The sequence below is a fragment of the Opisthocomus hoazin genome, chromosome 11 (assembly GCF_030867145.1).
Source record: "Opisthocomus hoazin isolate bOpiHoa1 chromosome 11, bOpiHoa1.hap1, whole genome shotgun sequence".
Classification (NCBI taxonomy): Eukaryota; Metazoa; Chordata; class Aves; order Opisthocomiformes; family Opisthocomidae; genus Opisthocomus; species Opisthocomus hoazin.
The window spans coordinates 18,231,310-18,303,398 of record NC_134424.1 but is presented as its reverse complement, the minus strand read 5'-3'; positions in this window follow the sequence as shown (position 1 = coordinate 18,303,398).

Sequence of the window (72,089 nt, the reverse complement as noted above, 5' to 3'; positions counted from 1 at the left end):
TCCTTCTCTGGAGATATTCAAGACCCGCCTGGACAAGATCCTGTGCAGCCTGCTGTAGGTGACCCTGCTTCGGCAGGGGGGTTGGACTAGATGACCCACAGAGGTCCCTTCCAACCCCTACTATTCTGTGATTCTGTGATTCTGTGGCTGGTAGAGTCGGGGAGGAGGAGGGAACCCAATAGCGTTGCAGTCCTTTATTCTGCCAAAAGATGGAGTAAATGATCTGCTGAACAGCCCGTGCTGCTGCTGGATTTTCTAGGCAACTAGGAACTTTTCCTCAAGGAGGGAGGTTTTCTGTTGCCCTAGTGTTAAAGCTTCATACTTCTCATAATTTGTGCTAAAGGTAATGAGGTAGTTCGTTTTAATGAATTGACCAGATTGGTTGGTAATAGATGGGTTGGTGAAAAATGGGTTAATTAGTAGTCTTATATAATAAGTTTTAATTTCAATTATTTTGTCTACTTATGTATGAAAGGGTTATTTTAAAACAATCCTTTCACCTCTTGCAGAAAAAATATCTGTATTATTGGTCAAAGCAGTCCCTTCTACAAATACAGGGACCCTCATCAAATCAAACTAAAAATAGTATTGGAGTGCCATAATTACAAATGAAAAAGCTAACATTTTCAGTAGTGCAAGGAAATTATTTTAGACAATTGCTATGGAAAACTAAATTTCTTTGGTTAATAAAACCATGTGCTGTAAGTGTAGCTGGGTACATACTGTCTTTTACTGTTTCATTTCCATTGTCCATGCTAGAATTACCTCTTAGACTCTGGCGAGTGAGCTTCTCTTGTCAGTTACACTGGCATGAAAGCAGTAGGCTTTGGTTTTTTTTTTTTTCCCTCTATCTTTATCACTGTGTTTGATTCAGTGTCTGCCTTGGTGCCGAGTGACTCTGTCTAATTATTTCTCTCAGGTATGCATTAGGTGGCTTGACGCTGTTGCTAACCCCTTGAGTTAGGTGCTGCCAGTCTGAACCATTAAATAAGAAGTGCTGGAAAGGCTAATCAGGATTAGTTGAAGGAGGCTGAAATCACAGGGGAGAGGCTGTGTAATTTAGATTGATCAGGTAAATGAACTACAGACATGTATTTTGGGTAAAACTGGTCCCAGAGTGGACTTTGCTTAGTAACAACACTGGTGACTTTCCAAAGGTTCGGCATGATAAACTGCTATTTTTACAGCAGTCTTTAGGATATATATGTATTGCATCTAATATCTGATGTCTTCCATTGCCTAGATATTTTTTTTGCCCCCCAACATTCCCATTTATTTGTAGAAGTCTTGCCTGTAGAGGCAGTCTTGTTTGACTGCTTCCAGAATATGCCTTTTTCAGTCTAGACTTTGTAGCTCTTCAGAGAATGGAAAGATGGAGGAGTACTGTTAGCTTTGAACATTTCCAGTAATTTTTCACTTTAAATGTCAGTAACGTGCAGCATCAGAACAGAAGTAAAATGTCTGGTAGGTGGCAGAAATGGGGTTTGAAGTTAAATGACTTCCCCAGATGAGTTTCGGAAGTGTGTGTAAAATGGCACTACAGAGTTTGGATTTTGGTACAATTTTCAGGCTACAGATGATCCTAGCATCAACCTCCCTGCATTAAATTTTAAACATAACCTCTTGATTCTTTCATGTACTACAAAAAATGCAAACCAATGTAAGCACTTAAAAGATGATAATATGAAATGGAGTGTGGGAAGGTGAAGGAATAGTGATAGCAAATTGGAAGGTTGTTATGATGATTCAATAATTTTTGTACATTTTGAGCATTGCGAATACTGGCAACTCTGTGTATTATAAGGCTTTATTCAGCTTTAAAGTGCATTTATATAACTTCTTTTACCCTTTATTTTAAAAAATGCAGGATATTCTATCTAGACCACAAGTTCACATGAAGAATGCTCATACTGAAAGGATGAGGAGGAAAAAAGCTTTGATTTGACACAAGGTGATGGGTTTTTATTTAAATGGAGTCCTTTGCAGTGCCAGTTTTCGTATTACTTACACTGTTCTCAAAATAAAAAAAAGAACTCTTAGGCTTGCAGCAGTTCATATTTGAAATACTGTCACTTCATTGCTTATTCTATATAAGGCATAACTATCTGGAAGAACGAACTTAAATGTTAATGAATTCAACTGCTTTATCCATTTGATACGTGTTCGTTTTAGGAGAATTGGGAGGGGTGAAGGGAAGGAAGAGGGATGAAAGGGAGGTGAAGGGGGAAAAGGGATGCTTTATGTAAAACTGACTTGCTTCTAGAAGTAGATCTTTATCTTCAGGTCTAAGTACTATTTCAGAGGCAGCCAATACATATAATTCATAGGTTTAGTCACTTCTCCATTACTTAAAAAAGATGGCAGGTCTTCTGAAAAGAATCTAAAATCTGATACAGTTGAGGTGGGGAAGGTGAAGTATGTTTAAATCTACAGGCAAAGCCAAACCTTCATGAACTGGAGCACATAGCAAAGAGTGGTTGCAAACCTTGTGATGCTGTGAGGCTGGCCTAATGTTAGCTCTGACTGCTGTTTCCTTATGTATTTTGGATGTTGTGCTGCATGGGAAAGGTCTTTCAGTGTGGAGATGACTAATGTAGTACTTGCAGCTTAAAGGTTCCAATTACTGTAAATGCTGAAAATGTGCCTTCTCCCTGACATACCAAATGACCTTTGGTTCCTGTGGGCCACGAGGAATGGTGTGTTGCTGTCCATTTAAACAATAAGAAGCAGATTTAATACATTGAGGTAGACCAGAGTATGATAAATGCTCTATAAAATCCCATTCTTTTGTATCTGCTCTGTGCTCTGCTTGTTTCAGCTGTGCCAGGAGCTCTGTACAAGCTCTGTATGTAACTTTATCTATGGTGGGATGCAGGCATGCTACTGTAATACTTGGTGTGGAAACGGGTGCTGTGGTGGGACCTACGTGTGTGGACAGGAGAACTGACTTCACAAGTTAGCTGTGGTTGTCCTGCTGGTATAGACAAAATAGGAGTGGTCTTGTTTTGTTACATGTTTACACAGCACCTGTGAGGCACTGTGCAATGATATGAGTGTAGGAACTCTGTGCATGTGCTGGTATAAGTAATTTTCAAGGCATTTAATGCCCTTAAATAAATTGACTTCAGATACAGGATTAGTCTGCAGTCTGAGTGCTTGAAAGTCAGTTGGGTGCTCAGATCAAAGGCATTGTCTGATCTGTTCACAGAGGAAACTGAAAACTGAAAATTTATGCTCTTGGTTTTGGCTTGATTTCTGGACATCCTTTGCTTAGAGCTGCTGAGAACAGGCAGAGTCATGCTGTAGCTTTGGTTCTAGAGCGTGTTAATAGGGTTGTTTCATCTGTCACCATAACATAAAGCTACAGCTGTAAGGAAGCACTTGGTGGTGTGATCACGCACAACTTGATTATATGCTAGTTTTATCATCTGATCTTGCTCCTATTGAGGTAACCAAACTGTCTTTGAGTTAAAGTGGATTTGAATTTTAAAGAAGTTCTATCCTGAATACAGTGTGTATACATAAATGCATCTTAAAGATCAAAAAGTTATAGTGTTGGTGTTTTGTTTTTTAAAAGGGATATTGCAATGTTGACAGTGCAATTTAAATTGTGGTTTTCATTTGTAGTAAGGTTGAGTGAGCTCCCATGTCTGTCTTTTAAACCTAAAATATTGACAGTAATGTAATCAAAGTCCTTACTTTTTATAGAAGGTTTCCTGAGGCTGTCCCTCAGAAACCTATTAAATCTGAGAAAGAAACGAAAACATAGTCTTGTAGGGCTGGCTTAAAGGACACAGGAAAATCCAGATCTCCACTGAATCTCTCTCATTCTTGACATGAAACTAGCATGGACTTTGAGCGTTTCCTTGTTTCTTTCCATGTGCTTGTTTTCCAACGTTTATACAGGGAATTGTACTGGGAGACACTAGAGTTGTTAATGACTGTATCTCTTTTTTTTTTTTTTGTTAGTGTTTAAAACTATCTATAAGAGGTCTTCCTGGCAAGGCCTTGTGTATTTAAACCTTTAGCATTCCTGATGCAAAGACCTACTTCCCCTGAGGAAATGACTTGTGAAACAGATTTGTTTGAAAAAACAAATTCAGAAGGAGAAATTTGCAGTTTTTAAAAAATGTGTTACTATATTTCATAGCTACATTGTGTACTTACGGGTGGGACTAGTGGTGTAAGGCCTTTTGATGCAACATTTCTTCCAGTTAGCTGACTGCATGACCTTTGTGTGTTACTTTTATTCTAGCATCCAAAGTGTCAGATATGCTCATCACAGAAAACTGTTGTGTTTTAAGTTTCTGTCAAAATGTTTAGGGAGAACACTCAATTTTCATGAGTGTCTGTAAATAAATCATAAGTGTTTGTAAATAGTCTTTTATTTGCTTAGCTGTAACATACTTTAAAAGATCTTTCTAGCTGAAAGCCATTTTAGGGATTGTTGCTAAAATTAATTGTAGAAAGTAGATTTTTTTTTTTAAAGAGTACTTTCTACAATTAACTTTAGTAACAATCTTTAAAAAAAATAAAAAGAGGAAAAAGTGCATCCCAGTGGCATGGCTCCTACTTCATGTGGTTTACTTGCTACTCATGATGTCTTCAAACACACTAAAAGGAGTGTCCCTTCTTCCACAGCCATAGGCAAAATTTTTTTAAAGCTGTCTTGTGTTAATTTCTGCTTAGTTAGAGCTGGATACTGACGTTTCCTAAATACTTCAAACTCTCCATTTTATTCTTTGTATTAAAATAAAAAGTTAGCTGAGCTGTGAACGTGCCAGCTCTGCTCCCCCTTCTTCCTACTTGTCCTGCAAATGCCCTGAGCTCGGGGAAGCAGGCGTGCTTGCTTGCCTTGTTTTATTCTGTACTCTGATCTGCCTTGAGAGCATCGCATATTCCCCCCCAGAAGGGGGGAGTTGAATGGCTAGTGAATTGTTTTTCTTTCAGACATGGAGTTATTTAGCCCAGGGTTTCAAGAGGGGAAGAGAATTCAAGGAGTGTTCAGTGACCTTCACACTCACCCTATGATGTGATTTAGTGTTGGCAGCACTGTCTGTGCTTCCAGTGGGACCTGCCTGGTAACACTACAGTGGTTACACCATCCAAGTTTCCTTTATGTGGTATTTTTTGGACAATCTTTCTCTTGCAGGTGGAATCCTTTTTCTGTCAGGAATATTCCACATGTGTAACTGAAGAGGATTTTTTTTTTTTTGTTTACCTTTAATCACTAGGCCATTGGCTTGTTTTTCTCTCTCTACATACGTGAAGGGATTCTCCTCATGTCCTGTTTGTAATGAATCATACAGTAGTTTGGGTTGAAAGGACCTTTTAAAGGCTGTCTAATCCACCCCCCCTGCAATGAGCAGGGGCATCTCCAACTTAATCAGGTTGCTCAGAGCCCCATTAAACCCGACCTTGAATGTTTCCAGGGATAGGGCATCTACCATCTCTCTGGGCAGCCTGTATTGGGCGTAATAGGATCTTTCACCATAACAGAGATCCAGCTGTGCTAAGTAGTGTTGGTGCAGAGTGTGATAACACAATCCTTGACCCAGAAGAGCTTACAGCCTACTTAGGGCGCTATTCACAGGCAGAGGATGTGACAACAAGCCAGGCTCAGCTAGGTGAGGTGGAGTGAGTGCTCAAGGCAATGTAGCAGGGCAGTGGTGTGGAACCAGAAATAAAACACGCGTCAGGATTGCAGGTTGTATTGCTCCCTTGTCTTCTGCATAGGTAATCAGAACTTCTTCTGGACCTGATTCTTTAGGCTGATGAAAGAAGCTTGAGATGCATATTGCTGTAGGATAGTCATGGAGACTTCTCACTTGGTTGGGAAGTCATGTGGCTGCTGTGGAGAGAGTAAGGTTTGCTATTAAATACAGAAGTTAAGTTATATTGCTCATTCTACCACTCTTTAGTCAGTGAACACTTGTTTTTCCTCTTGCCTTAGTTTCCCTAGCTATCCAGTAGTCACACTAGGACTGCTTGGCTCTGGAGACTTTTGTTTTATGGGCAGATTGTTACCTTGAATTGATTTGGTTTCACTGAAATATAAATAACATGAACAAGCTGTTAGGAGTTTATAACAGTATCTGCTATACTTAGCTGTGATGTCAAAGCAGATGGTGCTATCTCTGACTCCAGAATTAAATTAAGGCTGAGAACATGTTTGTTGCTTCGGTGTTAATCCTGGAAACAAGGTAGTAATCTAAGAATTCAACAGCAGCATTTGCCTATACATTTTTTTAAAAAGTGATAAATAGCAATAAAGAGGAATGCCCTTAGCACTTGGCAAGAGGAGAAGTCTGGTATGGGGTTTCAAAAAACCTGGAGTTAGTACTATACTGTCTCCTGTTTTAGGTCTCTAATATTTCTGGACTGGGTCAGAATTATTTGATCTCACCCTCATTTTTCTGTTTTCACCATAGATAATTTCTTCATCTGCTTTCCCAACACTGCAGAGAAAACCATTATGGCCTCTAGTTACGCACTGGTTTTTCTGGCAGTTTGTGGCTTTGTAATTTACAGTTAGACAGGGTCTGAGTAATTTTATTCTTACTGTCCTTGTGGTGCAAAGGATGAGAACAACATTCTGTTGAAGAATGAAAATGTTTCCAACATCATGTTGAAATAGGTGTCATCTAGGCTTGTTTTTTGATTGTTTGTAAACTGCTCGGAATTTACTGTACCACTTAATCTCAGTTAAATCCCTTACAGAATGCAGTTCCCATATGTGTGAAGTGGGTTGTAGCATATGTGTTTGGCCCAGTATAGCCTAATTCATACTGTGTTCTAAACCTAGATCCTGTTTGTGGCAGCGCACAAGCAGATGCCTGGGGAAATAGTGAAGAGCAGGGTAAGCACAGAATAACACTTCCCTCACTCTTCCAGTGATCCACTTCATTTCTCAACCTTTGTAAACTTTTATATCTTAAGGCAGTGAGTTCTACAATGTAATTACATGTTACAATTTCATTTGACATCCCATAGCTCTTGTATCATGAGAGCTATTGAACACTTGTTTCCTATCTAACTTTTCCAGGACTTGTAGTATCTTAAAGATCTTCATCATACTTTTAGCTGTCTTTTTTCCAGACTTAGTACTGATATGTTTAGTTGTTCATCTGAATGGAAGCCATTTAATTTCTTTGATTGTCTTTGCTGTCTTCTGTATTTTTTTCTAGTATATGACTGCTTTGTTGTGATGGAGAGAAAAGGGAACATACTTGTTCCTTTGTTAATAATGCTTAGCATTTGATTTGGCTTTTTTTAAACTGCTAACGAAGACTGAGTTGACATGTTTACAGAACTGTCTATTGTAACTTCAAAATCTCATTCCTGAGTGGTAATAGCATTTTCAAAGTCAATCTGTGTGTGTTAAAAAAACAAAACCAAACACCAACACCAGCACACCCCCCCCCCAAAAAAAAAAAAACAACCCAAAAAAACCAAACCCCAAAACATCTTTGCGCACATTACTTAACGTTTATCAGTCTGGAGTTTTTATCAGCACTGAGAACTCTCTGCAATTCACTGATGCTTTATTAGGATAAGCAGACTTTGTCATCTTGGTATTCACCTCTTTTTGCAGATAATTTATGAATATGCCAAACAGTTCAACCTTAGCAGAAACCTATGCTATGATCTCTACATGACTGCTGCTTGAGCAGTGGGACCACACTTGAGGCTTCCTGGATTAGATGATGAGTTTATTTTCATTATTGTTAATTTCTGAACATTTAACCAATTCAACTTCTATATTTCTGTACCCTGGCAGATTACTTTTGTAAGAACTTTCACTGATATATGCGATCAGAAGTCTTGTGGAAATCCAACATGACTATATCGGACATTTATTTCTTGTCCATATGCTCTGTGACTCTTTCCAAGAATTCTAGGAGCTCACGAGTTGTGATTTTCTTCTAGAAGCACGCTATTAATTCTTCCTCCATATGTTTTGTTTATGCATGTGTCCTTAAATTTTGCTTGGCAATTCTGCAGTGGAAACCTGAGGTTCTGGTCTGTATTTCTTTAAATTATCCCTGGAGTGCTTTTAGACATTGATGCTGCAGTCTGCTACCTTCAGTTTCTCTGGCATCAAGAGGAGGTTACATCCAAGCTATTTCATTTATTTCCTATAGTACTCAGGTGTTTAATTTCTGACACTACACTTCTTTCTGCCTGCTTCTACAAGTACAAAAGAAAGATATCTAATCTAGTATTTGTATTTTTTTTTAATGTGAATTGGATCAAGGCCTCAAGCTAAGTGGTCCTGGGCTGCTGTCGGAGCACTGGGACAGTCTTCTGACCAGTAAAGCTCCACAAGATATAACTAATGGGTGCTGCTGGTTGGGAGGCAAAGGGAGAAACCACTTCTTGTTACTGGCAAACTACTCTTCCCTGCAGATGACATCTTAGAATTGAATAATTTGTATTGTCTCTGTGGTTCAACAAGGGTTTTAATGGGCCGAGTGAACTCAGTGTCTTGCCACAGGTAGTGGACCTTCTGCTTGGATTATTGGGTAGGTGTGAGTTATGCTAAGTGATAGTATTTAGTTGTCATTAAGAGGGAGAAACAATGCATTGTTTTAAAAGGCTTGTTGTAGAGGATCAGATGGAGAGAGAGAGAGGCTACCTTCTCAGCTGTTCCTAGGATGCTGATAGATTATGTGGAGGTGCAGAGAACTTAATCCAGTTGCTTCATACATGACTTCACACTCCTGCTGCACATGTGCTGTCAAGGTGCTCAGCAGCACAGAAGTACGTTAGCTGTGTGGAATGGTTGGGGACCATGTTGACATCTTCAGGATCATTTTTATGTTTGCAGCAGGTTATTCTGGATGAAATTTCTTAACTGTGTCAATACTACCCTAACAGAGCAAAAGTGGGGTTTTTGTTTGGTTTTTGTTTTTTTTTTTCTCTCCACCAGCAGTTTTGCAGAGGAGAGTTAGTTGTTCGCTGTCTCTGCAGCTACCTGTGCCAGTAGAGAATTGGATTTGATGGAAGATAAGTTCTTCCAAAGCCAATTCATAATAATTTTGGCCTCATTTTCCTTTACATTGGTAACTGCTGTAGTGTTTTTCCAGTTCAGAACAGTGGCAATGAGCAAAAATAAGGCCTTCCTGTATATCTGTTTTCATAAAACAATTGCATCCATTACTGTTTTTATTTGTTTTTATGCTGCAGTTAAACTTCAGAGGTGTAGATTGAAGCCACAAAGATGTAAAGATAGTGCTGTGTGACACGAGATACAGGCAATTGGTTTGTGGTGTTTGGTGTATGACTGGCCATTTGAGAGGCAGATGCTGTATGTTTCTATGTGAGCTTTCAGTCTCTCAGAATACACATAGTGTATACACACTTTGTAGAGACAAACTCTTCTGGTACTGTTTTGTCTGTAGTAGACACTAGGGAGTCAAAAAATACATGTATTCATTCTAAAAGGAGTTGGATACTTTTGAATGCAGTTGAATTGGATTTTTTTTTTTTTAAAAACTTGGTTTAGTTTAAAAGTCCTTTTAAGCCTGTTTCCTTTTTGCTGTGTTTGCCCTTATCAGCACTTTCTTCATACAACTGCTCAGATATAATGTTAACATCTTTATAGGCAGTTGACTCCATTTAAAAATTCCTTTTCAGCTACAGAAAGGGCCAGAATTATCAGGGAAAGAATTACACACATTTGAAAAATACACTACAGGAAAAAGAACCCGTATCATTAACTAATTGTTTTTCTCAGGCTTAATATTTTACAGTATGTTAGTCCAAATCTTGCATTTTGGCAGAGAATGGTTTAGGGTCTGTTTGCCCTGTCTGTATGCAACTGTTTCTATTTCCTTTCATATATCTTAGAGTATTTGTATTTTATGCAGTTAACATGACATTTACAGTTTACTCAAGGCAAAACTGTGTGGTCAAGTTTTGAGTATGTTCAAGGATGGAGATTCCATGGGGGAGAGGGGGGGTGGGATGGGGTTGTATATGTGTACACATGTACATAGTCTTCACAATACATAATTTTATAGCCCCATCACTCAGCTGCAGTAGAATGGTGCACCAATATGATTATGATATGACCTAATTAGCATGATGTCATTGCACCTCTTCAAGTTTGAAGTTGAAGTTTCAAATGTTGCCAGATCTCTGTTCTAGTTTGCGTGCCTCTACTTTGAATGGAATACCTTTTAGTATGTTAGTATCACCACTATCTACAATACTTTGAATATATGTTTGTTTCTAGAAAATGGAATCATGTTGGTGCATGTTACTTATTGCTGGGGGCTGCAATAATAACATCATATAATAAGTCTTTTATTTGCCTAATACTATAGCTGACTTTTCTTATTCAACTCACTGTAACATTTTGGCTATCCAATAATACAGGGATATTTATGTTCCAATCAAAGTAAAATTTATGATGCATTTTAGTGCATAAAAATCTTAAATTTGTACGATCAGTCTAGTAGGAAAAAAAATCTAAATATATACACTTGATACTTTCTTTTGAGTATAGACCTCTTCACATATCAGATATGCTTAAACTTAATATTACATGTGAGTGTATGCAGCGAGACATGCTTATTAGGGATTACATACTTCTCAGAAAAATGTTCATAGCCAATAGACAAAATTCAGTCTTGGCTAATTTCATTGTCAAATGAAATTTACTGTTATGTTGATTTTTTTAAAAAACTGGTAGTTTTGTTTTGTTACATAACCCCTTTTATCTAGTTTCTGTATTTGATGAATTTGAGATGTACATATGTTGAGAAATGTTATATTTAGTTTGCAATTCATTGCCTGACAACACAGCATCGGTCTTATCCTTCCACACTGGAGATATGGTAATGTTCTTGCCAGTCTTAAGAATACTTATATGCTTAGACTGAGAAAAAGGATCTGTCAGCAGTGTATTACAGGTTTCCATGTATATTGTTTTCAGGCACCTCTTAAGGTGTACCAATTACATTAGTGATAGAAGTGAGGTTTCAAAGTGGAGCATTCAAATGTTGGCACACAACAGGTTTACGGTTGTATGGTGCTTGTCATGTACAGGATGAGGAGGGAACCCTGTAGAAAGTAAGTACACTGTTGTGCAAGTGAAGGCTATAAAGCTTGGGAGCGTACGAAGGGGCAGAACTGAGCCTATTTAAGTAGGTTCCAGCCTGGTGTTCCTTAACTTGAAAGCATGTTTTAGCCTGATTTTGATGTTGATTCAGTATCTCGGCAACATAATGCACTCTACTCTGACCAAAAGAAAAGAAGAGGTGAAAAATGTTCTCTTCTGTAAACTATTGGTAAACCACTGCCCCATCATCCATATTTAAATCTTGAGCTTTGAATATGCAGTGGAGGTATTTGCCAGACTAATTTAATTTGTTGGTGGCAATAGAAGACTTGCTCTGGAGGGGAACAATCTGCTAGTGCCATGTACTGAGAGCTTACGGAAGGCGGGAGAACTCTTACCTGGCACCAGCTTCCACCTCTCTGACAGAGTGGATGCAGATGTTGATGCTTTGACAGAGTTACAGGCCCAGCACTGCAGTGTTTATAATGTTGGTTCAGCACGCTCACAAAGTTTAGGGGACAAACAAAAGCCAGTTCCCCTGCTTGAAGGTCTTGTCTCTTCTGCCTTACGAAGGCTTCCTGTAAATAACGGCTTTCTGTTTAACCAGTCAAGATTGTTCAATAAGTGGTAGTAATGTTCAGTTTTCTTTCTTGAAAAAAAAAAAAAAAGCTTCTGTTAAGCCTGTGGGGATCCGTAGTATCTAATGGAGAGGTGAAATGATGAAAAAGATGGTTTTCTACATTTGGCATATGCAAGAAGTAAAAATAATTAACATTTGGCATATGCAAGAAGTAAAAATAATTAATGAATAAATGGAACTTGTTTTTAAAAATACTTCTACTACTTATATTTTTCTTCATGTAAAATTTTTGTGCCTTTCCTCACCCTTTCAGAGTGCACAAGGGAAGGAAAGGTTTTAATACCCTTCTGAACAAAACAGAACTAAAGTGAACTTTCAGTTATGGTTTTTATGCCATTGAAAAATGTGACAAACATTTTCCCTATAAAAATTAAAATTTTTTTTATTATATCCAGTTCCTCAGTGGGAATATCTGTGTTGAAAAATTTACCAGCTTTATTAAGAATTCTAATTATATTGGGTTGTTAACTTCACACTCTAAACTATGTAATATGAAGGTATCTTGCCTTGCATTGCACACAAATCTGCTTATTCATTTCCAGAGGCCATGTTGGCTTTGACAGTTCCAGGACACACATCACTAAGGATGTCCTGTTTCTCAGTAATTCAAAGTCTGAAAGCTGAGAGTGGGATACTGGTTTATTTCAGCACATGTAGAGCTTTAGCACAACCATTCCTGAAACCTATCTCATTATGATAATTGCTTTTTTTAATCATAATGCTCACAGCACTGTAAATGGCTCTAGTTTTTGGGAAAGATTCTTTGGCATGTTCTAATAAACTCAAGTAACAATTGAAGGAGAAGTCTATTAAGAGAGTCTTCAAGGAGTAGCTCATTCTGGAAATGGATACTTTTCTTGGGAGTTGAACTCTTTGTCGGTCAAAGTTTGGATCCAGACCTTTACAATGTATTCCAAAGTTATTACCATTTGGATGTGCAGTGAAATAAGTTTTTAGTGACAAACCTGGAGCAGCAGCAACTGTCTCTTCAAAACTTCAGCAGAGAATAGAGATCACTTTGTGACTCAGGAGGATTTGCTCAAAGAGCATCTGGCCTTTGTCTGGCTGGCAGAGACATGAATAAAAATGGCCTGATGTGTACATACAGGATTACTTCTCTTTAATAGTTAAATGCGTTTTGCCAGCACTAAATGTGACTGGAACTAATGAAAAGATGTTTAGCTATGAGTAGTTAGATGAGATGTTTAGTTATGAGTAGTAGCAAGGCCAGGCATTGGCACAGGCTGCCCAGGGAAGTGGTGGAGTCACCATCGCTGGAGGTGTTCAAAAAATGTGAGGCTGTGGCACTTCGGGACATGGTTTGGCAGGCATGGTGGTGTTGAGTAGACGGTTGGACTTGATGACCTTAGAGGTCTTTTCCAACCTATGATGCTATGAATAGAAGTTAGTTGTAGATCTGATTCTAATAGGCATTCTTTGTATGTATACCAGGGGAAATTTTTTTAGATGTGTGTTGATTTCTCAGGTGATTATTCTTTACAGAAATGTGAGATAAGTCTTTGCATAATAGAAATAATGTTTCTCTTGAAAATATTATTGTTCATGTGCTGCTAGAGAACTTAGTTTGCAGTAGATTTAGATGGCAATGGGTTCTGAATTGCTAAAACAAAGAATATAATTGAGGCCAGTCTGCTCTCTGCAGTTTCAGTATTTAGCTTCATGTTGTGCAATGTTAGATATTGAACTAATATTATTAAATGAAACACAAGCTTATCTCATTTAGCCAGTGATTGTATGGTAAGTGGATCAGAAGATACTGGAGTGAATCTCAGTAAATGCAGAATGAACTGCAGATAAAATCTAACCTTCCAGATAGTGCTTTGGACCTGTAAGACTGACTAGAAACAGACAAAATAATCTTTTTGGGGAGATGTGATTATTCTTTCTGGTGCGTATTGAGCAAAACAGAGGAGCAGTTGTTCTTTAACATGGGAAACAGCAGACCCTGTCTTAACTGCTTTTTTCATCACGATTGATGCTGGGTGAATGGCAGCCCTGTGAGGAGAAAACAGAACTTGGCCTAATTTTCTGTGTATATGGGCTGTTTTGGAGAAGATTTTGTGTTTATATATACAGAAATATACAATGTATATGTCAGTTATGTATAGTTGTAGCTATGAAAACATAAGTTACTGTACAGGTGTGAGCTGTGGCTTTTTTGTGGAAGGGTTCAGTTAAGGATCTGAATATGAAGGCAGGACCTAAGGCTCTAGTCATAAACAATAGCTCACATGCCTTCAATGCTAACATAGTCTGATTAAAATTATTATTTCCAAGGGAAACCTGCTTAGCTTGTCTAGTAAAAGTTGGGTGAACTTTTCTCTGCTATATAAAGGTACTCTGGAAAAGATCAAGTCTGAAATCTAAACAGCAAGTCATCTTTCAGTAATAAAGCACAGAGTTTGTAAAATGTGTTCATTTATTGCTGGCACTAGTACTAAAACTTACTGTGACACATTGGATTATTTTGAGGGGAAAAAAACATTGATGCTAAAATCTTGGTATCAGTAGTTTTTGTGAAACCCAAGAGAAGACAATATTTGTTCTGCCACTTGCACTGGCAATGCCTGTACAGAGTGCAGCTAAGTGTCTCGTACTGTAAAGTGCCCTGACCCCCCGTCTCGTCTTATGAGAGCCGTTCTGTAGGGTTTAACAGAGAGGAAATAGTAATTTCAAAAGAACATGGAACATTTAGATGTTCCACATCCTCTTTTGGACCTTCAGTGACTTGACAGATCTTAGGAAATAATTTGATCCCAATGCAGAATTACAGAATGATTAAAAACTGTAGTAGGAATAAAATTGTCTAAACAATACTGAGCATTTGCAAATTGGATGCATGTCTGAGTGCAAGAAATGGATGTATATAGGGGTGTGTGTAAGGTTTTTTGCTTGCGCCCCTACCTTAACCTGAAAATAGGGAGCGTCAAGAGGGAGTTGGCCTCTGTACTAAATGACTCTGCTCATCCTGTCTCAGTCAGAAGTTGCGAAGATCTTGGTATTGCAGCCAGTGGCACAGAGAACACATTCATGTTCAAAGATTTCTGTGAAAGATGTAAGGAAAATAATAAAATCCTGAGTAGATAGAAAGACTTTATTGATACATTTCACTTTACTAACTTCAGCTTTCAGCAGACTATATTAATCTTTATTCAAGGCCAGAATGAGACTAAACCTAGAAACAATGCACATGCAGAAAGTCAAAGTGCAGGCAAGAGAATGACTAGAAGAGGCAAAGCCTGGAGATGGGAAGAGTGGTAGCACAGTGGCATTTCTAAAAAGGTTTTTAATCTACGTGTATGACTTGAGAGACTCAGTCACTAAGCGTTTCTTTTGTGTAGTGTATCTGCACTAGCTAATTGAAGATAGGTGGCCTTAGCAGGGGTAGCTTTTAGTTGCCTATTGTAAGCCAGCAGCAGTGAAGAACTTTTCAGATAGGGGAGGCAATTAATTTGACATCCCTGGTTCTGACCTTAGTTTCTTCTTTAGCATGAAGTGTCTAAAGAAAAGGAAAGGCTTTCTAGAATTGCTTGAGGAGGGCTGTGTGTAGGCTTCTCAAGTTTGCAGCAGAACTTCACTTTTTAAATCCATCAGCGAGATAACTAATTCCATATGGTGCAGCTGCCCCTGAACAGCAACTTTTTTTTAAGCTATTTTTCTAAAAAAACAGTAACTACCCAAGCAAGTCTCTCAGATAGCTACTGCCATGTTTACCTCAGGAATCTGGTGAGCCAAAGCTGGAAGAAATACTGAGTGGGTGGATACTATGTTGTGTGGTCTTCTAAACCCTTCAGATAAAAGCTTTTCTATACAACATAAAGTATTAGCAAGAATTCTGCAAAATTCCCATTATGAAGGTCTTAAGAAGTGTACAGTTGCTGTCCAATACATTATTTAGGAAAAAGAATGCCTCACCCTCCAATCTTTCAAATAATATCCTTCGCAGAAGGTGATAAGAGTTAACTGATTCTATCATGTTCAGAAATAAAACAGGTCAGAAATATCTTTGAAAAACATAAGCTTTAAAATTTTGTCTTTAAAAGAAAATCTGTTTTGAAACAATTGAACTAGCTGATACTCTTGGAACATAGGAATGGGTGTGGTTTGAGGGCAGAGTTTAAAATGCATTGATATCTACTGTTTTTTAGGACAGCTTTGCATGGCACAATGAGCCAATGCCTAGTTACAATATTCAGTGAAGATATTTTTTTTCTTAAAGCCTATGCTTTGCAGTTCTTGTTTTGGGGTGGTGTGCTTTTTTTTTTTTTTTTCCTCTCAGTACCACAGAACTTAGAGGCTAGTTCTACAAGAATCTCTGCTTAAATTTGTTTTTGTTTTAAATAAAAGATCATAATACTGTGAATTAATTAATGATGACTACAAGCTGGTACACAGCTGGGGTGCACTTGAGACCTAGAACCCAGCAGCAAAACAAAAATACAAAACCCACCTCTTCCTTGTTAGCTGCTCTTTGGGCTTTTTTGGCTTCATGTCTGATGGACATACGAGTTCCAGCTGGGGGTGGGTCGGTGAATTTGCTTGCTGCTGAGCTGGGTCAGATTTGAACTGGCAAGCTGTGTGCTGCAATCCTGCCTAACTCCCAGGTAAGCTGGGCAGCCCTCAGGGTGCTATTTAGAAGTGCTGATGTTCTCTGATTTACTGCCATTTGCTATTGCACTGTGCAATCATTTATATATTTTAATTTTTTTTTAATATTGATTAACACTTTAAGAAAAATTGTAAACCTGGGGGTGCCTAGTGTGTCATTGTGAGGTTAAAACCACAATCATCATAAAATATTTATTCTTGCGTAGTTGGTTGTGTCATAGAATCATAGAAAGTTTGGGGTTGGAAGGGACCTCTAGAGGTCATCTAGTCCAATCCCCCTGCAGCGAGCAGGGACACCACTAACTAGATCAGAGCCCTGTCCAACCTGGTCTTGAATGTTTCCAGGGATGGGGCCTCCACTACCTCTCTGGGCAACCTGTTCCAGTATTTCACCACCCTCATTGTAAAGAATTTCTTCCTTATATCCAGCCTAAACCTACCCTGTTTTAGTTTAAAACCATTACCCCTCGTCCTGCCACTGCTGTCTCTACTAAAAAGATTGTCCCCATCTTTCCTATAGGCTCCCTTTAAGTACTGAAAGGCTGCAATCAGGTCTCCCCGCAGCCTTCTCTTCTCCAGGCTGAACAAGCCCAACTCTCTCAGCCTGTCCTCGTAGGAGAGCTGCTCCAGCCCTTGGATCATTTTTGTAGCCCTCCTTTGGACCCGCTCCAACAGTTCCATGTCCTTCTTGTGCTGAGGGCTCCAGAGCTGAACGCAGTACTCCAGGTGAGTTCTCACCAGAGCAGAGTAGAGGGGCAGAATCACCTCTCTCAACCTGCTGGCCACGCTTCTCTTGATGCAGCCCAGGACACGGTTGGCCCTCTGGGCTGCCAGCGCACATTGCCGGCTCATGTCCAGCCTTTCATCTATCAGTACCCCCAAGTCTCTCTCAGCAGGGCTGCTCTCGATCCTTTCATCCCCCAGCCTGTATTGATAGCGGGGATTACCCCGACCCAGGTGTAGGACCTTGCACTTGGCCTTGTTGAACCTTGTGAGGTTCACACAGGCCCACCTCTCCAGCTTGTCCAGGTCCCTCTGGATGGCATCCCGTCCTTCTGGTGTCTCAACCGTACCACTCAGCTTGGTGTCATCTGCAGACTTGCTGAGGGTACACTTGATGTCGCTGTCCATGTCATTGATAAATATATTGAACAGCACCGGTCCCAGTATGGACCCCTGAGGGACTCCACTCGTCACTGGTCTCCATCTGGACTTTGAGCCCTTGACCACTACCCTTTGGCTGCGACCATCCAACCAATTCCTTATCCACTGAATGGTCCACCCATCAAATCCATGGCTCTCCAATTTAGAGAGAAGGATGTTGTGGGGGACCGGGTCAAAGGCTTTACAAAAATCCAGATAGATGACATCCATTGGTTTTCCCTTGTCCACCCTTGTTGTTACACCATCATAGAAGTCAAGGTAGTATAAGAGCATTTTGAGAATGTTATGCCTTAAAATAGATGTTAAACACACAAAATATTTTTTTTAATCAGCAGTAGAAAAGTGAAATATGTCAATGTTGGTTACTATTAAAAGGATTGGCTGTGCGTATTAAGTGAAGCAGAGGGCTTTCTGGTTGGCAAAGGTAATGAAGAAAGCTGACAGCTGAAGACAGACAAATGGCACAGGTGATTTTTATCTTCAGTAGTTGCCAATGACCTGCATAAGTCTTTCTGCTAAGGTTACTGGACAGATTCTACTATCTGCTGTGTGGGGAGGATAGCAGGTTATAGCTTTTCCTTCCTAATATTAAAGTGAAGTGAAACTGGTGAACAAGCACATGGCAGCATATGCTTCTGAAGGTGGGGTAGTTCTGTAATAGCTGTGGTCACCAAGCTAGTCATGAGCCTAGGACTGTAGGGTGCAAGTCGCTGTGACGTGGTAGTGTTATTTCTCTGTAGGAAGTGGCAGGCCTGAACTGAACCTGCCTCTGGAAGTCCCAGGCTTGGGGAGAGTTGTCTTTGGCAACTGAAATCAGAAGATCAGCTTTGCAGCATGGAGCAAGCTTTCAGTATCCATAGCCCCTGGTGCAGTGTACTTGCTCACAGGCAGTGGGACAGAGTTTGCACAGTTGTTCTGCACCAGCTGAAATTCCAGTCCTTATCAGAATATGTACTTATAACAACTTGACTGACAGCTATGACCACAGCAACTGAATGCTTGAATGTTGTCTTTGCTATTCCTCCTGACTACCTTGCCTGCATACTGTCCTTGTGGATCACTGCTCTGATGAAAGCATTGGGTAATTCTGCTCTGTTAAACATTGCCAGTAATAGGTCAGCTGAGGAGGTCTTGAGGGCACAGGTGGCACTGAAAGACCTTCTGTGACAGCAAGGGAGAGGAGATGTAAAGTGTCCTGTGTGACAAATGTTACTGCTGCCAGAGAAATGAGCTCTGTGAGCAAACAGGTTTGGGAGAAGGAAACGATGTAGTGGAATGACTTGGTTTGTGTTAGGTGTGCTGACCTGCTGGGAGGAGGAAGGACCTTGCAGTACAAACTCGTTAAGAGTGCAGCTAAGATAGAGTATGGCTCTGGTACTGAGCTAGCTGGCTTTTGAGGTAGTTTTCTAGAAACAAGAGGCCAACGAGTACAAAACTCAGTCTTGTCAAAAGTTATTTCTCTTTGGTAAAACAAGTAGCTACAAGATAGGTTGCTCTGCCTAGTCCAGATAACCAGTTCCCCCACCATTATAAGGAAGGTGGATTCTGACTTTTACTTAAAGAAGTTCTGTGCAAATTAGTTTTGAAGTTAATGGTGTGAGTCCTCATATACCCAATGCTGTCCTGTTGCCCGCAGAAAGCAAGCCAGGCTGGTCTCCCCGACCCCACAGGAGCCAGTGACAAATGACATTGCACTTCATTTCCTATTTCGCTTGGGCAAAATCATCCTTAAAAGCATGCTCTAAAGTTCTTTAAACTTTGAATGAGCTCATTGATGCTAGGGGTGGAAATAGACTTGAGCTGATAGCTGTGATAAATGTTTTTGCCTGCAGAAAATGTATCCTTTGCCTCAGATGCTGTTGTGTGGTTGTAGCTCATTTGATCTCTCAGCCTTTGTCTTCATAATTTGTGCCTGTTCACCAGCATTTCACTGGCCCATTCTTCATAGGCACTTTTGATTGGCAGTTTATACACCAGTGTAATTTAAAAACTCAATAAAAATGCTTTTTGCACAAATAATATTCTATGAACCAGTCACATTTCTTCAGGGTAATTCTTCGGATTCCTAATGAGCCACACAGATCCTGTATTAGATCATGGTTTCTTGTAAAGGTTTTGTAACTACACTCAGATACTTTTGTGTGTCATCAGCTTTAATAATGGGTATGTCACCATTCACGGATGAGATGAAATCTTTTGGAAGAAACTAGAAGGGACTATACGAACTTAATTAGGATATATAAATGTTTTTCTAAATACCTATAAATATAAAAATCTGAATTGCTTTATAGCCCTTCTCGGTCATAGCTGAGAAAGTAGAAGGTACATTATTTAATCTGAAAGCTTTTTGCATAAGAGACTCTGTGGTACTTGCTGCCACTGAGCTATGGAACCATGCACAGTTGAGGATTTGTGCTTCTGTGGCCTGTGTCATGCTCTGTATCGGTGCGAGGCATGGGATGCCAGGGATGCCGTAACCACATAGACAGCAGCTGTTTGTCGTGGCAGCTCTGCTGTCTTTGTGGTCTTCATGGGGCGTGCATGCGTGTAAAGGTGGTTTGAACAGAAGTTTGTTCTAGTTCACACACAGAAAATATACTTGAAATAATATACTTTTTAAAAAAAAATACTGTTTTTTGTTTTTACTCTTCTGTGATCTTATATTTCAGTGTGGTGGTGTCATGTATGGAATGATGCACTTCATCACAAGAGAGAAGCAACAATGTATTTTATTGATATAAAACAGTGAACTAACAAAATTCAATAGTAAACCCAACAGTGGTTTAACAATGTTTGATAGCAAGGAACACTTGATTGTTTACTGCATGGAGGACAGGATCAGACAGAACTGTTAGGGAGACCCTGCCGTTGAGTCATGAGGTTCAGAACGGACCCCCTTGCTTTTTAAGCTCCTCAGAGAGGAGTTTAGGTGCAGCTGGATGCAGACTTAGCCTCAGACTTGGTCAGTCGTTTATGTCTAAAGGATTATGTATGTGCAATCAATCCTTTACATCACTTGGCTAAGATTTTTGAAATTTCAGTGTGCTTATTCCCAATTCACTTACCGAGTATTTGACGCGATAAGGATTCTCTTAACCTCGAGGAGTAACCTTGGGGGTGTCCCTACTCAAGGGGACATCCTGGCGTGCAGCCCGCTGCTGTGCGGAAGAGCTCAAAGGGCTCTTGGGCTGCTCAGTATTTATGGGGTAAGATGATTGACTCAGATATGCATACCTACTGCAGATGTTAGTTTCTTCCAAATTTGGCTGGAGTCAGACATTGACCAGCCCTGTTGTTAAATTAGCCCTTGGCCATCATGTTGTCTGTCTCCCCCGAATCCCCTTTGATCAGATGTATCCATCACAACCACTGCTGGTGGTTGTCTCTTGAGCATGGTTATGGGAAGAGGTTGGATTGGGGGGCAGGAGGGAAGCACACTGTTACAGGTGTCTTAATGTTCTGTATGGTATTTTACTAATTCCTTAAAATTGTATCTTTAACTTGTATGTATAAAGAGCATTGTGTCCAATGGAGGTTTTCTGAAATTTTCTATTAAAAAAAAAAAAATCTTCAAATGCTTCTAGCTTTGTCAAATTTAATTAACCCAGGCTTAAGGAAAATGCTAGTACTTTGTGTCTGCCTTGTGTGATTTTTAAAAATAGATTCAAAAAGTCAGAAGAAAGGAAAGATTTCATCTTGAGTAGTTGGAATTTCTGGGAATGATAAAAGGCAAGAACATGTTGTTCTCTCCCTCCTTTAAACCTTCTTTATGAGATTTTGGTTTTTTTTTTAAGGTACTAAGGTATGTTTATTAACTGAAGTGGGATTGTGAAATCTGTAAAAGAGGAACTCTAACTGTGGAGTTGTGTTTTTTCGAGTAATTTTGAAAATGCAGCCAAATGTAACCAAAATGTAAGCCTCTGGAAACTCCAGTTTGACAAACAAACTATTGCTAGGATGTGTTGATAAATGTTCCAAAGCTGCTGTCGAAGTGATCCCTTCCACTTGCAGTTGCTGTGCACTGAGCAGACTGTGCAAGCTCTGAATGCGGTCCATAGAGACGAGCTTTTCCACCAGCTCGTGCTGCATCCAGTGCATGGGACAGCATGTGGTGACTAAAAGGGGTCCTTGCAAGCTAATTGGGTAATTAAGGCAATTAAAGGCTGTTCTGGAGAACTGGATTTTATCCTTTCTGATTCTGTAGAATTCTGGACTGACACCAGACAAGGCACAAACCAATAGCTGCTTTGTAGGCAGCTGGAGTGCAGCTTCTGACCGCCTGTGTGTGCCTTGGAGAAATGCTAAGTGCTGGCTATAGCTTATTGAGGTCCATGAAAATCCAGATCACAAACTGAAATGCAAAGTCCACTGTGAGAATCACACTGCTGGTTACGAGATTCGGTCTAAATTAGGTGTCAGTTATGTCTGTTTTGGTTTCTGTGTGTGTGTGAAATAGTATTGCTATCATTCATACCAATGTTATAAAAGTGAGTCTAAAGGGACAGAAGCCTGCAGGGAAAATAAGAATTTTCTATCTGTTGCAAGATAGAAAGTATACACTATGTGTGATCGCACGGGACAATTAGAAAGTACTAATGCTGTCTCTGCAATGTTTTGAAGTACTTGCTTGTTTAAATGTCTGATTCTGTGTTTCATTTTCTGATGTCTGCTATTTGTTTTGATTACTCCGAGGTAGTCTGTAACTATATGGCGGAGATAAATCCTGCCTGTCCAGGGAGCAGGGTGTGAGTTGATGTCAGGGCTTGAGGGAGCTGCGCTTGCTCAGTGAAGATCCTACTAGAGTGCTGTTTGGCAAAGAGAAGGGTGAGCATGACCTGGTAGCAGCTTTGTAACTGCCCTCCAAATAATAATTGGAGATGACATCATCTCAGTAGTGATACAATGGGCAGTAGCCACAAGTTAAGTCTTGGGCAGTTCAGACTGCACATTAGGAAAAAATCTTTACTAGAGCAGTGAAACACTGGGCAGGTCACCCAGAAAAGACTCTTCAAACTCAAACATCTTTTATAAGGGCTATTCTTTCCTGCCCCATGATGGGAACTGAGGGTACTGACAGGTAATCTCTTTCAGTAGCAAGTCTGTCGTTGCCCAGTTCTCAGGGCATCTTCTACCTCCTACACAAGGGCTAGGAAGGAAAATGAGGCAAGAGTTTACAGAAAAGGATATGATAATCAGGGAGGAGGGGACTACTAGAGTTCATCATAATTTATTAATGCAATAGGCTTAACTTCTGTTAGCATTACAGGTTAATAACAGCCCATTAGCTCTCTTTAGTGTTCCTTCTGTTTTCCAGGAACGAGAACACGATGTGTCTTCTCTGTGGCTGTTTCTTCAATAAAGGGCACTCCTATTTCCAAGGCAGAAATGTCACAGAGGTAGGTACAAGAGAAGAGATTATTCCTCACCATTTCATTTGCTGACAAATGTAGAACAGAACACAGTTCTGTTCACAGCTACCAAGAACAGGAAACGGAATTGCCTGTAGGCATTCACTTCATTGTGAATTTATGGTGTGACTATAATATTTACATTAATCCCATCAGCACAAAGCATACATAAATGCATTCAGAATTATTTTGTTTTGCTCATACAATTTACATTGAGGTGCATATGCAGAACTGTATTTTCACAGCAAGTTTTGCACATAATATTCAATTTTTTTTCCCTTTCCTCCCATCAATATGTTGCATATTTTTAAGCCTAGCTGGGCTCAGTGCCAGCAAGGAACTACAAGGATCTATGGCAACTGCCACATTTGCACTTTTCATTTACAAAATGGTAACTAAATTCTCATTAAATATTCTTAACCAGCCTGTTCAACATATGTTTGCTTGGGTATTAGTACTTGTAAGTTGAAACAAATTAGATCAGTAGCTATATTTGCTTCCTAATAGCCAAAGATATTTGAGAAAGAATAGTGGCTTGTATTTTTTTTTTGAATGTAGAAGTGACAATGCCACCTTTCTCCTATATTTTTTTAAAAATGGGACATTCAGCTCTGCCCAGGCAAATTTAAATGATGGGAATTTGAAATCTGTCCCCACACTTTACTTCTGTGAGGAGACTGGTGTAGGAAGAGCTTTGAAATGAAGCCGGTAAACATCCACAAAGTAGTATGGCTTACAAATTAGGTTTTGCTTTGAGACATACTTTCTTTTATTTCATTCTCCATGTTCCTCCCTTCCGAACATAAAAAAAGATATTTAATGGATTTATACAAAGACTCTTCTTTGTGGAGCAGTATTTTCATCTTTCACTTCGAACACGGCTGACACTAATTGCAGAATGAACAACTTAACAAAAGAAAGTGTGAAACCGTGAATGTTAGATTGTGTAGACCCTTAAACAGGTTATTTGTCTCTGCTTAAATAGTTGTTTCATGCACTTTCAAAGATTGTTAATGATCAGCTTTTAATTAGTTTCATTGTGTTATCAAAACCGCAGTGCAAATCATATCATTATGTTTTCAGGTTTGTGCTACTTCAGATGAAATTCAATGGGAGCTCATCCATAATGTATCAGAGATCCCTCTGTATCAGTGTGAGTGTGCTGCTTTTCCACAGGCTGCTGGGGTGGTTGTGGAGCGTCCAGTGGTGCTCCCACCGCACCGAGTGTCGGGGTTCCCAGTTTCTGTCTGGCTGCAATGCCTAACTTCCATCATCTTTGTCTTTGTTTCCACATCTCTAAAATGGGCTTAATGTTTGTGTATTTTAACAATGTTCTGCACAGCTTTAATTTCTGCGTGTAAAAACCTTTGATGTGTATTTCTGTAAGTGGAGATCAGTAGCAAGTAACAGCTTGGGCTTTTTGAGCAGTTCATAGTTTTTAGTAACATCTTCATCCAAGTAAGGAAGGTTAAACTGTGACACAGTATCTTCATGTTTCTGGAGCAGAATTCTTCAGGAAAAAGCCTTAGTTTTTGTCACATAACCCAGGACTCTGACAAGTCTTTCATTTTTTCAGTAGTCTTGCCTCATCCCTGATCTTGCTTTTGGTTTTCTAAGAGAAGACAACCTTTTGCCCTGGAGAGACCTGGACACACAACTTCCTTAATTCAAAGCCAGAAGAATCAGTTGGGAAGAATATGTTGGTAACAGATCCAACTGCAGCAAAATAGCCCTTTGTGTTAACTAGATGACAGTGTCAGTCAGGAAGCATAACTGAAATACAGTATACACGATCCTCTGACACCTAAAATGAATGCAACTGCTAAGATCCCTCCTTTTAAGAAAAAAATTAGGCATGCTTTATTAAATGTGCATCTTTAAGGCACCGGTCCACGAGTGCGTGGACCAGTGTAGGGGATTTGGTCCCTAGTAAGAGACTTCCTAAAGCCACGGGAATTCAGAAAATCATTTTGATGCATTTTTTTTCAGGGCATAAACCGAACTGCAGGGAAGGCCAGATGCTTTCTTTTCGGCTTATCTTTGGAAGCACGTTTTTCTGTCTGCTGCTCTGACTCAGGCTTGCCTGGCGTGTTCAGTGTGTGACCTGCATACTGGGTGTATATAAAACTGTATCAGCAGCTGAGCAGGTGGTGAGGAACAAAGCCCCACAAATGAAAGTGTTGAAAGCATGTTTGAAAACACTGTAACTGCAGGAGTGGTTGGTTTGTTTTAGAAGCATATTAGTGTTGAGAGGAAAAGAGAAAGGAGAAAACAAAGATCCAGAGCAGCAGCGCAGGCATTAACTGCCCTTCTCTGTGCTGAAATAGATTACTTGCAGTTTCTTCAGGTGAAAGGTTGATTTCAAGATTAGTTTTCCTTCTGTAAGAATAGGGTTATAACCAATTACTTGCTGCTAAGTAAACTGAAATAGGTGAAGAATTAGGAGTTCTTTTTAAACTGGAGAAATTTCGTTGTGTAATGATTTAAAAAAAAAAACCCAAAACAACCCAAAACGTATCCTTTATAATTCTGAGGGACCAAAGGAAATTTTGTAAAGTACTACTTGATTGTTTTAAGAATACATTGAAATCCCTGGGAAAGCATCTCTTCAGAGTCTTATCTTCACTACTCCAGCGACACGAAGCTATTTTTCACACAAAGTCTAACAGAAGTGGCTTTTATTCCGATGACAGTTTGTGTATTTAGTTTGCTGCATTTTTCAATACCAGCTAAAGCTTCTAAGTAAACCTGTGATGCAATGCAAAAAAAAGTTCAAGGTTAACATGTTTTGGAAGAAATAACTTTGTTTTTTAAAGTCATAAAATTTTTTTAATGTATGTGTTTAGATGTCAGCTGTTGACAACCGCCATACATGCTGGATGATATTTGTCTGAAAATCAGAATAACGAAATACAGTGGTTGGCCTAGACCATTTCCATTATTACCAGCTAGCATTAATATTCTGTGATCTTCATATAAATTTTGCATGCCTTGTTTATTTTATAGGTGTTTATTACACACCTGCAGACAGCTTGTGAAATTGGCAATATTGTGTTTTAGCTAGTGGTTCAGGATTATCAAACTTTTTTTTGAGATAAATCATCCAGCACTGTATTCTGTATCTGAACTGCTTAAATAGATGAAGTTGAGCTGAGAAGTGGACTTTCATGCATCTTCAGACTTACCCCCTCTCTCGGCTGGGTCAAAAATATTTCAGAAAAATTGTATTTTGTGATCAGCAAAGGTTCAGGACAGTGTTTTGTGTGCACAGTTGTGTACATTACTGTTCTTCCAGTCATTATTTTATTTTCATTGCAAGTAGATTGCTTTTCCTGGGTCTTTATGACTGATTTTATCATAGTGAAAAATGTGTCGATGTGGTAGGGGGGAGCAGGAGCAACAAAACTGAACTGTTTCTTAGGTCTTCAAAAGAAGTCCAAACACAGATTCCCAATCATATTGGAAATTTCGCATCACTATCCATAGTTAGAGGAATAACTAGTCTAGGCACAGGATGAGAACCGGGGTGACCTCTTCCGTTACTGCAACATCCTTTTGCTAGCTAATTACAAAATAAAGTATTATTAGGGAATTGCAGAGTTGCACTATTTCTGTTCAGGTGAATTGCTGTATAAAAAGCCTACATGATTTAAGGAGGGGGGGGGGGAAGACGAGCAGTCATTGGTTAATCTGAACCCTCCTTGTTGCTATAGATTTGGTAAATATCTTAGACTGTTACTGCTGTTCTAATTGACCTGCATGCAGAGTAAGTCTGTGGAAATACCAGCTGCAAGTGCATCTGAAATAACACCTTAGAAAGGCCTGCTGTTTGTGAGTTGCACTAGTAAGCAGCACCTGCTAATGTTCCAGTGTGACTATGGGATTATCCCAGATGGAAAGTAATCAAGGTTTCTGGTGATAAAATAGTTCTGATTTTGCATAGTTTTTGGTGGTGGTTTTTTTTTTTTTCCTGTGGACTGGCACAGTTGCTGGAAGGAAGAATGGGGGAGCACAGCTTCTATTTATTTAAATCTTGGCAATATGTCCACTGCCATCAAAGAATAACGTTTTCATCTGTAGTGTATTTCTCAGTGTCTGCAATGACACTGCACTATTCATTCACAATACCAAATTGCAAATGGAAAGCTTTCAGGAAAAAACCACACACGACTTGCATGTATACATACGTGTATAAACGCATCAGTAAATACTAGAGAGCTATTGCAGCAACTCTTGTATCTGCAGCCCCACTATAAATACCAGTTGTTGTTTATGCAAGCAATTATGCTCTTTTCCTTATTTGCTTTTTAGAACAAACCATTCAAATTCATATGGTTACATGTTACAGATGTTTATTCAGTGTTAAGAGACAGAGCAGCCAGTAACTTTAAAGTAACTGTACTTTAAGTAGCTGTGGAAATCAAGTGGTCTGTACACAAGGTGTGTGTACTGTTCTTAAGTTCATGTGTGTATGTAATTCCCAGCCACAATCTGTTGTTATAATCAAAGATCTAGGTCTCCAGCTATATTTGGAAAGTGCTTTTGTAATCTACATTTATTAATTTATCACCTATGCTCCGCAAATTGACTGAGGGCTGTGATATATGTGTTGGAGTGTGATGATTTAACTTTTTCTTGAGCCATCTCTCTTCCTTCATGTGAATGTACTGCAAAATAACTAGGCGTGCTGATGGCTGACTCTAAGTTCAGTTAAATCTTTCATCTTGGAAGCTATCTAATCTGCCTGCCTGGATAAAGTGGGACTTGAGCTTTCGTTTTATTCTCTGTGTAGTCTTGAACACGGCCCTGCTCCCAGAAAGGAATACTTTACAAAAATTCCCTGGGTGTGTGCCATAGCCACTGCACTCCACAGCAAACCATGCACTCCTGGACACTAATTCTCTTCTGTCATGGGACAGAGGAGGAAATTACATCAAATACTCACCAAAACCCAAAGAAAATATGCTCAAGCATAGGATAACTGTGAGAGATGCTGGCTACTACATTTAAGACTGCCCACTTTCACTTTCCAAATGTAGCTAGAGACCTAGGTCTTTGACTATAATTGCCCACTTCCAGTAAGGTAGAAATGCTCAAAGTGGAGTTCAGCTAGGAAAAAAAACAACACAAGTTCTTTATATATATATATATACACATACATATAAAATTATACATGTGAACCCAACAAATCCTTTAATATATATGAGGAGAAAAAAGGCTAAAATTGTACCTGCATAAAAAAGTAGCCATTGGAGCAATCTTACGGGATAGAGGAGCTGCTAGAAATTCTGCCAAGTATCAGAGATAACAGACGGCTGATAAAGTTGAGAGATCGAAGATTTCTAGACTATTTAGGAAGCAAATTCTTCTTTCCTGGTTTTCAACTTGAATGATACTGACAGTATCCTGATAAGTGTTACGTTGTTTAGGGAAAGGGATGACAGTGGACCATGCCGTATTTATTCCTCCTTTAAGTGGGCAGAAACAGAAAGTTGGCATCCATTCTTTCAGTTTGCAATGCTAAGTTTAGTAATAAACATGTAAACATGGGAGAAAGTAATTTTTAAAAATTTAGCTTCTGATAGAACTAATTGATTTGTTCAGTAGAACTATTTCTGTTTCATGTGGTAGCTCAGAGCACTGCAAAGAATTAAGGAATAAGCACGGTCCATGTTTATCGTTGAGTGAAAATAAGGACAAGATGGTCTTTTTGAATAATCTAGGCTGTATTTTGTACTCTACTGAATAATGCGTATGACCCCAAAACTTCCAGAGAGAATCACAGGAGAATTTCTGGTCGCATGGACATTTTGTAACATGTTACCTCTATCACTGCTGGCAACTGGGGATGTAATGGAAAAGCAGAAAACCCGTGAGCTGATCTTACACTGAAAGCAAGTCTCTTGTAGTGCTGAAGTTAGTTTGGACAGCCCTTCTGCCCTGATTTCTGGAAAAAATGGCACCTGAAAAACAGAGGATCACATGGAGCTCTCTCTGATCTCTTCTGTATGTCTGTATGTAATTTAATTGATTGAAAAGCTTGAGTTTGTAGAGTGAAATCTGTCCTAGTGGCAAGCAGGTACTAGGCTACCACCTGTACTCAAATTCTGCATTTCTTTGAAATGATGGATGATAGCTAATAAGTAACAATAAACCATGTGTCTGATTACTTTAAGGCAGATGTGCACAGCACTGAAATGTTCTGGGCTGGATACCTGGTTAAAAGAGTTGAGGAGATATTTTGCATCCAGTGGACTCATTGACTAAGGGGCAGCTGCATGTATCCATGTGGTTCAGTGATGCCTGCAGTTGTTTGTGTTAGAGAAAATATAGTTATCAGTTGACCAGAAAAAGAGGTGAAAATAAACACACTTAATAGGACTTCTTTGAGATGCTTTCTGCTGTTAATTCCTTTCCTCCCAGGTTTATACGACAGCTACTCTTTAAGAAATACCCAGCAGGAACAGTTCTGAGAGGTCTTTAGCTCTAGGGAATGTTACAAAACATGAATAGATTGTAAACTGTGAGTGTAAATCATTACTTTCTAAGCAGTTCTGCTGAAGGATCATTTGTGTTCTGGTAGTGTTGACTGTGATGAAATCATTGGATAGTTTGGGTTGGAAGGGACCTTTAAAGGTCATCTAGTCCAACCATCCTGCAATAAGCAGGGCTATATTCAACTCAGGTTACTCAGAGCCCTGTCCAACCTGGCCTTGAATGTTTCCAGGATTGGGGCATTGACCACCTCTCTGGGCAACCTGTGCCAGTGTTTCACCAACCTATAGCTATAGCAGTCATGTGTTGGATTCCATGGTGACAACTAGGGAGGTGGATATAACATTCTCTTTTTTCATTTGTTTGGGCTTTTTTTTTTTACTTATGGCAATGATACATTTAATAGTTAGCCTCAATATGAAGTGTTAAGATTATCTCCTACCTTCTGCGTTTATTTACTTTGTGAAAACTACTAAGTGTGAAGAAATATGTTTTTAATTGAGTCTGGTTTTTTACACTGCTCTTCATTACTTGAAGGTCCAGCTGACTGTGAACTAACCGCAGCTCATGGAAAAGTTGCCATGGAGGCTACTAATACCAGGTGTTCTGAATTCTCCTTTAGGAAGTTGTACTGTGGGTGCTGGAGCCATTGTGGGTTTATCATTTCATTTGTCACTACATTTAAGAGGAATTTCAGGCGGTTGCAGCAGTGCTGAGTGTGCCTACTTGCTGTCCTTGGAGTAAGGGGTGAATTTTATGCTTTTCTTTGGGTCGTCTTCTTGTAACATTAAAAATCTTACATGTAGATGGTATAACAGTGCTTATTTTGATCTGTCTTCTCTGGTTGGTTTGGACATTTAAAATCTTTCTGACAGAGCCTGAGAGAACCCAGCACAGTGCATGCTCCTTTTGGCAGCCTGTAGAGCTGGCAACACAGAAAGACAAACAGAGGTTTTATGTTTTATCGTAGTAATTACATGCTTCAGAGGCCACAGGACCATATTTAATGACTTTAAGTACACTGTGAAAATAAGGAAGAAGAATGTGGTATTGGAAGAATTCCTAAACTGAAAAAGCTTTAGTCCACCTTTTAGCCTATATGTCTTTTATCTTACATTACCATGCGCTATGAGAAGAAATAGCTTGTCCGAACTCATGTTTTTCAGTGTCTCACAAGATCATTTCTGCAGTTCTGAGAGAGCCTTTCTGTTTACATACCAAAATGGAGTTTTTCTATTGTAGCAAAAGTAGTACAATAGAAAGCTAACCTAATAATGTGTATAATGGTAATCCACCACTGAGTGCACGTTTCCTAGTTCTCCAGTCCCTAAAAAAATAAGGCAACAGTTGTTTTCTGTTCTTCATAATTTGTTAAAGGTAAGGCCTTCGGCCACTTAAAGGAAAATGCAAGATGATGTATGCAGTTTTGTCCACATGAGAGAATTGTGTTAAGTAGGTACCTAAAGTGATTTCAAAGCATTTGAGTTAAACTGATGTAACAGCATCTTACTGTAGACTCTTGTGGTTTAACCCCAGGTGGCAACTAAGCACCACGCAGCCGCTCGCTTGCTCCCCCCAGTGGGATGGGGAAGAGAATCAGAAGGGTGAAAGTGAGAAAACTCATGGGCTGAGACAAGGACAGTTTAATTGGTAAAGTAAAAGCCAAACGCGCAAGCAAAGCAAAACAAGAATTCATTTGCTACTCCCCATCAGCAGGCAGGTGCTCAGCCACCTCCAGCAAAGCAGGGCTCCATGATGTCCAATGGTTACTTGGGAAGCCAAACACCACCACCCCGAAAATCCCCCCCCCCCTTCCTCCTTCCTCCCCCAGCTTTACACGCTGAGCACGACGTCATACGGCACGGACCATCCCTTTGGTCAGCTGGGGTCAGCTGTCCCTGCTGTGCCCCCTCCCAGCTGCTCCTGCACCCCCAGCCTGCTCGCTGGTGGGGTGGGCCGAGAGCAGGAAAGGCCTTGGCTCTGTGCAAGCACTGCTCAGCGATGACTGAAACATCCCGGCGTCATCAACGCTGTTTCCAGCTCAAATCCCAAGCAGAGCCCATACTAGCTACTAGGAAGAAAATCAACTCTATCTCAGTTAAAACCAGCACATAGACAAAGATGCTTCAATTCACAGACTCTGCAGTTTTGCTTAGCTGGTTTCAGATATGTTGTTTAAAGAGCAGTCATGCAGAAGGAATTTTAACTATACAGAATTTGACTGTTTTCATGTGCGAAGCAGATCTGGTGCTTTTTGTTACTAGAGAGCATTTATTGCCTTATGAAAGAAATAGTTAACCCGTTTAGCTGGAAAGTGGGATAAGTAGCTGGCAATTTATATATTAAAAACTGTACTCTGAGAGATGCATAACAACGTGGTAGTATATCTTGTGTTGGTGTTAATCTCTTTTAACTCAGTCTCTCAGAATCAAAACCTGGAGGGCATAAGGTGCTGTTAGAAAGTGATGCAATTATAAACTCTGATTTTGAGCTGAGCGATTTAGTAACAGCTTGAGGTACTCTTTTTGCCTTAAAACCTGGATGAGAGCTTTTTTGTAATGAAACCTGAAACTAGAAGATGCTTGTATGCTTTGTGTTTCATTAACCACTGTAGCCTGTGGTAATTTTGGAAAATATCTCAAATGCTTTTCCAGTTTGGGTGTGAATTTCATTAAAGCCCCTTTCTGGTGGTTTACTAATGGGGATATCTAGTTTTCATTAAAGATTGGCATCAGGGTTGTGTAAATTCACAACTGTGGATTTTGCCTTGAGCTGCTAATGATAAGTTATTTACTTAGTAAAGATGCTCACAGTTTTATTCTGCTGTCAGTCATTTTCAGAAAGTGGTGCAGTTTTTAGTGTGGGCCTTGTTACCTTCTTGACAACTGTATTACTCTTTAAGGAAGTTCTGAAACCTTTCAAATCAGTCTAAGTGAAATTGCTTGGGAGGTAAGGGTCATGCTGCTTTGCTGTTCCGTGGAAGATAAAGCAGCACAAGATGCTTATGCAGATAAGCATTTTGGTTTGAGATATCTAATGTGGTGAGGAATTTGTTAGCATCTCCATCGAAGTTTGTTTGTATTTACTTGAATGCTGGAACCAAACATCAGTAATGCTGAAAATACACGATTTGCTAATTTACAGTCTAACTGGGATTCAACAGCTTCGTACACTTCTCTGTCCTCCCTCACAACTGTAATTACAACTCCCCACTCGTTTGTTGGCATTCTCCTAGCTCCTGTGCACCTCCTTTCACTTCACTAGTGGGCTGCTGTATTTTTTTGTTACTGAGCTGCTAGCCTATGACTACACTGCTTTTTCTTCAGTCTACTCCTAACTATCGCCATGGATACAAACTTCGTTGAATTAAATACTGACAACATGTTCACAAAGAATAATGACCCAGTGATGTAGAAGACAAAGCATATTAGAAGTCAAAGTGATTGTACTAATGGGTTTTATTGAATAGTAAGCAGGGTTGTTGGAGGGACACCTTTGCCAGTACATCAGCATAGTTATGTTGCCACATCCAAGTTTCTCTCTCAAACTGCTGTACTCAGCATTCTCTTCTGACCTTGTCAAACCATGTTTTGTTCTTAGTTTAGTGTCAAACACAAACGTAGGTTACACATATGCAGACTGCTGCTTAGCATTTTCTAAAAGACTTCTGTTTGCCAAAGTGCCTTAGATGTAATAATTAATATATCTAATGAAAAAGCGTTTGTGCAGTGAACAAAGGTGCTGAGCCTACAGGCCCATAACTAAGCATAGTTTTCTTGGAAGGTAATGTTAAATTCAGTTCAGCAAAAACAAACCCATGTTTCTAGCCTATTGGATACAACATTCAATATAGCATTATAACTTGGTTTGCGCAGGGTGACGAGGGATTGTTAGCTCTGGTGACCAGCAGTGCTTTTGTGGTGCTGGCATTTCTAGAAGGATGTGCTGGGTTTTGCTGCTGCAGTGTGTGGACAGGACAGTGGACAGGTGTCCCACCCACCCTACTGAGAGCTGGGGCAGCTTGGAGGACACCGCAGGAGCGAGTGGAGGGAACCTGTGTTGCTTCTCACCTTGTGAGTTCTCAAAACCCGTAAATTAATAGTGAGAAGATGATGGGTTTCTGGGCAGTTTATTGCAAATCAGTGTGGGCCACAGTGTAAACTACAACCGTGCAGACTGGTGCCTCAGCCAGACCTGTATGTTGCGGTCCTTCATTTCATGACTTTTGTAGTTGGAGGAAATTTGGCAGTCCTCTCCATCCCCAGAAAATTTCTTTTGTCACCCATAAAACTTGGCTGAGTTGCCGGTATTTCCTAGCGAAGGAATGCAGGCTGCCAGCCCTGTGCCAAGAAGCCCATTTCTCTTGGTGTGCCCATGGTCCTCCCAGCAGGCTCATGCTCCTGGCAGGTGGCACATCCTCTGTCTTCCAGGGGTCTGTGAGATTCAATCAGTCTTAGAGGAGCATAACCTATAATTAAATGACAAATACCTGAGATACTAACACACTCATATCGTAGGGCAAATGAAGGTCTTCATCGTGTTGTGATGAAACTGTCATGGTTTTTAAATGCTCAGGACTGTCAATACAGCCTTGTTAATCTTTGACAAGGTAGTTTGTATTTACGTCAAAGATTCAGCATTCAGGAATGACCATGGAAAGACTGGAAAGAGCTGGTCATACTGATATTCAGAATTACACCTGTCTCTAGCTGCTGCAATTGCTCTGAGTGCTGTCTCCTGGTGCATCCGTCTGGTTGGACTACATGATTATGTGTTTGGAGCCTGATGTGGCTCACGGATAGTTACTCTTTTAAGCCTCTCTAGCATCAAACCCTTGAGGAATGTGGATAAAGTAGAAAAACAGAGTGCAGGGATAACTTCAGGAAAATAATATTACCTGTTCAATATCAGCTTTAGCTATTAACCAGAAATGCTATTTCAAGACAAATGTATCTGTTTACATCTTTAGCTGTGATAAGTCAGGGTGTAATATCTAATTTAATTAACTTTTCCTTTTCTCCTCTCTCCCTCCATTTAATACTTCTTACCTGTAAACACAGAATCCCATACTACAGGGGAATGAGGGACTCTTTGTGGGGACCTATTAGCCTGTCAGATTCTCCAAGGATGTTGCTATAAAATGTCATCAAATATCAACCCTATTTAGGAATTCTTTTGTGACATTTTGGGAAATACCTGAATTACAGTTACCAGTTCTGTTGAGAATGAGTCCAAGGTTCACTGTTTTCCAGGATGAATCTCTAAGATGTGCTATGTTGTTTTACATCCAGATATTTCCTTACATCTTCAAGGTGGTAGAAAACCAACCACCCAACTAATAAAGCAATCGTCTGAAAATGAAGTAGGAAAAATGAACAGAAAGGAGAAAGGAACTAGTCAGGGAGCGGGATGTATCACAGACTGCCAGTGCCCTATAATTAGTTATCCAGAACCACTCTTTAAGCACTGTGTTACCGTGGTAGTTTGGATTGTTAACGTAGAGCCCTGGGGTGCTCCTTACACTTAAACTAAGGACTAGTTTAAGGAAATTCAGCTCATAAAATCTTTATGAGCGTGATTTATTCACATGCAAATATTTGCTCAGTGTTATATAATGACTTGAACTACTACGATAATCTCTTCAGGGGAAAAGACAGCTTTCAAGTTTTGTGATTTAAAAAAAAAAGGCATTTGGCCTGCTTATTTGAGTGATGCTTGAGAGCTGGGCATTGCAATGAGTCTTTATTTCCCTTGAGGCATTCAGAAGCCTGGTAAAGAATATATAGCCATTAATCTTTCAGTCTGTATGGGACTGATCAGTTGAATGTCTGGCTACGTAAACATTTGCATTTTGAGAATAATGAGTGCTCTTTATCAGTAACAAATCACATATTATCATCGACTAGAGATGTATCAGTGTTGTCACCCAAGCAGACCACCCACAGCTTTGGCTTTTATAATTTGTGAGATATTTGCATAGTAGGAGACGTTATAAAGAAAATCTACTTTGAAGGGAAGGAATTTCCCTATTTGTGCAGATCTCTGGAGCCTTGGTATACTTTTTATTAGATGTGGAGCTTAAAACATCTGTGTTTAAACTGATCGACTGACATCACTCCTGGGGGAATAAAGCTATTTTCTTATTTCCCATTTTAACCTTTCATAAGCCAGTTGAACATACTGCTTGGAAACGGAACATGTGTGGCTTTCTCAACCCTTCTGTTCCAGATAGCCCAATTAAAATGAAATGTGAGGGGTGATTGCTCCAGACTATATGCTGATCCAAAATTAAACAGCTAAAAATATTGAGTAGCTTCTTTATAGCAGGGTCCCATATGCTTTTTGCAGCTAATAAGGGGTGGTTTAAATAACAAAATTCAGGAAATAATGAACTTAGGTAAAGGTTTTGAGGCACCAAATGTGAGACTTCTCATGCCCCAGTAAGACTTGTGTGAAAGATGCCATGGCAGATCTTCAGAGATAACCGTGTAAATCCCAAATGAAACAAATAGCCCAACCTCCAAACCTGCAGCAACTGCCTCCCCCAAATGGGGGAACTATGTGCAAATTCTTTGTTCTCTGACCATGGGAGGACTTGGAGGAATCGCTTTGTTCATAGCTTCAAGCTTTGATGTTCCCGCAAGATTTTTGTGTCTCTGGGTTTACTTTCAGCTTGTGATGTGGATGCTTGTTCAGGACATGGTGCTTCACATTTTGCTCTTGCTGGCCTATTTCTGCAGTATGCTGCTGCTGCCATTCTGCAATGGGAGCAGAATATATGGCAAGACTGAGTGTTGCATCAAGTGTCTTGGATTACCTCCACAATAAGAAGCAAAATCTTAATCGGTTTAAGAGGCTTGTCCGGTGTTGTTTATGTTGAAAAGGGAGACAAGGCTCTGTTACCTTACTTTGAGCCAGCAAGGAAGAGTTTCCTGTGATGTGAAGTATGAATCAGTTAAATACAGTCTGCGTGATAAATCTGTCTTCTCTGAATACTCCGCAGTTACGTTTTCCACGTATAGTTTTTTCCTTTCAAGACTAGATTTATGTTTGTTGTTCAGACTGCTTGAATCCCAAAGCAAATGGAGGCTTAGGTTGTGATATGTCTGGCATTTTCTATCTGTGGTACTGACCTGTTTTCTTGGCTACATGTGCCGTTGTTCCATCCACTTCCAATTCACAGGTACTTATGACTAATGAATAAATATAGATCGTAAGGAAAATCAGCATTTTCTGTTCCCTTTTATTTCCCCTACAGTTCCCAATATTTAGCTTGTGGAGCAAAGCTGAAATTTTGGAATTAAATTTTGTCCTGTTGGTACAGGAGGAGGAGGTTGGAACAGGGTGTAAGAAAGCCATGAAAAGTAGTAAGCAACCTTTATTTCAATTATTCCGGACTTTGGCCTGAAAATTTCAAGTGTTTATTGCCAATTTTGGATGTGGCCTTTAGTGCAATATACTGCTAATGATTTGAATTCCTTTTAAAACAAGGATCTTTTCATGGACAGTCTAAACTTCATCCTCAAAAATGCTGAGCTCACATTGGTGGCAGCAGTGCAGCTCATTTGGACATGACCTACTTGAAATTAATACATGTAGTTAAGTACAATGTTGTATTTAGTATCACAGTGCATCTCTCCAGATGTTTGCCAGAATATGTTAATGAGGCTACAGCCTAGGGCAGGAGAGGCTGCAGCTGCACCTCTAGCTGGAGAGAGTCCTGTGAGCAGCTCGTGCTAAAGTTTTGTCTTAGCAAACTCTCCTAGAATGTGCCTGAAGCAGGGCCTAACAGTAATTTTGGGTAATGTTTTTAAAGGTGCTTTACTGTGAAACAGCTATACTTCCTAAGGTGTTTGCTGGTTAATTATTGATGCTCAGTCTTAACATCTGTAAAAACCTCCACTCTTTGTGGAAGCATGTAAAGTAAAAGAAACATGAGGCTTTCCAATTTGGCTCTGTTCAGCAGCAGTTCTTAAGAATGGATAGGCACCAAGAAGAGACATGTACAAGGTCCTAAGGAATGTTAAGTAGACTTAGCAACTTTATTCATTATAAAGGTGAAGGGGCACTTATAAATTGGCCAGCTGATTCAGTCAGTGGAGTTAGATTGGTAATAGGCAGTGAGAAGGAAGACACAACTTTCTTGCAGGTGCCTTTTAATAGCTCCTCAGAGATGTGGCAGCATCCTAAGCCTTGCTTCAGGCACAAGAACTATTTATGCAAAGTTAAACTTTGCATAGAGTTTACAATTTTATGTGATCTCTAGAAAAGCCAGAAATCATTGCTACCACATGTTCTTAAGTAGGCATTCAGTGAAATTGTGCGCTGTGTCTCAAGGTAGCCTGCTGTGTTTTCTCTTTGCCCATTATTTTAAAACCTCTCTGTCCCAAAAGCGCAAGGCCCCCAAAGGTCAGTATGAATGAGATACGAAGGAAAGATCTTAGGAATAGTCTTTGTGCCTTTCCTGGGTTCACTTCTAGCTGGTTCTTGTGTCCCATTGATGAATTATGCTTGCCTGTCTCAGGCACAGAATATCAGGGCATTTATGTTATTTTGTAGGGGGTTGTAGTGGGACTCCATTGGGGGACAGGAAAAAGGCTACAGAACAGAAAATAGAAATTGCTGTGAAAATTGTGATTCTTATCAGGGCGATAGAATCATAACCAATGTTTAGGAGCAGAGCTGTTGATTTGCTCTGACAGATTATCTGCTGCGTTTCCTACTTATTAAAACATTTCACTGGGTGTAACGCTAAGTCTTCAAAATTGTGTGGAGCAGTAACAAATAATCTTCCCAGCCCACTGTGCAGTTTACTTAACTATGCTGCCTCTCCCATACAGACAGCTTTTATTTTAAAAGCTGATCATCTGCTATGCTAAAGCTTTACAAATGTGACTTTGCTTATGGTAATAGCTGCTTATTACAACTGATGTAGAGAAGGAAATCAGAAAGTGCTGTGACACAATAAGCCAGCCAGCAGGTGATGAATTCCTGCCAGCATCATTCAGAGTGCTTTCAGATTGAATTTTCTCTCTTGGGAAAGTTTGAAAATGTGTAGTGCTTAAACACAAGGCTTTTTATCATGAGTTTGTGGGGTTTTTTTGTTTTCCCTGGCTACTGCTTAAAATCCATGTTCTCAAAAGCCTTCCAGACACAATATACTATTCTGTTGTTTGCTTGTACAATGAATCATAATTTTGAATTTATGCATTATCAGAATTTCTGTACTTGAAAGCAGTGTGACAAATGACAATTCATACACTTTGCTCATCAAAAAGAGCATAACCCATTAGATGGAAAAAAACCCCTGTACTGGATCATAAATACCACCACTAATAACAAGAATAGAAGGTTACAAAAGAAGTGAATTTTTTTTTTTGTGAAATATTCCTGCTTTCTGCCTCCCAGCTGTTAAATTCTTTGGGCGGCTTTTTGTTTGTGGTACTCAGTAATTCTATATTTCTCTCGCCTGCTTTGGCAGTTTTTGCGAAGGGGCACTGTTAACCTGTTGATAGCAATAGCTTTGTGGTTTTAATTGCAAGCTGCTGCCCCGGACAGAGCTGTCTGGAGAACTGAAGGCATCACTCTTAGAGGCTTTGGTGGTTTCCTTGGGTGTTGTCAGTGGAAACCAAACTTTAACTTGTGATTAGTCAAACTGCTGCTTAATAAGTCTACGCGCATACCTTTAACATTAAATCAGTTTTCTAAGGGACGCTTTGCATTGGCTTTGTTGTTCACCGTTTTGTGCTTAGACACTGAATGTTAGCAAAATAGTGAGACCTGTGCTTGCTGGTCACGTTATACTCTGGCGCTGATTTGAAGTGTTTTGCCAAAACAGCTAAACTTAACACTATTGGATTGTAGGGATCACAGGTACTGACAGGCGGTATTCAGGAGAGAAGCTGACCTTATGGAATTTGCTCTCATGTCTGTGTATATACTTGCCACTGCTGATACAAAGCACTGTAATTAGGAAAAAGCTGAAAATCACGTGCCAAATTTGTTTGTGTATATTGTCATCAGATGAGTTATGTCAGGGATGAATTTGGCTAAAACTTCTTGTTGTCATAAGTAGCTGCTGGAGAGCAGAATTTGAACAGAAGCGTCATCTTCTGTGGTCAGCAGTCTGCTGCTGTTTTCAAAAGTTTGTGCGAAGTTTTGGCTTGCCTTTTCACTGTATTACAGCTATGGTCTTCATGCCTGCGAAGGAAGGGCAGTTTCTTCACTAGTGTCATTATTCCTGTTTTCATGCACAGTTTTATTCTGTAGTCCCTGTCTACCCATTGTAAAAATACAGTTAAATACGATATAAAGGACAACACTGATTTTGTCCTGTTCTGAAAATCAGTGCAAGTCTGGAAGACTCAGAATTTTGTTAAAAGAGCTTTTTTTTTTACTCACTTTTCTATTATCTGAGTAATTTATGGGTGATAAGAGCTTACTGAGAAATGTGTCTGCTATCACAGCAACTGTACAACAGGAAATAAGAGCACCTCTTAGTTCTTCAGCGTACTCTCATGTTTCTTATGATGAAGTCTATTGAATGATTCTTACGGCTCACATGAATATTAGATTTGACCTGCTGTGCAGTGAGAGTCAAAAGCTATAACCTTGACGTGGGAGAGCTATTACTCTGCGTCTTGCACTCTGGCCTCTTATCAGTTGATTCAATCTGTAACCTGTTAGTTCTGATGAATTGAAATGTTGAGGGTGGAGGCTGACCTTGGAATGAGTGCATCAAGACCAAAGATGTCGTGATGTCAGGTTTGTGCCTTAGCTACAGTTATCAAATTTGTGCAACTTTATATGGCTGTCTCTTTGATCTTCACTGCAGACCAACCTGCTTGTGCTAATGCTACATAAGGTAGTTAAATTCTCTGGGAAATTGATATAACTAATCATTTCCCTGGCCTAAAAGGCTCTACTTTTTTTTGATCAGCTGAGGCTAGTGTAGAAGCAATTTTATGTAAAGGTGATCATCTCCATAGCTTTCACCTTCCAAAGAAAGGAAGAGAGGAGAGAATCCTGGAGAACATTTGAGAAACCAAGAGAGAAATACAAGTAGGTTGTAATACGACATCTCAAGTGCACGATGATGAACACATAATGGAAAGGTCATGTTCCTTGCCACAGAATTAATTATGTTGCCTTCTTGACAGCAGCGAATTCCCTTGCCCACCATGTCAAGAAATGCCCCATTCAAGAAAATAATTAAATAAGATCTCTTAACAGTGGAGATTTAGTGTCTGGATTGTATCTCATAATATTTTTGACGGTACTCGGTAATCAATTCAGAGCCAGTCTGTGTCTCAAGGGGCTATTCTTTTGTTAATAAACTTAGGTTGCATTCCAGCTGCTGCAGAACTGAGGGATATTTTACACAGATAAGAAATGGCTTTTTCATTTTTAATGTGTATGACTTGTGTGTATCTTTGCTTCAAAAATCAATTAATTGTCACGTGGGAAGTATTTCACTACCAGCAGGGGCTGCGAGTGGCTTGGCTTTGTATTCTGTGGTTGGCAGCTGTGTTACCTTCTGTCTGATAATAATAATAAAAAAATTTTTTTGTTTGACATTTCTCTTTAAGCATGTATGAGAACACTTAGCTGAATTTCTTCAGCAGAGAAACAGTAGAACTTTGGATGGATGACTGAGAAAATATTCCAGTAAAGGCCCTTCTCCTATGGAACTGCATGGCCTGATACTCTACCACTGTTTCTTTAATTTTTAAAATATTTGCAGCAGCTCTTGTTTTGTTAGTTTAGGAAAGGCGAAAAGGAAGCACTGGGAAGTTGCTCTTTTTCCAGTTGCAACTGGTGAGACACTGTATTAGAGAAAGAACTACTGCTTGCTTGTGTGTGTATTTTCACATGAGCCCCAATACAGACGGGGGAAAATATCTCCGAGTCAAGGGATCATAAACTCCGTTATGGTGGCTGGGTGGAAGTGGCTTTCTGTTAGAAAAGAAAAAATTGGGGTAGCCTAATAGGAAACTTTACTTAAATGTTTGGTAAGTCTCCAAGAGGAAGTAATGGAGTAGTTTATTCTTTAAAATGTGGTTGAGGAAGTTTCCTGTCTAGCCCTTATTCAATACCTAAGGGTAAAAATTTGTGTATACCTTAAAGTGGTGCTTGATGTATAAGATGGATACATTGAAAACTAAGTGAAAGGCATGCTAAAATCTCCTGTTCTTTGCCCAAAAGGCAGAATGTGAACTCATTTGCTTTCCTGAGGTGGTGAAGAAATATTTAGTAGACGTTCTCTCTGCACCTCTAGTCAATTAAATGCTGCTGTATGTTCCTCGTATTTTGTTTCATGAAATCAATTTAACAGCTTACTGCTGATGTTCTTAATATCTAAGACAATAAATCTTATTTTAAAGCACAGAAGGTACTGTGGAACAGAGAGGAACAAGTAGGCAAGGAGACTGAGGAAGTTCTCTGGGACCCTCTTTCACTGCCCTAATTTGTTTGCTCCTGTGTTGCAGTGTACATGAAACTGGTGAGGAGCACGTTCTTTCTTGCATCTCACTTTACTTTTTCTGCTCTAATATTGTGTTCTACAGATTCTGCACCACTTTGCTCAACTCTTTAAGCACCAGAAATACTCTGAGCCCCAGTTATGCTGTGAGCAGGAATTCATCCCCAAAAAGCACTGCTAATCAATCTGTAGACTAAAAGTTGTTCAGCTATGTTCTTAGGATATATTTACAGAAATTTGAAAAACTCTTGATGACTTTAGTCAGTGGACATACCGATTAGATTATTTCTCAACTTAATGAGAGCTGGTCCCATTGAACTAACAGAGATCCATAATTTATTACTTGAACAGGAAGAAATTACATTCATTGGAAGTCAGCACAATTTCAAGAGCCTTCTGAAAAAACTTTTGTAATTGAAAAATATTGGCTTACAAAGAACAAAACTTTGGCAGAAGCATGTGCCCTCCTTTCAGTACGGCTAGGATTTTTGGTCAAAACATCACTTCATGTGATTTACAGCAGCATAAAACCTTATGTGGATGCTACTTCTGGTGTAATAGGAACAGGATGGTTTTATTTTTTTCTTCCTTGGTGTACATCTTGACTAAAGGAGACATACTTGAGTAAGAAGGCAAAGATGCGGAGTTACGATGGCAGAGCTTTGTGTAACTGTACCCCATCTATAATCAAGACTCACTCATGTATTTTTTTAGGTCTGTAGTCATTCATATTTGTTATCTTAGGGCTTTTGTGCATAAATATATCTTGCAAGAGCTGTTTGTTTTGCAATAGTTCTACAGTTTTCAGTGTTTAACTGCTGATCTCTTTTGTGCAAATGATTTGTAAAATATGAAAGAGGTAATTTTTTGATCTTTCAATTATAAACTCAAAATTGTGTTCCATGTTATAATGATTGTAAAGAGTGAGTGGCAAAGCTATAGAGTCTCTAGAATTTTGAAAAACGTACAAAATGACTAAGGGAAGGATGAAATAAAACCAGTAATAAACACCTAGGCTTGTTCATGGATGCGAGCGTAACTATAAAACAGCTAGGTATGTTCCCACCTTTGTAATATCCTTTCAGTACTTTTAAGAATATTCTGATGAATGTGAAGACTACAAAAAGCTTTTTTTTGTTATCTCTAACCTCTTTTGTCAAGATGACAAGATGATTTACAAGCTCTGGGGCATGCTTTAGATCTTGAGTCACTTGCCACTGAAAAATAGCTGATCCTGTAGCAAAAGGCAGTCTGATGTGCAGACAAATGCAGGGGAGAAACTGAGGCTGGGCAAAAAAAGAAGTGTCGCTATGAATCAGAACTGCTAGGGGAAACTTAGGAAGGCCGCATACAAATACTTGCACTGAAATATAGCAAGGAAATGAACTGTCTTATTTAATGCTCTAGAAACAAAATGCTCTTACCCATATTCAGAACATTCTTGGTTAATGTTCTGTTTCGTCTGAAAATTACCTTCTGCAGCAAAGCAACCAGCGAGGGCAAAATGAGGCCTCAAATTGCACAGTCTCAGATGAGTGCCAGCTCTGCTTTTCCTGGGTGTTCCAGTAATGCAAGTTTCATGTCTAAATACTGTTGAAGCCTGATACATGTTAGTTGGAGAGTTGGCAGGGCAAGAACTGTAGGTCACTTCTGTATTGACTGCCATGCACTTTACCTACTGCAGATGGGACAGGTGTTAAAACAGTGAATGTTTTTGCATCTTTGCTTAGTCCATCAAAAATTTTGTGAATGACTTCCTTGCATAAAACTTCATAAGTTCTATTTGTAATGTCAAATGACCATCTCATTATCTAGGCCTCAGCCTGAGTCTGTTGTCTCCTTAGCATGCCTCTGTATGTTTTGGGTTGTCTGGATTTTTTCAGGTTTTGTTTTGGTTTGTTTTTTTTTTTTTTGAGTTGAAAGCATGTTCTTTTATAAGCGGTGCTGCAATTGAGTGTTATGAGAACAGGAAAAGAACTTACAGGGAAGACCAATGCATCTCAGTTTCAACATTATTTGTACTAAACTCATGCAATTTTCCTCATCCTTTTAACCTGGACTTTGTATTAAATTATATACGGTTTTAAAGTGTGACTGCCTTTCAGAGCGTGTCAGGTGAAGGATTTAAAGGTGAAAGGCAAGATCTGTTGTATGCATTAGTATGTGTATCGATTTCCATAAGTATTAAGATACCGTTCAGTACATTGGCTACTTTTTGTACTCCCTTCACTCTGCTGATGCCAGAGAACTTCAGCAAGAAAAGAGAAATATGAAGGGTTTAAAGTTTTGTGTGAAAGAGTACAGGGAAAGACATTTCATTTATTAAAAGACCACAGTTCAGCAATCTGCACAAAGCTGTGATGTTTAGACAGAATTCTGCAGAGTTCTCACTCTTCTCTCTGGCTGCAAATGCCATTATGCAGATTTTTTTTTTCTTCTTAAATGTGTTATCCCAGAGGTGCTACCACTATTACTCATGGGCTTGGCCTTGGCCAGCAGTGGGTTGGTCGTGGAGCCGGCTGGCACTGGCTCTATCAGACATGGAGAAGCTTCTGGCAGCTTCTCACAGAAGCCACCCCTGTATTCCCCCCCCCCCCCCCCCACTACCAAAGCCTTGCGACGCAGACCCAGTGCAACTGTTTCCATCTTGCTCGATGCACCTTGCACAGATTACTTGCGCTAGCTTCCCTAACCTGGCAAAGCTGATAGAGGTGTGACTACCTTCGTTTCAGTGTGTAGTTTAAAGAAATTATTTCAATATTTTAAAATTCAATGCATATGTACCCTGCTGGAGTTGTAACGTTGTCCTGGTTTTGGCTGGGATAGAGATAATTGTCCTCTCAGTAGCTGTTCTGTTTTGGATTCAGTACGAGGAGAATGCTGATAACACTGATGTTCTCAGTTATTGCCATGAGTTCATGGACTTTTTCCAGTTTCTCATATTCAGCTAATGAGCAGGTGTGCAGGAGCTGGGAGGGAGCAGAGCCAGGCAGCTGGCCCAAGCTGGCTGATGGAAATATACCATACCATGGATGTCATGCTCAGTTTATGAATGGGGGTTGGCTGAGGGATAAGAATCTTTTGCTTTCTTTTTTCCATGAGTTTAAATCTTCTCTTTTCCTGGAGTGTGGTGTTTTTTGGGAGTTCAATGAAATCTGCAAAATCTGTGAGTTCTGGTTTCTGCGATTGCTGCTTGGGGACCGCTTGTGAATCAGTCATCGGGTGGTGAGAAAATTGTATTGTACATAGTATGGTTTGTATATTCATTATTATCATTATTACTATAATTATTATTAATAGTGTTTCCTTGATTGTCTTATTAAATTGTCTTTATCTCAGTCCACGAGTTTTACCCTTTGTCTTCCCCGTCCCACTGGGGGGAAGGGGTGAGCAAGTTGCTATCAGCTCTTAGTTGCCGGCTGCCAGGTTAAACCATGACAAGCTTCAATGTCAATGGAAACTGGTGAGAAAACACAATTTAGTAATTGTTGTACTGCAATCCAGGAATGATGGAGTAGGATGAAACTTTGCTTAATTGTGGCAGCAATTTCCACACCCGTCAGAAGGGCTGGGAGAAGGGAAATTGATATTTGGTGAAAATTGAGAGGGTGATGCTAGGAGAAATCCTTGACAATGAGACTTTTTGCCTTGTCTTTTTTAGCTCAATATGCTGAAGACAACGCCAGTCTCAGACTCACGTGATGTATGTTTTGTTAATAAAGATGTGTTGACCACATGCACACAATATTCCCAGTTTAATATAAATCTGATTATTTGGTAAAATCTTTCTGGGAAAGTGAGCACAGTAAAAACCACTGAATTTGTATGAATGATTTCAGAATAAGGTTGATACGTTAAAGTTGTAGCTTGCTGGAAGTTTGAAGTAGTCTTCAAACAAGTGTTTGAATTGAAAAGCTGAATAGGGATCCAGATCTGAATTTTTTATCTCTGCCTGTTCTGCTGGCTGAAATAAATTGTTAACTGCAGTTTTCTTTTGAGAGAGAATATGAAATAAAGGAAGAAAAATGCCAAGGAAACGAGCTAGCAAACGACTCGGGATCCACAGTTTTATTTTACAGCTTTGGCTCTTTGTGATGCTCTTTGTATCTTTATATCTCCTCCTTGGAAGATACTTGGAGACAGAAACCTTGACTTGTCTTTTTGTGTTGCCTCAGCCATTTCCAAAGATTTTATGAAAAACTCTCTAAAAAAAAAAAAGGTCGAAATGGCCAAGAATTTTCATTTTGAAGAGCCTGACATGTAGCAATATTTTCCATCTCACTCAGAGCTCCTGCCTTAGAATTCTATCTTATGTTGTTTGCAGTGTCAGATGTGGATGTGTTTTTATTGAAAACCAACGCCTGAAAACTTGGAGCCTAATATAATTATTTTTTAATTCCAACTTTAACAGTAGGCTGGGGCTTGGAACACTTTGTAATTTGACTTCATTATAAAATCCTCAAAGTGTCTTACCTTATTTTCTGTCAGTGCTTTACTGAAGAAGTTTTTTGGCCATTCTGTGGTGTGTGATGCCATAAGCATGGAGGCATAGTTTGTAATTCTGGATTTGGAGAGAAGTTTCTCTCGGTTCATGGACAAGAAAGTTCATCTGTCCAGAGAAAATATTTACTCCCTGCTTTTTCAATGTATATTTTTGTATAAGTAAAATTTTATCAGGTAGTAATTTAGTGGCTAATTTCTGACAGCCATAAAAAGCTCTTGGAAACTTGTGGAATTTCACTGCTGTAAAACATAAAGCTCCTGAAAGCCCCACTTGGTGATTTCCATGAGATGAAAATCATCACTTGTTTTAGTATGTAGTCAATATGGTTAATGACTAGTGTTTTGGAGTGTGAATGAATTTGACTGATTGCTGCAAGAATAAGAAGCTTGCCTAAATTAATATGTTTCAATCAGCTTTTGCAGCAGATGTGTGTGCCATGTTGCCCTTTGCGCTTGCTTCTCTTTTTCAATTGTTCTCACAAAGCCTTGTAAGATGAGGCAGATTTTGTAAATAACATTTACAGTTTAAATTATCATATGCAATTCAATATAGGTGGGAAAGTTAAGTGCAAGGATAAAACTGAACAGTGAAGTGGTGCATATGGATAGATAGATGACATTAGCTAAATTTGTAACTAACCTTGTTTCTGTGACAGAACAGAGTACCAGTATTTTGTGTATCTCTGAAGGGTTTGATTGTGATCCCACGTGCTGCACTATAAACGAGTCATAACACCTAAAGCCAGGCTGAACGCAGTGCACAGCAAGTACATGCCTAATGGCACCGTGGTCCTGCTTCCACAGGAGAATGGAGAAACCAGGATCTGGAATAGCTCAAGTACGAGCAGACAGGTCAGACCACTATGCTGCGGTACGTGTGTCCGTTCTCACCTCTTCAGCTGAGGAGCGACAGGTAACGAGCTCTCCAATTTCTTGGGCAAAATGTACTTACCATGATGCATTTTGATCATTACCATGATTACTGGAAAATGTTGGGAACCGTCATCCTGAGTCCCATTTCACCGATAGTACTTGGAGATGAGTATCAGAGGACCCTGAGCCTTCCTAGGCACACCCAGACCTTCTGACTTTTTGAGAAGGGTTCTTCCCTGGCCTGGTTGCAGCCTTTTAGATGATCTTGAAAGGTTATCCTGAAATGCCTTTGAGGACTTGGGTGTCTTAATTGTGCTCAAGTGGCACTGGAGATGCATGTTGCTAGGACTGTAATTTAGAAATGCATAATCCTGAGATACAGATAGGTTGCTGTCCCTTTGTTTTCAAACAGAAGTCGTCTATGGAGTGTGAAAGAAAATAACCTGCTTTACTTTTCCATGCATTGTCACTTGAGCTAGGTTGTTTGTAAATATCTTAACTTTTTTTTTAATGACACAGGTTGATATTGGAGAGAAGGTGAAGACACAGTAATTGTTACGATGAACATTTGCAGAACTGTATAGAGAAACTTGTTTTTTCAAGTCACAGGCCCTTTGCCAAAAATAGTTCAACCTAAGTCCTGTTTCTAAGAAACAGCAAGAAATCAAAAGGATTGTATCTGAATGAGGGTTAAAACAGATACGGAAAAAACCATTGAGATTGGTTTGGGTTTTTTCGCTCCCTGCTCTCCCCCAGCTCCCAGACTTTTGAGCATGTCTTTTTCTTTCCAGTACAGATATGATTTGGAGATTCTGTCCAGGCTGAAACCTGTATGAGTTGAAGATTTTGAGGAGTGATTGAGAGATACTAGTAAGATAATATAACAGATAGAATCGATAGCCTTCCGAGACACCAGTGTCTCCTAGTGTGCCCAGCTCTGTCTTCCTCTGGTTTCTTCAGTGCCACTGGTATTCTTTGTTAGTTCTGTACATTTAAGAATAGGAATCTCTCTTGTTTTCTTTTGTTCAGTCTTATTTACATAGCATCCCATAGGATTATGGGGAACAAGTTAGTAACTTTTTTCTCGCTGACTTCTGTGCAGCCCCTGAAAATAGTAAGCAGAATTTGACTGCTTCCTTATCAGCTAACTGAATTTGTTCGGTCAAATCAAGCATATCACTCTATTGAAGCCAATGGTATTACATGGGACACATATTCTGTTGAGTTTTGCAAAATTTGTTGGGTTTGGCAGTTTCTTACACAATGGGGAGCATCGAATTGGTTCACAACTCAGCTTTCGAATTGCCTGCTTTATTTAGCTTTTCAGCCTGTTGTAAGTTGAACTGTTAAGTATACACAATGCTGCAGTTGCTGTGAAGATTTAACCAGATGTCCTGATCTGTTTGTCACCGTTTAGATCTCTTTAGATTTTTAGCAAGTCTGGTAAAAATTAAGTACACTAACCTTTTGTGATTTCCACTATAAATACCACTCATCTATGAGGTTTTCCTGTCAGCTAGGTTAAATGGCATTCCACCACTCACTTAGCATACGTGCCTGATTTGCATCCTTAATGTTGAAATGATTTATGAAGTCTTGAAATACTTTATCTTACATTAGATTAATTGTAGCTTAGGTCTCTTTCTGTGGTGGTAATATTCTGTATGTATCTTCTGGCTCAGTTTTTAAAGATCTGAATGAATATATGATGCAGAGATGAGAGGCAATAAAAATATAACAAGGCAAAACGGCATAATTGGTAAAAGAAAGAAACTATTAAGTAGAATGCAGTCTTTGAAACTTTGTTATCTGCTCTTACTGATCTTCACCTTTTCATGCGGAAGTGAAATACGCTGCATCAGAGCCTTACTCAAGTTATCATATTTACTGTAACTTCATTGTACTCCACTGATGCTGTTTGTTTATACAATTTAAATAATTCTATGATTTCTCCAAAGCCGTTGTTATGTGCGTGAGGTCATAGACTTCAAGGTAGAAGTGCAGCATTGAACTGGCATAAGGTTGGTGGGGGGCTCGGCTAGGCTGTTCAATAACCCACATCATTTTTCTGGAACAAAGTCATAGGAAAAAGCAAGCAAACCATGCAGCGGGCCATATGCAGACATGAAGAGTTGTTCTCTCTCTGTCTAGAAGTTAAATTAGTGCTAGCTTATGTTGATGGTAGAAGGTTATAATTTTAATTAGTTTCTCACCAGTTTGAAGTAATCTGATGTTCTTGTGGTCTGTGTGGCACTGACAAAGGGGATCTTGCTCTTTTTCAGTTAAGTGTTTCTCCTAAGAATTGAAAACTCAAAACTTTCGTAAGGCATGACCAGGACTAGATTAAAAAAATTATCCCATAAATCTAGAATGATTTTCACTGCGGATAATCCACTGTGTGAAACAGATTGCCATTGAGTTTTAGTCTGCAGCCTTAGAAAAGTATTTGCTGTTTACTCAGTTATAAGCGTAGGTAGAAATTAAATGAAAACAAAAATGCCAGCAGCTTTGGAAAGAAGGTAAGTCCTTTTACACTTTTTAAACTTTTTTCCAAAAGTAAATTTTCATAGTAGCTGATTTTTGTCCAGTTTCTTCTTCTTAAGGTGTTGATTAGATGTAGCCTTTCATGTGTTTTTAATTCTTTGTTAACCAGAAGTTGGTTGCAGTAAATACTACCACTAGTATTCTGCTTTTGCTGGCTTTCCTCAATATTTCGGTGTGGATGTGTGAGACTGCAGGGAGGTTTTAAACAGTATGTTTGCAATAGCATTGGACATGAACTGAAAAATATGGGTCCCTGTTTAAAGTCTCTCTCCCCTGTCAGCTCCCAAATTTAATAATGATGGAATTTGGGAAAGTAGTATAAGCTGCTATCTGGTATGTATGTGCAAAAGATAAAGTGCGTATGCAATAATAATACACTTCAAAATCTGATCTTTGGTCTGTTAACATGCTGAACATGCCTTTTTTTAAGCAGTGATTTATACTCCAGCATAACCATGCAGAATCATTTCATTATATTTGAATAATGAAAAGAGTGCCATCAAAATGGCATGTCTCAAGGGAGTTTTCTGAGGCAATACTTTAAGCAAATGACTTTTTAGATAAATTTATTATGAGGTGTGATGAAAGCCATTTTTCTTGGCAGTCATATCTTGTGAAATCAATGAGGTTTGTGCTGTAGTGTTGGGGTTTTTTTGTGTGTGTTTGGTGGTTTTTTTAAAATCTCTTTCATAAGTAAAGGCGAAGTCCATGGAAACAGTGGTTGATGTTTTGCTGGCACCATGGAAAGGAGCTGTAATGTTGTAATGGCCAGCCATAATCCTGTCTTATCATGCCTGCTAAAGACTTGTGGACCAAACTTAAAACCTAGTCCCACAATTGGTGAGAAATTTATTAGTTGCTTTAAAAAATAGTTTTTACAGGTATCTGTGAACACTCATTCAGATTTGTTACACAAGAATGTGTTTTTATGAAATTAAAAGAAAACAGCATTTGCCTAAAACCTATTCTGTCAAAGGAGTACGCAGCTTTTGTACTGGCGCTTTCCTAAATTGTGTTGTGCAAAGTTTAAAAATCCACCTGGAAATCATCAATCTTAGTATTAGTACAATGTTATAAACAACATCTCTGTTTCTCTGGCATGTTTAGCGTCCTTGAACCTCTCATTTCAGTATCTAACATTTGATTATTAAGAAGACACAACTGTTTTTTCTCAAGTCTGTACATTTGTTTTGTAATTAAGGATGTTATAAAAGCAAATATTTTTATCTTCAGGACAAGTGTGTATTGAATGAAGATATCTCAAGCTGTTTCTTGGAGATCTGCATTTGGAGCTGTGTGTTTTCACTTCTCACTTTTCAACGTTATTTGAAAATGTTTTTGTGTCTTGAGCTGACCCCTTGACAGTTTTTTAATGGAATACCAATGCAAGAGCAGGACATGCTTTGAAAGGGGCTGCATTTCTGAAGAAATGGAAATATGTCTATGCAATTGATACTTGTGTACAGCTGCATTGTAAATCAATAACAATATATTGTTAATGAGCACATAGAAAACTTACCTTTTTTTTCAGCAGCAAAATACAGGTATGTGCCTGTGTGTTAAGGAAGGCTTTGTGCTCGAATACAGATACAATTGCCTGAAATGCTTTAACAAATATTATGACAGTAAAAGCATTTTGATTACAACTCAGTAGACCTGGATTCCTTTCCTGAAACAACCACTGATTCTCCTTGAGTCACTTCTTTTCCATATTTTGTATTTGCTGTCTCTGGTGAAAAGCATTGAGATCTACAAATGAGAAGTGCTATATAATCATTATGTATTACTAATATGGTGGATAATATTCTCCAGGGATGTAAAAAGGGAGATACAAAAGATGCTTGGAGAATGAACTTATTTCTAGAGCTGTAGCTGAAATCTTGTCTTACCAGTGATAACTTGCAGCTCAGAATTTGGTAGTTGTTAGCCAGAGGGTCCAGCTGAGAGTGGGAGGGTGGCAGAGCTGCTACTGGTGCTGCCAGTAAGCAGAAAGCAGGACACCTGTGTCCTCTTCTTCACCCTCCTCACCCAGACTGATTTCAACAAGTCCTGTGTGTGAATTGAGACTGCAGGTACAGCACAATCAGAGAGAAAAACGTAGTGATCATCTTTTCTGGCAAGTTTTTTTGCAAAGTAAAGAATTGCTGTTTAAAGAAGATCAAAAATGATTTTACCAATAAAGAGTGCTAAGAATTTTATTCCTCTTTAAGGAATAAATCTTATATAAAATTTAAACTCAGAAGGCCAAGGCTCACCTGGAATTGAAGCTGGCAAGGGATGTCAAAAACAACAAGAAGGGCTTCTTCAACTACATCAGCAGCAAAAGGAAGGCTAGGGACAACGTGGGGCCGCTGCTGAATGAGGCGGGTGTCCTGGTGACGGAGGATGCGGAGAAGGCAGAGCTAATGAATGCCGCCTTTGCTTCAGTCTTCAGTGCTAAGACTGGCCCTCAGGAATCCCAGGCCCCGGAGGTAAGAGAAGAAGCCTACAAAGAGGACGACTTTCCCTTGGTCGAGGAGGACTGTGTGAGGGATCGCTTAAGTGACCTGGATGTCCACAAATCCATGGGCCCCGATGGAATGCACTCACAAGTGCTAAGGGAGCTGGCGGATGTCATTGCTGAGCCACTCTCCATCATCTTTGAGAGGTCCTGGAGGACAGGAGAGGTGCCCGAGGACTGGAGAAAGGCCAATGTCACTCCAATCTTCAAAAAGGGCAAGAAGGAGGACCCAGGGAACTACAGGCCGGTCAGCCTCACCTCCATCCCGGGAAAGGTGATGGAGCAGCTTATCCTGGAGGCCATCATCAAGCAAGTGGAAGAAAAGAAGGTTATCAGGAGTAGTCAGCATGGATTCACCAAGGGGAAATCATGCCTGACCAATCTGATAGCTTTCTACGATGACATGACTGGCTGGGTAGACGAAGGGAGAGCCGTGGATGTTGTCTACCTAGACTTCAGCGAGGCTTTCGACACAGTCTCCCATGATATCCTCCTAGGGAAGCTGAGGAAGTGTGGGCTGGATGAGTGGTCGGTGAGGTGGATTGAGACCTGGCTGAATGGCAGAACTCAGAGGGTTGTCATCAGCGGTGCTGAGTCTAGTTGGAGGCCGGTAACTAGTGGTGTCCCTCAGGGGTCAGTACTGGGCCCAGCCTTGTTTAACTTCATCAATGACCTGGATGAAGAGCTAGAATGTACCCTCAGCAAGTTTGCTGATGACACCAAACTGGGAGGTGTGGTAGACACACCAGAAGGCTGTGCTGCCATTCAGCGTGACCTGGATAGGCTGGAAAGCTGGGCTGAGAGGAACCTGATGAGGTTCAACAAGGGCAAGTGCAGGGTCCTGCACCTGGGGAGGAACAACCTCATGCACCAGTACAGGCTTGGGGTGGACCTGCTGGAGAGCAGCTCTGCGGAGAGGGACCTGGGTGTCCTGGTGGACGACAGGTTAACCATGAGCCAGCAGTGTGCCCTGGCTGCCAAGAAAGCCAGTGGGATCCTGGGGTGCATCAAGAAGAGTGTGGCCAGCAGGACGAGGGAGGTTCTCCTTCCCCTCTACTCTGCCCTAGTGAGGTCTCATCTGGAGTACTGTGTCCAGTTCTGGGCTCCCCAGTTCAAGAAAGATGAAGAGCTACTGGAGAGAGTCCAGCGGAGGGCTACGAGGATGGTGAGGGGACTGGAGCATCTCTCCTACGAGGAGAGGTTGAGGGAACTGGGCTTGTTCAGCCTGAAGAAGAGAAGGCTGCGAGGGGACCTTATAAATGCCTACAAATATCTGAAGGGTGGGTGTCAGGAGGATGGGGCCAAGCTCTTTTCAGTGGTGCCCAGTGACAGGACAAGGGGCAATGGGCACAAACTGAGGCACAGGAAGTTCCGTCTGAACATGAGGAAGAACTTCTTCCCTCTGAGGGTGACGGAGCACTGGAACAGGCTGCCCAGGGAGGTTGTGGAGTCTCCTTCTCTGGAGATATTCAAGACCCGCCTGGACAAGATCCTGTGCAGCCTACTGTAGGTGACCCTGCTTCGGCAGGGGGGTTGGACTAGATGACCCACAGAGGTCCCTTCCAACCCCTACTATTCTGTTATTCTGTGATAACTGTTGGGAAGTTCAGTAGCAAGACGCAATGAGGTCTAATTTACTGAACCTTAAGTAAATGTATATTGTGTTTGTCCCTGTGTTTCAATGTTCTGTATATTGTTGCGTTAACTTAAAAGATATTAATTCATGGGGAATGAGTAAATGTAGTGGGTTGGTTTTTTTTTTTCTCAAATTCCAGTTTTTCCTTTCTGACAGTAAACGCAAAGCTGGCCACACTTAATTCCACCTAATGGGCTAATTGATTCAGCAGTCACCAAGTGGGTGACCTGACTTCTGGTTCACTGAATCACTAACTGTGGTATTGAGATGATGCTTTTATTTCTGTTTCATTTGGTGAATGCGTGTTGATCAGAGTTGTGGAAGATGTGAACTGGTGGCTTTTGCGAGGAAATGTGCCTTTCACCTCGGGCAGGTATAGCACCGAACTTTGCAGGGGGGAAATCTACTGAGGCTGTGGAAACGCACCGTGTCCTGGGTGAGCATGTGTGCTGTGTGAGATGGATCTGCCCTTCACTTCTGTGTTGGACTTTCTATTCAACTAATTCATCATTCAATTTTTGGCGTCTTGGTAATTACTGCTGGCAAAAACTAGTCATTTTAATGGTTGCAATATACTTCAAGCACATTTAACTTTGATGGAAACTTTGAATGACTTTGCTTCAACTGGTTGACTGTTCTTAGTGGGCATTTTTACGATCAACTGAAGGCTTGTAACAAAGCCTTTGGTGACAGCTGTTAGCTCCCAGTGACTGGATTGTCTCTGTCAGGCAAGGGTGGGATTTCAAGAGGCTATTAATTCCTCTTGTAGCTGACCTTTATTGGGCCAAACACATGCAAAGGGACATGCACAGTCTCGATTTCTGCTGGATCTGATTTCCTCTGAATTCTTATGACCCTTCAGAAGCTGCTGTGATGAACCGAAATGCCCTGAGATGGACACCTTTTCTCCCCAGCCAAACCAAAATGCTTATCAGTAACTAGCTGGGTTTGTTGCCCAAGTCTTTCTCCCTGTTGTGTTTGCTACCTACAGCAGGCCACTGAGAGTGGCTGAGATGGCATGGGTGGAAATACATCGCTCTGATGTGCATTTTCATCCTGTCTGAAACATCTTTGTCAGGAAAAGCAGCTGTCAGTTCTGATGAGATCCTTGTAGGCACAAGGCAGAACTTGAAGGTATTGGCTTTTTTTAGTGCTGCCTGTAGCGCTCACAAGCTTTTGTTTTGCAATTTTGGTGACAATTTGGAACTTTTCAGTGCCTTAATAGCCAACAATGAAAAATGTCCCCTCTTTTAGGACAGATTTTCCTTCTGGACTAGCAAAGTGTTTCTGCAAAGAACAGAGTTGCTGTCTGTTCAGATAAAGTTTGTTGTGCAGAAGACTTGGTTGAAAAAAGGAAAAAGTAATAATCAACTTCTGAGGTAATACAAGTTTTCTACAAATTTGGAGGGAGAGGACAGAGTTTAAAAGAACAGGTAAAAGACTGATTATGTTGATATGAGTGCACCCAAAAATATCAAGCATGCACTTTATTGACAAGTAATGTGGATAACCAAAAGTCTCCTTTCTTTGTTTCCTCCTGCTCACAGATCTGTTCGTGTACGTTTAGACTGGGAGTTCATACCACTAGCGAAATTCATTGAAATAAAACCATGGATTTCTTGAAAACCTTCTTGAACTGTTGTCAGTACTTCCCATGAGCTGTCTTCAGTTTACATGGACTTGACTGTGCTCCATAGCTTAGGTTGGATACGGAATTGTTAAAGTTTCTGTTGTGGATACTTCTATATTTTAGACATGTCTGAGATTATCCTAATTGTTAAATTTCACTATTTCTATTAACAGCCCTACTAGCAAAATCACTGCTGAGCACAAACAATTTAAACTTGTTACACTTGTCTAAGCCAGCTTTTAAAAGTGGTTTTTTAGGTATTTGCTCAGCTCTGTCCTTCCTGTTCCTAAGTATCTCTGCCACCATAGCCCCATGTGTGGTTGACCAAGGGACTAAATACATATGTGGTAATTCAGTTTAATGAGAGCTGCCAGTCTTCAGTCAGCCTCGGGATCAGAAATCAAGTGTTTCCATGTCACCAAGAGGATAAAGTCGGAGAAATTCTCACAGCAGCTACTGAAATTAGTTCAGAGAGAGTGATGACTGTTGAGAGTTAATTTTTAAGGCATCTGACAGCAATCAGCATCAAATTGTTAATAATGTCTTTTGGAGTGTTTGAGGTTGTATAAATCCTACTGAATTTCTGGCTTTGAATAGCTGGGATTGTAATTTAATCATACCTGATATGACGAGAGCACCGACAGCAGGTTGGATGGAAATCCAGGATGGAATTTGGAGGGAGGAATCTGGGCCTTTTTATTCTATTTAAATATTAAAACATTCTGTCCATACTTCTATGGTCTGCAGCATGAGTTAAAGGGAGACCTCTATTTTCTTTGATCTAGGCACTCACTTTTAGTACTTAAAGAGTCTTTTCAGTGTTTTTTGTACAAAGGATGTACAGTTTTCGCTAGTGTTTATTCATTCATGAATTTAATGGAGCTGAGGGTTTTGTCACACCCAAAAGTGTATTCCCTCTGTTGTATACGTTTTAGGGTGGTTGTATTTTATTTACTTTATTATTTGTTGAAGAGATTCAACTATGTTTTTAGAAAAAAATGCTAAATAGTCCATTAGATGAGGCAGACGACTTGCTCCAAGTTACTCAAGTTGCTCATTACATAGCAGTATTGCTAAGTCCTTTTTATAGTGTTTGCCACTTTGTGAAAGATGAGTTTAAAGACGTGACTGCAAAATCAGATCCAGCAATATATGCACTTCAGATTTCTGCGAATCTTTTTGACGCATTCAGGATGTATTTCAGCTAGAATATGCCCAATGTGAGAGGCTGACAGCAGATTGATCTTGGCAGTTTAGATCTAAGGTGCAAGGCATGGATTACAGCTACATGGGTTTGCTGCTCGGGTAGCTGATGCAGAGGTTGATGTTCTGAAGCCATGGGATTATGTCTGGTTACTGTTTGATCGCATGGTAAAATACTACTAGACCCCATTCTTCTTGGCTTAAAAATATCAAATATTCTTTTGCTACTGTTAAAAAGTAGGGGAAAGAACTCTGCCTGTTGGGGTTTTCAGCTAAGCCACTGTTTAGCAGTTGCTCACATACAAACTTCTGAGTTGTTGGAAGAGCAAGTAGAAAAGGGTTTGAGTGCAGCCATACTTCCTATAATGAATAGGTCTTTTGTAAAAGGCATGTCTGCTCTTTCATCAGTGGGAGAGTTAGAATGCGTAAGAAAACCCAGCAAGCTGAAGTTTCTGTTGGGCAACAAGACAGTGTGAACAATCAGTTCAGCTGTAGCCCAGGACTGAGCTGAGTTTGCACCATCCCTGTATTGACTCGCTTGTTTAAACTGGTGGGCGTGTATGTGCATGCACTTACCTCGAGACATTCCCGTTCACCAGTGCTCCAGCCTGGGGCTCTCTGGGCTTGCAGTAGAGGATGCGATGAGTGTCCTAAGGTTATTCCTGCCTCTGCTTTGCTTTGAGGTTCAGCCTTTTTTTTTTTTTTTTTTTTTCCTTTGGAGAAAAGATGAAAAAAAGGTCGCGGGGGGGGAAAGGACACTGGATATAGTAGGAAATGTAACTGCTCTGTAGTTGAATTGTTCAAGTCAGAGTAATGGAAGCTGCAGGTGGAAGACTTGTGTATGGTCTTCTAATTTCAGCAGGGCTCTGAGCTATACATTGTCAGGACTGTCTTAGGTTGCCTTGCCTTGATTGCCATTTTTGTATGGGGACTGCTGGTGTCCAGCTGCAGGTGTCTTGCAGCAGCCCTTGACTATTGGTATTTGGGAGCTTTGGGGGATACCTCCCGTGTAACTGGATGAGGCAGTGTGTCAAGGCGAGGGCCAGCTTTGCTTAACTGGAGCAAAGTGTCAGAGGGACTGTACCACACACAGACATCCAACAGATGACCACCAGGTTACGTGGAGTTTCGGAACAGTGGTAGCCTCTCAAGCAGGAGTCTGGTTTGTTTCTAATCATCTTGGCAACTAATCACTAACTGCGGTGTAGCCACCCATTTTCTGTTTTGTGAATGTACAATTATGTGCTTGGCCACACAGAGACGATTTAATTTTCTAGTTCCTAAAGGTTTGCAGGTAAGCAAAAAAAACAGAGCAAAAGAACATGAACACCCACACCTGTAAAAATGATGGAGGGTTTTGATAGCTGCTAGGCAATAGAAATACCCAAATTCCAGGTGGCATGTTATGTCAGAAACGTATTTTTTAAACTAGAGCCCGTAGTCAGCATTTAATCTGGCCTTATTACTGCTATGACATGTGGCAAGGAGCTCATGTGAGATAGTTTGGAAAATGTAATCTGTCTTTTAATATGAAGTAAATAGAATGTGCTCTGAATTACAACAAGCCTAAATTCAATTTCAACCACTGGCCAATCAGCCACCCATGACAGTTACTCTGTAAATGAGTCCTACACAGGCTGATTGATTCACCAGCTCGTGGGGATCGATGTTGCTTGTAGTGTGCTTAGGAACTTCTGAATGGTATTTTTTTTTTTTAACCAGACCCATGTACTGCATGGAGATCTTATTTTTTTCAGGAAACAACACTGAAACTTTGTGAAATGAAAGCTAAGAAATTTAAGGTGAGGTTCAAGAATATATTAATTGAACAAAAGCTGTAATTAATGGAATCTGTATGTCAGACAAACTGTCAGGCACAGGCGGAGATAATTTGCTGTATGGCATTTTCTTATTGCATGGATGTGACTTTAAATTCCTGATCTAGTTGTAACTCCATAAGATTGTTTGTTGCTATGAATTGCGAAAATTATAAGGACTATTAAACATGTACAGTGTCTGTATGTGGGAGTGAAAATGAGCCATTAAAAAGACTAAAAATGTGAATGTCTGAAATTAGAATTAGTCACACTCTTTTCGGTTAGATTTGCAAGTCTTCCACTTAGAGAGTAGTTAAATACTCATAATGTATCTTTTCATTCTGTAGTTGTTTTTTCAGTTATGTCTGTTTCAATGTAATTTTTCTAAGCCTTCATTAATGATTATGTTAGGGATTAACATATTTTAGATATTGGAGTGTTTGAATTGGTTTAATGCTTGTTTCCTTTTTAGCTGTCAGTCAGTTCAGGTGACTGGCAACTCTGCGGGTTTTTGACTTCTCAACCAAGCAGTTTAGTTAAGTAATCTGAAGATGATGTGTACTCAGCAATTTGAAGATGAGTTTCACTTTTAGTGTCCCCAGTAACTTTGTAAATTTAGGCTGAAATATGTTAGGGTGATATTTGCTAGTTCTTCTTTAAATTTAAAGGCATTAACACTAAGCAAACCTTTCAGAAGCTTGTTCTAGGAAACTCAAGGAAATGTGTTTTGTGAAATAATGTGTTTTCTAAGGCTTTTTTGCTGTTTTTTTCCCCCCTTCTTTATACCTTATAAGAATGTGCATGTAAAAAGCCTAAAATCCTAGTATTCACAGCTCTGCAGTAGATCTAAGAGAATGATATTACAATGGTGTTGTGTGAAGAGATGCCATGGTAACTGAAGTCACTAAGACAGTCAGTGTCAAGCTGTGTAATGGTGACTGCTATATTTAGGCTTTGGTTTACCACAGTATGGATAGCAAATGGAAAGTTTGTTTAGTCGTCTTGTTTCCTACCTCTTACAACCCAGAAATAAGGAGGTGACACAAAATACAGTATTGCATTGCCTTTGCTACTGTTTAGACATGCAGAAGTGGCCGCTGGTAACCAGAATTGTTCTTTGGAGCACTTTCCCTCCCTTGCTAGATCTTGTAGCATCCCTGCAGCAGCTCCACCATTTGTGCTATCCAGATGGCAATACACTGCCTGTCTTAATGAAATTTAGCATCCAGAGCAGATAGAAGAGCCTGCCCTTTGTGACCTACCGGCTGGGATAATACCAGGAAAGCCCTTTTCATAGGGAACTCTTATTTGAATCTACAAGTAAAGCAGAAGTGGAGTGAGGTGGGAACACAGCGTCTTTTCTCAAAAATGAAAAACATACCAGTCTCCCATGCTATGAAGGCTAGTCAGTGCAACAGATCCTGTAACAATAATTTTCACAAAAACTGGTAGGTTTCTTTTCATACCTCTGCAAGAAGTTTTTAAATGCCAGAATAGGAAGTGAAGTCTTATTACCAAGGTGTCATTTTGTTTAATACAATTCATTTGTGTGTATACTGATGTATTACCATAAATTAAAAAGGGAGTCCTTGTTAAAATGTGCAGGGGGGCGTTTACAAGACAGTACTCGTTACCGTATTCATTTAAGATTCAGCCACTAGTCGTTGGAATTTATTGTTAACATGGGACAGTGCCGCTTTCAAAAGCAAATAACCACTCCCAGAGTAGGGTGCGAAATGCTTTATGAATGAGATGAGCAAACCTGGTCTCATCAGAACTCTTTTAGACTGTTGGGAAACCTGTGAAGTTGCTAACATGGCACAATTTGGGTTGGAGTAGCTTAAGTGTGAGCTCAGCTTGGAATAGGCTTCTGTCATTCTCTCCTGCAGTTAGGAAGACTTAAAGAAGCACAATGAGGAGAAACAGATAAATTGGAAGGAAAGGAAAGATTAAACCAATAATAGGGGAAAAACTTTAGCGGCATGATTATTTAGATAAAATGTTGGTCTCAAAAGACCCATTACTTGGCACATGAAAAATTGATGGGAGAGGGCAGTAGCAAATCGTTTTCTAGGAGCAATGTTGTAATGGCAGGAGGATGGGCAAGATGTTTACAAAGCATTTAATTAGGTTACGTCTGACAGCGTTATGAAGTAGGTGAATGTGTGGATTGTTTCACCTGGTTTTGGATCATCTGGATTTTGTAACTAAAATAGAACAAATTCAGCTGAAACAGACGAGAGATTAGGTAGGAAGAATTCATGTTCTGTAAAAACAATTCTGGGTTATACTATTGAAATTAAATCTCATTATTAATGCTTGTTTTCTACATTGGGTGTATTTCTAATGCTAAAATGCAACATAGCAAATTAATTTCTGTTCACATCCACAAAGCGAGCAGAGACTTTTGTCACACCACTGTGAACCTGAGATCTCAAGTGTAGAGTATGGCTTGGCTTTGAAAGAAGCCAAAAGGATTAGTTTGACCCATGTTATAGGGGAAAATATAGAAAGCTAGATGAGAAGCTTGACACCAATTCAATCTGCATCTTCTAATATCTAGTTTTCTTTCATTTGTTGGGTCCTACATTCTGGTAAATTTGTTGACTAAATTATGTGTTTGAATGTATACTGTAAATTCAGACCAGCATTTGGGTTCCCTACAATTATTCATTTGTAAAGGCTGTGAATGCTTATTAATGGCTCTCAGCTTTAGAACAAGCATTTCTGCTTCCAAGGCACAGCACATGACTGATTTATTTTTCTGATTATTCAAAAGCAACAAATTGTCAAGAAGCCAAATCTACACTGAATTAAAACCACATTGCTTTGTGTCCATAGAAGAGGTGACACTTGGCTTTTTTTTAAAACTGTCATATTTCAAGTGCGCATTAATAAATTGCTCAAATTACAAAGTGGAGGAATCATAAATATAAGGTGATGGTAAATGAAATATAAAGTTCCTTCCATGGCACAATGTATAGAAACCTTACATTTGCATAGTGTGGCTGATGTTACACACTTTCCAGGCTAAATTAAAAAAGAATTGTGTGCAGCAGAGTACCTTGTCCATAGAACCCAAAGTCTAGTAAATCTTGGAGAAATATGAAGCTGTATCTAATGGCAGCTTTGTTTTCTCTTATTTGGTTTCTGTCCAAGTTAACATAAACCGGAGTTGCTTATCTGATTATATCTATGGCCTTGAATTTTTTCCTATGTGGTACTATGTACCCCTGCTTTAAAGGTTCAATTTAATTTTCAGTGTTTTACATCCCTTACAGCCTTTGGTCGGTTCTTCAGTCTTCAGAGAAAGATGAAAACTTTGTCATAATGATTTCATATTGAATTTGCACATCCTAATAAGAAGTATTTTTGGTTGGTGTTACCTGAAACTGCCAATTAGATCATACCACCAGTCAACTGGCTTCTGTGTAGTGGAACTGTATGATTAAATATCACCGAATCTGAAGCTGCAAGGAGCCAGTAAGTGTCTGTACCACTGCAACCTGTAGTTTTTACTACAATTCTTTGTAGCATAGCAAGTGCGGTAATCATTTTAGATAGTGTGAGGAATAAAAGGGTTCTCAGATGCAGTGTGGCTGTTGAAGAAAAAGATATAAAAAGGATCATTTAACATTCATAATTTAGTGAAACAAAACAGAACTATCCTGCTGCTGATTTTAGGGGAGTATGTTGGTAGGCTACTTTAAATAGTGTCACCTGCTATACCAGGAGTTGTGGCCATGGAAGTGATGAATTAAGCAAGAGAAGAAGTCTCTGTATATGACACTTCATTTTTGGGTAGCTGTGGAAAATAATGTAGAAGCTGTACACAAGTGCATCGATTCTGTTTGCTTGCCTGTGCAGCAACTTATTTCATAGCAGCACTAGTATATAAAGTCCCTGGAACACATCCTGTGTAGTACACCAACCAAAAGAAGAGGTGGTATTTTTTTTTTCTTCTTAACTAGTCTAGAAGAATGCATATCCCTTTAGCTGATGTGCAATAACTGCTGGGTTAAATGCTCTGCTGCTTTAGATAATGCGTATAGGTCATAGAACTTCTGTGTAATGTTTGCACATATAGAACACACACACTCTTTGGTCTTGAAACACTGAAGACGTTTACAGCCTTGGGGCTGTGGCTGCCATCCTCCAAGGTGCTTGACGTGCTGAACCCAGTTGACGGCACGCAGAACCTTGCAAGCTGTGTTTGGCATCCTGGAGGAAGCATCAGTAACACCACATGAATCATTGCAGTGGGGAGCATTGTCTGGTTCCTGCTTCACAGGAGGTCAGAAATAGGTACGGGCCTGGAGGAGCTTGACACCACCTGCGTAACTGGAGGTGCTTCTCTGTGTTTTTTGAGTGATTTTTGTGACAGTAATTCAATGCAAAGAAAAGCTGCACACAGGGTGGCTCTTGTTACAGTCATATAGCTTCAGATGTAGAAAGCAACATCTGTTTATGGAGACTATTTACTTTGGAGGTTTCTTAGGCGTTGTATAGTTTGCCACTGTAATAATTGCCACAGCACAAGCTATATGTGTATTTTGAGTAATCTTGCCAGAAACTTGATATATAGCCAAAACAAAACCACCCCCCTCCCGATTATCTCCTCCAGTAAAAGAGCTTTAAAAACACAGAACAGAGCTCTGTTAAAAAGAAAAATCAGCTAGAAAAGGAGCTTTATTGTTAGAGAGGTGGTAGAGACTTGTTAAGCAGTAATGTTACTGTGACATGTTCCTTGTGGAAATGACCAAGGTTCACACTGTCCAGATATGCTAAGATGTGTTCAGATCAGTAAGTTACTGGGACCTTGAGCCTTTTTCTATAAAAACAGCTTTGGGTGAGACTTCTACTGGTGTCACCTTGTGCATTGCTCCATGGGCATTAACATGGTAAGCTAGGAAGAACACTGTTGCTTAGACCAAGGCTAAACCTCTCAGGCAGTGGTTATCATGGGGGTGCTGTCTACTCCAACCATTGCAACTGCTTGCTGTAAGTCATAGCTAAGCACCCAGGCTGTAGGTCTCTTCTGGCCCTATTTCTAGGTGAATAGCAGGCTGCTACGCAAAAGGGTACAGTTCGCAGGATGGCTGCATATAGGTGGGTTTGTAGTGCAGAACATTGCTGCTGTCATTCTGTCTCTTATATAATGAAACTGATGGTGGGAAAGTGCAACTTTCTTCGGGGGGATTTTTTCCTCTTATGCTGTGAACCTTCTGTAAACAGTATTCTGTAGCGAAAAGATCGTTATTCAACTCCAAGACTAATAAATAATACATGCTTCAAATTGCAGACAGCTTTGAATGTGAATTTGACTTCTTACAAAGAAGCTTGTAGGAGATAGTTATGCTAGCTACTGATTTTTTTTTTCTCCCCCTGCCCTCCCCTCCCTTAGATACATGTGAAGGCGAACATCTGTCCTAGAGACAAAATTCCAACCAGAGTTGGACAAAGTGCAGAGGATGTGGAGGAGAGCCTCAAGTTACAAGAGCAAGTTCACTTCAGAAAACATTTGAGCAAGAGACATAAACCATTTTGTTACACAAGTGCACATGCCTGTGTTCTTAGCTTTGCTAAAAATTTCTACTAGGTCTTGGTCCCAATGTGTTGCTGGGATGCTGAGTTTTGAATGTTTTTCTAGATATGGTCAGTGGCTCTGTGGACTTTACCAATGTGAGGTTAGCAACTGTGCGAGCATCTACATGATCTCCAGACTTAAGAGGGCTGCAAAGGCTCGATGCTACTGCTTGCTGCTTTCATCAGTATCGCTGGATATGTGCTGTTGCTATACTGGATCATTGCTCTGCTTCTGAGTTTGAGAAAGATCCTTGCCTCCTGTGGTACAACAGTACAGAGTTAAGGGCGCAGAGTTGTTGCCATGAAAGTCACGTTGCTGTGCTTTGAAATGCTGCTGGAATCTTGGAACCCAGGTAAGATCTTTTTTATGGCTCCGGAGATGAAAAGCTCCTGGTTATGCTATGGAAAAATCTTCTATTGGCAGCAGCTGTTAGTAATGGGCATCACTTCTCCACAGTACTTCAGACAAAATGGTAATTAGAAAAATTCTTGCAGTATTCAAGAAAAAAACAGCTACTGGCAGGGGTAAGGAGGGTTGGAGATGTGTTACAATAAGACGACCCTTTCTCCACCTGCTAAAGTGTGACAGGCAAATGTATTTTGAATAATATAAACTGTGGCAGCACTGGAAGTCAAAGTGTTTAAGACCATGTTAATAGTCTTTCAGACGTGACCTATCTAGCAAGAGTTAGTAATAATAAAAAATTTGGAGTTAACTACTCTTAGACATCACATTAAATGTCCAAATCAAGCAAGGAAACCTCCTTGGAAGGTAAGAAGGTAGGTTTTCTGTTACTTTTGAAGGAGTTTTTTCCTTTGTTCTCCAGTTTTACCTTTTATTACCCATTATTACTGCCTTCATGAACATGTGAAGGGCAATGAAATCTGTCAGTAGTATCAGAATGAAAGCAGTACACAGTGGTGTGTGCACAATGCAGCTGTCACCACCCACCACATCCACAGCCGTTTCTGTTCAGCATCGTAACTGAACAAAAGTCCTTCTGCTGCTAAAAATGTTAATAATATTTCACCTTGTAGCTAACTGATCAGTGTCCCGAATCTAGTTCAACAACATAAGCATGCTGTGCAATTAAATTGCAGTGGTACTTTGCAGTATGTGGAAAATCATTGTGAGTATTCTTTGGTATCCATAACATTAGTCACAGGTTGATTTGATATTGGGAAGAATGTAGTAAGTGACACTCAACAGTGGCAGAAGCTACAACAGCCACATCTGTATATGTTAAAATGTCTGCTGTACTGTTAAAAGGCATTTTGTTTCATGAGGCTGACATTCAGAAATGCATACAACATAATAACAATAGACAACATATGTTAACTTCTTGTGACCTGCATCCCTTACAGAAGGTGAGATTTGGCAGTGAAATATTTAATAAGTTTCAACAGCAGTGGGTTGGAATACACAAATCAGGCAGTTCATCATGTTAATCTGATTTGTTCTTGGAGCTTAGTTCTATGTGGACGCTGGCAAGCCACTAGCTTCTATTGCTGCGTGTCCTTGGCAGGAAGAGTACTATCCACTTGGAAGAAAGTCTACTGCCATTCTTTCTTCATTTTCATTTCCTTACCATGTCTTAGACATTATTGCCATCTGTCTTGACTAGATGGATCAATCGAGTGTAGCCTTGGGTGCTGGTGCTTGGTTTATTTCTCGCTCAAAGTGCTTTTGCAGTCAATCACAGCTGTTAATGCAGTGGACTGGAGTTTTAAACCTGTTGCATATCCTTTTCAGCTCACCGTAAGGTAGATTGGTTGACTGAATTCACATTGACCTGGCAGATGAAAATATCTGCGAAAAACTCAATTACAGAACTGTATTTGGGCAAAAATAATAGGATGTTAGTGAAGATTTCCAGGAAGCTAATTTTTGAATGAAGGACTCTAGGGTTTTCAGCACATACTTACACCATTTAAATAAAAAAAAAAAGCTCCCAAACTTGATATTTGTAGACCTACTCATCTAAGTCTATATTTTGCAAAGTTCTAGGAAATAAAAATAACTTTTGCAAGTTAGGTTGAAGGGCAGCATCCCTGCAAGTAATTTTTCTCTATAGCAGAAGCTTGCTGGTGTTCGTTGCTTTGGGTTGGACGAGGAACATGAATGGCTGCAGCTTTCCTTTGTGGTACAGGTCTCCTCTTCAGTAGAAATGGTCATAAGGGAAATGAGGAAACTACTACATGTGAGGAAGTGATGACCTGGGACCTCAGAGGAAGACTGATGACGGCTTTGAGAGGGAAATTCAGGGCGTCTGGTCTTGGTTAATGTAAGCCTGTGTGCCCACCCTGTCCTTTGAACAACCTGCCTCTCTTGTGTAGGCGGATCCATTCAGTGCATCTCACACACTGTGGAGTCAGCGTTAGAGGAGAGAATACACTGCTGGAAACGGGCCAAGTTCTGGTTCCAAATGTTTATGTATCTTCTCAGCTTTCATGGTTTCTCCAATGGTTGCTTCCGTACATACAAAATTTGACAAATAATTGCAGTTTGAAGGGCGTGCTTAATGGAGGTCCATAAAAATGATTCACAGGCAACTGTAAACTGAACTATTACACTAAAGGATAAAAAGCTTCCTTAATGAGCTGTACAAGACAGTTATTGATGTATTTATAAAAACATTCCCAAGTACATGCAACCAGGGGAATTCAAAGATAAATATTTAAGGATTGGCTGACAGTTTTCACATGTAGCAAAACTCCAGTTCCTCTATAAGGCAGTAAATTTATAAAAAGTATGTATTTGTGATATGTAATAAAAAAAAGAATTAAAACTTGCTGTAAACCCAGATGTTTTTCTCAAATTGTTTTTATTTCTATTCAAATGAAGAGATGAAGCATGAAGAAAATGGGCAGAGGAGGTTCAGAATACTAATAAGGTAAATCAACATTTTTTCTATCCAAATAATTTATTAGTCACGTCACAGAACTGTATTTAAGAGGATGGAACCTAACAACAGTTCAGATTAAGTTTCTTTTCATCCGATCATTGTTGTACACATTTAGGTTATTCAAGTGTGATCTTGAAGTGTTCGTGTTATGATTCATAACCTCGTTCTTCACACCCCAGAGAAAGAAAAATTGGTCTATTGTTATGAATCTGATTTAACATATGGATCAATGCATGCCCTTTTAATGTTTTTTATACACATGCACTTTCAGTTTGGATAAATTATTATCTTATTGCGTTACTTGCGCTTCATGAGCATGCTGTGTTATTCTCTGAACAAAACTGTAGAGGCATTTTAAGTATTCAGTGCTGATGCTTGATTTGGCATTACCTCGTCAGTTGAGGATATTTTTATTCTTGAAGGGTTTAATAATCAATAAGTTTTAAGCAATATGATTTTCCTTAGGATTACAGCTGCTGTGTTGTGTGACTTCCGCCATAAAGAATGAAGATCTGTCTCATGGTACTAAATCAGCTTTAGAGCTTTTATTGGATGTACCAATTTCTTAGGTTTATTGCACTGCAAGGGCTGTAGGTGAAGGCTGGAGTAGTGGATATGTTTCCTTGAAACGATGGAGAAGGGGTGAATGCAGAAAACAGGTGACATGCTAGCCAGTTTACGCAAGACATTGACAACAGACTTGTGTTGCTCATGGGTAAAGCTATTTCCAGTGCTGAAGATGAACAGTGGAAGAGTTTGTTATGGGGGTCTCTTCTCCGGTGTCAAGAGGGTTGAGGTGAAGTTGAATTTCAACCCAGGTGATGATGCTCGCCACTTTTTCACTTGTAAAAACCTGGAGTATGTAACTTGGCTGAAAACATTCATTAAATTCTCAGATGTCAAGGAAGCATTTAGTATCCTCCACTATGATTTGTGAATCTTTAGAAGTGTAGTATATGTATTGGACTTTAAGCTTTTTCTAACTTTCTGCTGGGATACTAGGATTTGGGTTTTTTTCTTTCTTCCCTGACATTATTTGATTGCTTTAAATCTTGCCTTTTTGACTGATTCTTCTATTTGACTTACTCTGTTAAGATGCAGTGGTTCTAGTCAACAAAAGTCATTGTGATAATGGCCTTAGAATGAGAGGTGATTTATATATTAAGGGTTGTTTCAGTGGGAAACTAGGGTCGGCTTGTGTGTTTCTATGCGGAAGTGTAAGGGAAGGAGAATAGGATTAGGAATACCAAACAACACGATAGTTGCGGAAGCACAGGATTACGCTTGTGTTCTGCATGAATTCTCAAGTCTTGGGTAAATTTTCAGCTTGACTTTGTATATCACGTATCTGACTCTTAGTATGGAACAGCCTGTGTTAACTACATCTTAAATCTCTCTTGCACCAAATTGTCAGTGGTTGAGAGAAAGAAACCCATTGACCAAAGCCAGATATTTTCAAGCATATTTTGTGAAGCTAGTATAATAATTTGCAAAGCCAGTATTTTTACACCAACAAACACTTCATCTCCCTTGCAAGCAGATTATGTTATGCATTTTAGAGCCCAGGTAGAGCTTAATTTCAGTGGATAAACTCTTGTGGCTGTTGTGAAAGCATTTATGCACTCAAGGTCTCTATTTGATTTCTTGGTACATATACACAATTAAAAAATCGAAGATTTTGATTTAAATACAATCTATAGATTATGCACTTCAACTTTGACAGCCTTTACTCATGCTCCTGGTTTGAAGGCACATCTGCACTAATAAACTCCTGCTCAGTCTCTTTGCTCGGCTGAGATGCCTTTTGACATAAACTGAAGGAAGTGTCTTTGTTTCTATCAGAAGAACTGAATCATTGTGCATGCAGGGTAGTTCACAGCAACAAGTCCATATGTAGGAAGGGAAGGAGACCTGAATGATTCTCTGAGGTTGTCAAACTGTGACATCCCTTGTATTCACTGCTTTGCCTGTTGCCTTTGGAAGATTGTTACTGTCAGTGCACCAAGGACACTGCTCCTCAGATACCTAGATAATGTTGGACCCTCTTCTGTACTGTTTTCAGAAAATACAGTGGGGAACATAATTTTGTACATTTTTAACACTTCCAGGTGCGTTATAACTCAAAAATCTCCCTGTCAAGAACTTATGTTGCCCTGCAGCTACTCAAAATGTTATAAAGACAATTGTATTAGTCCCTCCAAGATAATAATTGTTTCCATTCTTCAGGCTGGAACAGTGTGATGTTCGCATGGGCAGAGGGAGCCCTGTTAGAGCCAAGGTTACATGATGCTGATAACCCAGAATTCCCAAACCTGTACAGAGCGGACCTTTCCCTGAGCAGCCCTCAGAAAGGAATGTTTTAGCTGAGGGTGTAAAAGCATTGAGATCCACTCAGATTTAGGGGCACCTAAGTTACCCAGGGCAGCTGTTGTATTAGATGAGAGTGCACACAGACCGTCGTCAGGTTTTGTCTTCCCTCTGGAAGAGTAGTTACCTTGGCAACTATCGTATTGCATGAGATTTTCATTGCTAGTAACTAACACAGTAGCTAAATCTGACATGGTACCTAATACTCGTTGCATGTCCTTAGATGGAATCATGCAATGGCATGTGCAGTTATGCTATTTGCAATATAATGGGATGAGTTCATGCCAGTGGCAGTGCTATACTCAGATTCTAAGTTCATTAGCGTGTTACCTAAAACAGAGGCTGTACAGTGTTACACACATTATCAGCACTTCTGCTGGAGGAGTTCAAAAAGAGCGAATGTAAGTAAAATCCTCTTGCTTTACCCCCCTTCACATCTGCAGTTTAAGATGCCTTATTAAACTTTATTAGTAGAATAGTATGCCTGTATAGTTCCTGGAGAATCCTCTTGAGACTTGGATGGTGGGAGCTGGATTAGCTCAAGCTGCTGACTTTTTTTTTTAAGACCTCACAGAAGTAGAAGAGCATGTGTTCAAAACACTCCAAAAAGAGCATGCAGTAATACCTAGCACCTTTGTTTCCTCCTCCTCCTCTTCTCCAGTCTGGGTCAGCTGTAACTCCGAGGAGCATGAGCAATGTTTTAAGGTGAGGAAGGACTTTAAATGCTGACAGACAGCATAACTAGAACTATCCAGACCTGACCTGCTCTGCAAGCCCTCTGTTGAATGTGCTTGCTCCTTGCCACTGCATCTTGTTTTCTATGGCCACACAAAGCCGCCTTGCTGAAGATTTCAGGATTCATAGTCACAGAATTCTTCTGTTGTTTTTGTGATGATTCTATAAAGCATCAGTAGGTCTTGTTAACAAAGCCGATCAATGAGACCTCTGTAGGAGAATCTTTAAAAAGATCAATTCTGCAAGGAATCTAAAGGGTCTTTTTCTGATGTAGGCTGCTTTTTTTTTTTCAGCAGAAACTGCAAAGCATGAGTATTTACTAGTATCAATGTGTATTGCTAAGTCATTCCTGAAGCACAGGGTCTGGATGCAAGTGTTCCATGGTACCTGTTACCAGCAGTGGCCAGCTAGTGCTATTAATCATCGTATCTATCTAATACGGAATGCAGACCCCATGGACACATCAAAGCTTTTTCTTTCTTTATACTTTTCATCCTTTTAATACTCTAATTACTTTATTAGTCTTCATAGAACATTAATTTATATAATTCTCATTATTCCACATGGGTTTCTACCACGTTTGGCATTTATTTTCAATTCATTATTTGGTAGTTTCATTGTTTTCAGCTGTTCCTCGAGCAGATGGAGTGCCCACGTAGAAAAGACAGGAGAGAGAAATCAGTGTCTAACAGACCCAAGATCAGATTTGGGTTAACTCCAGTAAGCTCAAGGCAGCTAGACAATAATTGAGTTTTGCCAAGGAATCTGGAAGATGATCTTCACAGTAGAAAATGTTGTAGTCTTTACATGGAAAGTTATAGCTAGGAGTGGTATTACTGACTGGCTTTCTTTGCTGAAGATGTCAAGGGTGGGTTCACCAATGTAAGGAATGCTGATGAGAATAGCACAAGGAATGCTGGGTGTTTTTTAGGTTTTTTAATACAAGTTTGAAAAAAGAGCCCCAAAGAAAAAGATGACTCAAAACGTAATTCTTTTGCTTTGTAGTATAGCAAAAGAAGAATAAATCAAGTGTTTTTGCATTTTTCATGTAATGATCACATCTTCTCAGGTGCTTTTAAAGTGTTGGTGGCTTTGTTCTCATTCAGAATAAAGTCTAGAGACAACAGCAACTTGTGGCTGCTTGCTGATGTGCTGCTGTTATTTTGTCTGGCTTGTCCTGGTGTAAGCTGCCCTGCCCCAGCTTGATTAAACCCTGCCAAAGAATTCTTGTGCTGCTGCTAGAAAGGGAGATAGAGATGGTGAGCGGGGTGGGTGTTTGTGAAGCTGTGGCATCGTTGCCTAGCCAATACACTCCCCTCCATTATAAAACACTGATGATAAAGTCACAAAGTACCTTTTGCATTGCTGCATGTGCTGTTACAGCTTGGAGTCTTAAGGAAGTGCTGAGACGAGTCTATAGGCGAAGCGAAGGGCAGCGAGGGTAGTTCCTTGTAATACGAATGCATCTGTCCTTAAACAAGGGAAATGTGTCAGTATGCTTTTCAGAGCACCCGTGGATGTGGATGGGCTTGCTCAAATGTGGCACATGATCAGGACTGTTGCTTCCTGCTGTAATGAACAGACTGAAAACTTCAAAAGGAGATTTATATCTGCGACTTGCCGTGTTCACAAGGCCTGTCAGTCTGCCATTCCCATTTGATTTAGGATGATGAAAGCAGAAGCAAAATCAAACTCAGTGAAGTGAGTTTGGTTTGGTGGGATCATCTCCCAGTGCTCTGAGGAAGGAGTGATGATGCCCGTGGCAAGTGCGATGATATACCACTGTCAGGTGTCACATGGCAATGGACAGGCTCCTCAGCACCAGATATAAATATGGGTAAAAGTGTTGTAAATGGAGTCTAGTTTTCACCTTTCTGCCTTTGTAGCTGTTCGGTTCTGGGACT